Here is a 72,089-nt window from a genome sequence, read left to right as displayed (position 1 = left end):
TTGATACACGTTTTTCTTCCAAAACCCTAACGTGTGAAAATTGGTAAATTAGGTTGATTTAGATGGACAATTGGACGTAGCTAGAGCATCAGGAGAGGAATTGGAGGCATGGGTCGACATCTACCAGTGTCATCAGTGATTAGGTAAACTTTAATAGAAATTTTTATATGAACCCTAATTCCATAAATTGGGGATTTTTGGGGGAAATTGATGGTACTTCTAATTAGAAGCATGGGTCACGTATTAGGGGTGTTATCAGTGTGTTAGGTGAGTGAATTTTGGATTTTTGGGTAAAACCTAATTTCACAGATGTTGTGGGATTTTTGGGATATTTCTTATATGTATAAATAGATGTTGTGGGATGTTTGTAAGGCATGTTTGGGTTAGCCAACATCCAGGACTCTCATGTCCTGTTAAATTGTTAATTTTCATGTTTCAGTTAAATATGCTTGTGTTTGCTTTGTTCTGTTAATTGCTTGTCTTATGCTTATGTTCATGTTATAATTGTTATTTGTCTCCTGTTAATGTGTTAGATGTTTATGTGTATTCACATGTTAATTTCAGTTCATTTGTTAATTTCTGCTCAGTTTCATTTTGTTTATGTTCATGTTAGACTTTTTATTCACTGTTAAATGTTCACTGTCAGTTAAATGTTCCTGTTGTGTTTAATGTATTGTTACATTTGAAGGAATGCTAGGCTAGGTATCTGTGAAGCAATGTGCTGATTGTGCAATGGCAAGAAATCAGTGCTCATAGCAAGCTGATGTTCTTGCCATTCTCCTTGTATGCTTAGGTTGTAGTGTTGATTGTGCATTGGGGGAAATTAGTGCTCACTAGTGACAATGAGCAAGCTAATTTTCCTCCCATTCTTTTAGTTTGCCTGTATCCTGCCTTAGCTTTGCTTCATTTCAGTTTCTTATTCATCCCTGCCCTTGGCTTAGGCCTTGGTTCATCTTGCACTGTTTTATGCTTGTAGTTGCTTTGTTCTTTGTTTCTGTCACTGTTTTACTTCCATGTTTATTTGCTGATTTACTTCTAGTGCTGCAACTCTGTTGCATTTCTTTTCCCACTGCCTCTGCACTTGTGCTGCTGCCTTCCCTGCTGCTGCTGTGCAGCACTTGTGCTGCTGCCTTCCCTGCTGTTGCTGCTGCCAAGCTACTACCTGGTGCTGCCACTCCACTTCTCCTGCCAAGCCAAGTCCAGTTCTTGCTACTCCTGCAGCCAAGCAAAGGCCTAGTTCAACAACTGAGTCCAAAGACCAAAGGCCCAGTCCTCAGTAACCAAAGCCCAATTTCATTGAGGCCAAAGCCTAGTGTATTGATAGGTTAGAGCTAAAGCCCAATTCAATTAATTGTGGGCTTAACCCAAAAACCTGAACTCATTGTAAGGCCAAAGCCCAATTTGCACTTCAAAGACCAAACTGAGCCCAAGCTCAGTTCCTTTTATTGAGAACAAACCCATTAGCACTCAAAGCCCAATTGAAGCCAAAAAGGCTTCATAGCCCAATAGCAACTTAGAACCCAATTAGCTAGAACACTCCAAAACACACCCGATCTCTGTGGATCTACCCGTACTTGCACGAGCTACAACCGACGACCGTGCACTTGCGGTATTACTGTAGGCCCCCGTTTATTTGCGCATAATTTTATACACCTTTTAGAGGCCTACCAAGTTTTTGGCGCCGTTGCCGGGGATTGGTGTTGTGTTTTATCTGTGTTTTTCTTTAGCTATTTTGCATTTCACTGCATAGCATTTGCATCTGCATCTGCTTCATTTCATTTGCTGTTGGACCTGCTAATCTGAACCTGTTTTTCCTCTGCTGGGACGCCACCAAGGAAAAGAACCAAAACCCAACTGGGTTTTTGCAACAATATCAGAGCAGCTGGGCTGTGCTACAAAGGTAAGCCTAAACCCATTCCATTGAGAGAACCCAACCTGTGGGCTTCCAAATTTATTTAATTGTGGGCTTGTAATAATTAACCCAATTTTTTGGGCTTTTTATTTTTCTATTTTGGGTCTGTAATAATTTATTTGTGGGCTTGTATTTATTTTTTGTGGGCTTGTTTAAATTCTTTCATTGGACTTGTATTTTGAACTCTGGGTTTAAACCCAGCTGAGCTTGTAAGCATCAATTGGACTTGTATTCCACTCGAAAGTGGACCTCGAAACCAAAGTTTTAAAACAAACGTCGGGCCTTAACCAACTGGGTCAAATTAAAACTTTCAAAATTAAAACTTAGTGTTTCGTAGGCCGCAGCCTTCCTTCATTTCATTAGAGGACAAACAGTGGGCTTGCTCCCAATTTTAAAAACCAAATTTTATTTTCTTTGTTAAAAAAAAAAAAAAAAAAAAAAAAAAAAATATTTCTTTTGCTCCCAATTTTTAAAAACCAAATTTTCTTGTAGATAATGTGTTAGTTAAATTTCCTTTTATTTTGTGCTCATCCATTGTGACTCCGAATATGTTGGAGTTTTGCCTTGAATAACGGAGTTTTAATTCTGCTTTCGCCGAAATCGGGTATTCTCTCTCCTTTTACTCTACTCAGCATGTCCCTTTCCATATGTTGCATTTTAATTCTTTCCATATTTTGAAACATTGAGGACAATGTTTAGTTTAGGTTTGGGGGTATAGAGTAGATGCCACGATAATATGCTATAATTGAAAACGAACTCCTTCTTCTTTTTGAAAAAATTGAAAAATTCAAAAAAAAAAAAAAAAAAAAAATTGAAAAATTGAAAAATTCAAAAAAATTAAAAAAATGAAAAAATCATAAAAAATGGAGCTCAGTTACCTTGAAATGTTGACTCTTGTGCAAATATGTATTTTTATTAGGAGTCTTAGTCTAGATATTTAGGCACCCTGATTCTAGCACAATTCACATAGTGATAAGAAATTTGCACGCGCACGATCTACCAATACATGTATGGCCTCGATCTTCAAGGTGTTTGATAGGAAGTTACGATTGCCAATCACTTTAGAATACTGAACGAAACTTGACTAGCTTGTTCTTTGGTTGGTTGGGATAGAAGGTGGAGGTTACATTAAGAAAGACAACCATCGAATTTAACTGGGTGCATCAAAAAGGGCTACCTCTTGCAAAGTGTCATGTTTTTTATTTCCTTTTGTATATTTATCAAAAGTGTTTCCTTATCAAGTGTTTGTAAAAAAAAAAAAAAAAAAAAAAAAAAAAAAAAAAAAAAAAAAAAGATGTATATCTTCAGAAAAAGAAAAAAAAAAAAAATCAGAAAAATACAAAAAAAAAAAATCAAGTATTGTTCAATTCCATCATCTCTTGTTCCAAAAATAAAAAGAGAATCGTCAATGTTAAATAAGAGTCATGTAAATAGTTATCTTTTGTGTTTTTGTGTTGTAAGCAAGGAGGGTGTATGCCATTGATGTACAACGCGAGAAATTGTGAAACACCTCCAACTCATTCACAATTCTCGTAAAGTCCGGACAGCTAGCTAGATTTCGACCTCAGTTCTTAGCCTGAGAAACTATCTCTTGGGTGATTAGTAGTCATGACTTCAGATCTTTCTTTACACATGTGTAGATACACTTTACACTCTTATCACATGTCTTTTTGTTATCAGTGCTAGGATTGTGCCTTCGATAGCTAGATTGACATCTCCATTTTGCTGTGAGCTTAAACTGTTTTGCACATGTCACGTTTGATGGAATCTGAGCTTATTTTTGTCCTTAGGTTTTGTAGGCACACCTCTGGTAAACCTTCACGAGACTTCAACTCGTCCACTAGGGACACTTAGTGGTTTAAAAGGCTTAGTGCATACGCTAAATGCATTCGAGAGACCAGCGACAGTGGTATAGTTAGGATTTCCTTAGTTTTGTTTTACTTGAGGACAAGTAAAATTCAGGTTTGGGGGTATTTGATGAGTGCCAAATATTGTATATATTTATCCCTTTTTGTTGGCATTTTAACTCATCTTTTATGCATTAATTCTACATTTTATCCCATATTCTGTATTTTCATTGTTTTCAAGAATAAATATTTTTATTAATTAATTTTCATTTTTAGGTAATAAATAAAGTTCGGGAGTCGCGGAGCGAAAAGAGCAAAAGTAGTGAAAAGCCGGGAGAAATTACGCAAGGAAGCCGCGAAGAATGGTGCGCACAACCTCATTTTCTACACACAAAAGCGCCTCCGTCCTCAGCCATCAGATCATTTCTCAGAAGCATCCGACGGTCGCTCCTTGCTGATCATCAAAATCTGATGTCTCTGCCAAGCACCACAGCGCTGAAATTCCAAGCCTTCAGATTAGATGGTAGTTGAATCCAACGGTCGCTCCCTTGCTGTTCATCAACGTCTGATATCCCCGCCTAACACTACAGTACCTAACTCCATCAAGTACCGTTCATTTTGTTGTATCATATAATCCAACGGTCGCTCATCGCTTGCCTCCGCATCACCGTCCGATCTACCAATCATCATTGCATCCCACGGACGAGATTCGCCAAACATCAAACTCGATGATCCCACTACACACCTTAGTGACCGAACACTATACCCCAAACCAAACATCACCTAATCTCATTCTATCGACCCATCTCCACCATCACCACCCACCCTGTGCAGAACCACCACCATCTCCCTGTTCCCGCTCAACCACCACCACAACCACCTCTACCAACTCTCAAATCACTCAACCACTATAACCCATCTCCACTACCATCATTACCACCTATCTAGCCACCTAATTTCCCATTTTGATACACGTTTTTCTTCCAAAACCCTAACGTGTGAAAATTGGTAAATTAGGTTGATTTAGATGGACAATTGGACGTAGCTAGAGCATCAGGAGAGGAATTGGAGGCATGGGTCGACATCTACCAGTGTCATCAGTGATTAGGTAAACTTTAATAGAAATTTTTATATGAACCCTAATTCCATAAATTGGGGATTTTTGGGGGAAATTGATGGTACTTCTAATTAGAAGCATGGGTCACGTATTAGGGGTGTTATCAGTGTGTTAGGTGAGTGAATTTTGGATTTTTGGGTAAAACCTAATTTCACAGATGTTGTGGGATTTTTGGGATATTTCTATATGTATAAATAGATGTTGTGGGATGTTTGTAAGGCATGTTTGGGTTAGCCAACATCCAGGACTCTCATGTCCTGTTAAATTGTTAATTTTCATGTTTCAGTTAAATATGCTTGTGTTTGCTTTGTTCTGTTAATTGCTTGTCTTATGCTTATGTTCATGTTATAATTGTTATTTGTCTCCTGTTAATGTGTTAGATGTTATGTGTATTCACATGTTAATTTCAGTTCATTTGTTAATTTGCTCAGTTTCATTTTGTTTATGTTCATGTTAGACTTTTATTCACTGTTAAATGTTCACTGTCAGTTAAATGTTCCTGTTGTGTTTAATGTATTGTTACATTTGAAGGAATGCTAGGCTAGGTATCTGTGAAGCAATGTGCTGATTGTGCAATGGCAAGAAATCAGTGCTCATAGCAAGCTGATGTTCTTGCCATTCTCCTTGTATGCTTAGGTTGTAGTGTTGATTGTGCATTGGGGGAAATTAGTGCTCACTAGTGACAATGAGCAAGCTAATTTTCCTCCCATTCTTTTAGTTTGCCTGTATCCTGCCTTAGCTTTGCTTCATTTCAGTTTCTTATTCATCCCTGCCCTTGGCTTAGGCCTTGGTTCATCTTGCACTGTTTTATGCTTGTAGTTGCTTTGTTCTTTGTTTCTGTCACTGTTTTACTTCCATGTTTATTTGCTGATTTACTTCTAGTGCTGCAACTCTGTTGCATTTCTTTTCCCACTGCCTCTGCACTTGTGCTGCTGCCTTCCCTGCTGCTGCTGTGCAGCACTTGTGCTGCTGCCTTCCCTGCTGTTGCTGCTGCCAAGCTACTACCTGGTGCTGCCACTCCACTTCTCCTGCCAAGCCAAGTCCAGTTCTTGCTACTCCTGCAGCCAAGCAAAGGCCTAGTTCAACAACTGAGTCCAAAGCCCAAAGGCCCAGTCCTCAGTAACCAAAGCCCAATTTCATTGAGGCCAAAGCCTAGTGTATTGATAGGTTAGAGCTAAAGCCCAATTCAATTAATTGTGGGCTTAACCCAAAAACCTGAACTCATTGTAAGGCCAAAGCCCAATTTGCACTTCAAAGACCAAACTGAGCCCAAGCTCAGTTCCTTTTATTGAGAACAAACCCATTAGCACTCAAAGCCCAATTGAAGCCAAAAAGGCTTCATAGCCCAATAGCAACTTAGAACCCAATTAGCTAGAACACTCCAAAACACACCCGATCTCTGTGGATCGACCCGTACTTGCACGAGCTACAACCGACGACCGTGCACTTGCGGTATTACTGTAGGCCCCCGTTTATTTGCGCATAATTTTATACACCTTTTAGAGGCCTACCAAGCTTGTGACCGATCACGCTAGTTGAACTCGTTAGTGGGCCGAGTACCCAAATTCTAGGTCGAGATTTTGGACTCAGTTCCACCAAAAGTTTTCAACCAAGCGGAGCCAAAGCAAATACAAAACAAACAGTGGGCTTGCGCCCATTCAAAAACCAAATTTTATCTTTCAAAAAAAAAAAAAAAAAAAAAAAATTCTTTTTCTCCCATTCAAAAAAAAAAAAACCAAAATTTTCTTTTGCTCCCAATTTTAAACCAAATTTCTTTTATATCCCACCAAAACCAAATTTTTCCCAAAAATCCAAACCCTTTAAAAACCAAATTTTTGAAAACCCATTAAAACCAAATAGTGGGCTTTGTGTCATTTCAAAATGGGCCAACCTCATGCTCTCCATGAATACATGTATCCGTCAATAAAAATTCCATTATCATGTATTGTATTACCTCAAACCAATAACCCTTTTAAAATAAATGCAAGCATGATACAAATACTTCCTATATTTCGAGGGTTCGATTCTGAGAACCCCTATACTCATGTAAGAGAGTTTGAACAAATTTGTCGGACTATGCAACCTGATCATATGTCCGAAGACTCTCTGAAATTGCGTTTGTTTACATTTTCTTTAAAGGAAAGGGCCAAAACATGGTTTTACGGTTTGAGACCACAATCAATCACCACTTGGGAACAACTCACTAATCAATTTTTCCAAAAATTCTTTCCACATCATAGGACCATCGCTATTCGTCAAAGTATCAATTGTTTTGTCCAATTGGATGAGGAAACTGTTTTTCACTATTTTGAACGTTTTAATGATTTGTTGAGTGAATGTCCGCACCATGGAATTGAGAAGTGGAGACTTGTCGTCATCCTCTATGAGGGACTAGACTTTAAATCTCGAACCATGGTTGAGTCTATGTGTAATGGTGAGTTTATTGATAAATCTGTGGATGATGCATGGAATTTTTTAGCCGAGATTGCAGAGAAAACCCATCAATGGGAATCCGTTAGGGAAACAGGAACAACACCACATGATATGAGTCACCCCCATGAATTAGAGTTTTATTCTTGTAATAGCTCCGACCTTAGGATTGAAAATTATCCTAGATTGCAAAATCCCTATCATGATGATGATGATGATTATGATGTTATGTTAGAAGAAAATGTCTATACTGAAAATGTTATGGAACCTTTGGGTTCAAATACATTAGGCTTCTCTACCCCGACCTTAATGCATGATATTTCTTCTAGTATTCCATGTGATGTTTCCCCTGATGTGCCGATACACGAGAATAAATCTGTTGATGATGTTGATAATTCTGATTGTGATCTTGCCAATTTGATTGATGATTGTGAGCATGATGTGACATGTGTAGATGAGTTAGAAGATTTTGATTTGATTGATAATGATATGCCTATTCTTCTACCTAAGTCACAATCTGGTGGCCTTCCACCCAACCTAGATTTGGTTTGTACCAATATTGTAAAACCAATTTTTCTGAAAATTCCTAATCTAGGATTGGAACTGTGTGCTTCCCAAGTCCTCTTGGACTATTTTGCTTCAAAATATAACACTTTTAAAGAGCCACAGTTGGAATGCATTTCTTTGCCCATCCCGAAAACAGTCCATTATGAGTTAGACCTTTTAAATCCTGAACCCCTAAAATTGTTAGATTTTGTGCTTAAAAGTAAACCTGTTGAACAATTTAGGTTTAGGGGTGATTCATTCGGTTATTCACTCTCACTCCCATTTAAGTCCAATTTTAGTGTTTTGAAACTTTCTATGTCTCTACACTTTTTCTTTTGGGTTGATCCTCAACTCTTTAGACTTTTGGTATATGGTGAATTTTTTTGTATATAATCCAGTAGATAAAATTTCTTAAAAACCCTTTTGTTCCTTTTGTATATATTTTGCTAATCCAATATGATCTCGGCTGAAATATGTTGGATTTTTGCCTTGAATAACGGAGTTTTAATTCTGCTTTCGCCGTACAATCGGGTATTCTCTCTCCTTTTACTCTACTCAGCATGTCCCTTTCCATATGTTGCATTTTAATTCTTTCATATTTTGAAACATTGAGGACAATGTTTAGTTTAGGTTTGGGGGTATAGAGTAGATACCACGATAATATGCCATAATTGAAAACGAACTCCTTCTTCTTTTTGAAAAAATTGAAAAATTCCAAAAAAATTAAAAAATCAAAATTCAAAAAAAAATTAAAAAATTGAAAAAAAAATCATAAAAATGGAGCTCATTTACCTTGAAATGTTGACTCTTGTGCAAATATGTATTTTTATTAGGAGTCTTAGTCTAGATATTTAGGCACCCTGATTCTAGCACAATTCACATAGTGATAAGAAATTTGCACGCGCACGATCTACCAATACATGTATGGCCTCGATCTTCAAGGTGTGGATAGGAAGTTAAGATTGCCAATCACTTTAGAATACTGAACGAAACTTGACTAGCTTGTTCTTTGGTTGGTTGGGATAGAAGGTGGAGGTTACATTAAGAAAGACAACCATCGAATTTAACTGGGTGCATCAAAAAGGGCTACCTCTTGCAAAGTGTCATGTAATCTTTTGTTTCCTTTTGTATATTTATCAAAGTGTTTCCTAGTTTAAAAAAAAAAAAAAAAAAAAAAAAAAATAAAAAAAATAAAGAGAGAAAAAAATATCTGAAAAATACAAAAAAAAAAAAAAAAAAATCAAGTATTTATCAATTCCATCATCTCTTGTTCCAAAAATAAAAAGAGAGTAGTCAATGTAAATAAGAGTCATGTAAATAGTCATCTTTTGTTGTTTCATTGTAATAAGCAAGGAGGGTGTATGCCATTGATGTACAACGCGAGTAATTGTGAAATACCTCCAACTCATTCACAATTCTCGTAAAGTCCGGACAGCTAGCTAGATTTCGACCTCAGTTCTTAGCCTGAGAAACTATCTCTTGGTGATTAGTAGTCATAACTTCAGATCTTTCTTTACACATGTGTAGATACACTTTACACTCTTATCACATGTCTTTTTTTGTTATCAGTGCTAGGATTGTGCCTTTGATAGCTAGATTGACATCTCCATTTTGCTGTGAGCTTAAACTGTTTTGCACATGTCACATTTGATGGAATATGAGCTTATATTTTGTCCTTAGGTTTTGTAGGCACACCTCTGGTAAACCTTCACGAGACTTCAACTCGTCCACTAGGGACACTTAGTGGTTTAAAAGGCTTAGTGCATACGCTAAATGCATTGCAGAGAGACCAGCGACAGTGGTATAGTTAGGATTTCCTTAGTTTTGTTTTACTTGAGGACAAGTAAAATTCAGGTTTGGGGGTATTTGATGAGTGCCAAATATTGTATATATTTATCCCTTTTTGTTGGCATTTATTCATCTTTTGTGCATTAATTCTACATTTTATCCCATATTCTGTATTTCATTGTTTTCAAGAATAAATATTTTTCTTACTTAATTTTGCATTTTAGGTAATAAATAAAGTCTGGATGACTTGCGGAGCGGAAAAGAGCTGAAGAGTGGTGAAAGCCGGAAGAAATTACGCAAGGAAGCCGCAAAGAATGGTGCGCACAAGTCCAAAAAGCTAGGAATGGGCTCAAGAAGGAAGAATTGTTCTTAAAGAAGATATGGGCTTGGCATACCCAAGGTCCAAAACCCTTACCCAAACCCATTTTCTATATCCATACCCGCATCCATTCTCAGCCGTTAGATTGGATCCATCTCAACATCCAATGGTCGCTTCTTTATCGTGCATCAAAATCTGAAGTCCCTACCAAACACCATAGTGCCTAAATTCCAAGCCTTCAGATTAGATCACATTTAGATCCTACGGTCGCTTATTTTCCTGCTCATCAAATCCCGATACTTCCGCTTAACACTACAACACCTAACCCCATCTAGAGCCGTTAACTTCGTTGTATCAAAAAATCTGACGGTCGCTACCAGCCTCTTCAGGAGGAACCATCCGATCCACCTACCAGCTTCACATCCCACGGCCCATCTCACGAAACATCACCTCTTGATGGACCCGCCTCACACCAGAACATCCCATACCCTAAAACTATCGAACCAACCTCATTCTTCCTCTTCCCTTCTCTTTCTTTTCCTTCTCCTTCACCCGACATTTGCAGAGCCACCTCTCTGCCACCACCTTCCCCGACCATTTCCATCCACCACCTCACCTCTGCAACTCCTGCCCCTGCCATGCCGCCAACATCATCAGTACCTCCCCAGTCCGTTCCTTTATCTCTCTAGCCATCTATTTTAGTGACTTCTCACCATTCTAAACCCTAGGTTGGAAATCACTAAAATAGATGAGGCTCTAGACATCAATCGAACACAGGAGAGGGAGCAGGAAGATCAGAGGAGGAATGGGTCGAAGATAAGAGAGTCAATTCCTCGATTTTGGGTAATGAAAGTTAAACCCTAATTTTTGGGATTTGGGGGAAACCCTAATTTTAATGTTTGGGTATAAATTGAGGGTTGGGTATCACTGTTAAAACTTGTTCTTGGACTAGCCAAGTAACCAATTAGGGTTAAATTTCAGTTTTGATATTTGAATTTTAATTCAATTTAATTTCAGCTTCAATTTAGGTTTGGTTTAATTTTCATGTGTGATGTTTAAATTCCTGTTTTTATGGTTTAATTTCATGTTAGGGTTAGTTTAATTTCATGTCAGGGTCAATTTAATTTCACTGTTTAACTTTAGTTTCAATTTTATGTTCATGCCTAGTGCTCTGCTGATTTCACTGTTATGTTTAATTCACTGTTAGTTTGATGGAATGCTAGGCTAGATACCTTTGAAGCACTGAATTGATTGAGTAGTGGAAGAAATCAGTGCTCATAGCAAGCTGATTATCTTGCCATTCCATTTTTGTATGCTTAGGTTGCACTGATTTGATTGAGCATTGGGAGAAACTAGTGCTCACTAGTGACAATGAGCAAGCTAGTTCTCTTCCCACTCTAGAAGAATGCCTTAGCTTTGCTCTGTTAGCTTCTCCACATCCCTGCCCTTGGCCTTAGGCCTTGGTTTGTTTTGTCATCTTTCTTTGCTGTCTAGTATTTGCTTTGTTTAGTTCTTGCATTGTTCTCTGCTTGTTTTCTTTATTGTCTTCACTGTTTTGTTCACTGCCATCTTTTCTTTCTCACTTGCCTTGCACTGCTGCATTGCTTTTCTTCCTTGCTTGTGCTGCTGTCTTCTTGGCCTTGTGCTGCTGTGCACTGCTTGTGCAGCTGCTGCTGCAACCCATCTGCCCTGCAACTCTCCTGTTGCCTTTTCCTTCCACTGCTGCTGCTGCTGCATTGAGCCCAAAAGCCTCAGAAGCCCATAAGTCCAAAGCCTGGGTTTTTAACCATTGGCCCTTTACAAACCAAATCCCAGGTCTAATCAAAAGACCACAGTCCACTGTTAGCTCAATCCCATTGAGCCCAAAAGCCCAAAACAAGGTTTAAGACCTAAAGCCCATAGTCCACATTTCTGAGCCCAAGCTCAGTTCAATCCATTTCAAAATCATTCAAAGGCCCAAAACAGTTCTCATCATTACAAACAAACTCAAAGGCCCAAAGCACAATCATAACCCATTGGTTACCAAAATCCATTGGTACCCAAAGCCCAACAATAGCAAATTTAGAACCCAAAATAGCTAGAAAACTACAAATCACACCCAGTCTCTGTGGATCGACCCGTACTTGCACGAGCTACAACTGACGACCGTGCACTTGCGGTATTACTGTAGGCCTGCGTTTCTTCGCTTCATTTTATACATATCTCCGGGCCCACCAAGTTTTTGGCCGGGGATAATTTTTAGGACCTTTTAGAAGCCTACCATTGGTCACGATATTCTATTTACAAACTGTAACTGGTTACAGTTGGAATGAAGGTTACAAACAAATCAACGGTAACTAAATTACAATTCATGTCTAGGAGACTAACACCACCGTAACTGGTTTTACGATATATTTCCCCGAATTTAACCAGTTACGGTTGGTAGTTCATTATTTATGAACCGTAACTCACACTTACGGTTCGTTACGTGAATAACATAAATTGTAAGATTCTCTGAAAATCTAAAAGTTTTGATATTTTTATGTATCTTTAGATAATTTTGAGCAACAAAAAACTAATTGGATCTAAGTTAGAGACATACGTGGTTATATAAAGATTCACTCATCTCAAATTTGTCACTTGAATTACTCATTTTGGTTGAGTGAATCAAAACATAGGGTTTCAAAGATATCACAAAAGTTTTTCTTTTTCTCTCCTCTACACTTTTTTTCCCTCTAAAACTAATTTGATTTTTTTTTAAAGTAAATATAATAAAAACTATATTATCAACACTAAACTATGTAAGGGTTAATTAGTCATTATATATTTTTTTTTGATAAAGGGTTTTTGAAATTACCATCTAATGACCCTTTTTGCCATATTATATCGGCTAGGGCTACACAACGGGTAGGGTGGGTAGGATATGGCCTATACCCGCCACCCTACCCGTTTACTGGCGGGTAAGAAAATTTTTACCCGCCACCCTACCCGCCATTAAACGGGTAAGATCCTACCCAACCCATTCTCTGGCGGGTCGGGTAGGGTAGGGTGGCGGGTATAACCGTCTATATCACCTGCAATATAAAATTTCAAGCCTGCTCCTTCCATCTCAACAGAGCCTCAACCACAAGTATAAACATGTAAAGAAGACCAACGATGAATTTAGAAACAAAAGCATAACCATAAAAAATGTACAAACAAAAGTATTCTCAAGAAAAGAGTTGTATTCTTCATATAACAGTATCATCACCAAAAGCTCTTCATATTGACCTTCTTCTTCAATCATCATCTACGATGATGGAATAAGTACTAAGATCACCAAATAAATCTGCATACAAGTTATCTCTGGTTAGATTCAGTCATAATAGTGAACGATTTGATTCAAAGTTCAGTCATAATACCAACATCAAGTAAGAGATATCACAACATCCTACTATGGAATACAATATCACAACAAGTTGAGACTTTTGGTTCAGTCACAATATCAAGTAATATCACAATATCAAGTGTTGTTTTAAAGATATTTATAAGTATACACATGCATAAGTTTTCCAAATTTTAGTGAAATATCACATTGCTGCTCTCGACAATTTCTGATATCATAAAATCTAAAATTTAGGTTGGATACACCCTAGAGGTTCCATGGTAGGCTAGTTTACCCCGTATTGAAGCTCGATTTTACATAGACCAATATGGAGGGGAGAATGACGTCTGGATTGCCAAAACACTATACAGGTTTTTATATAAATATATTTACTACTAACATTTTTGTTTGTTTGTTTGCTTAGTGAACTAAGTACTCATTCAACATATATAATCACTAATCAGGTTGCCATATGTGAGTAACAATACTAATCTGGAGCTGGCAAAATTAGACTTCAACACATGCCAAGAACAGCATCAGCTCGAGTGGCTCAACGTACAAAAGTAAGCAACTAAAGTTGTGACAAATTATCAACTGAGCACGGTAGCGTGTTTCCGTTTAACATGCAAGTTCCTTGACTAGAAATGGAAAGTTCTAAACAACATTCAAACTTCCACCAGTACTTCCCATAAAGAAGCACAAATGGATACAGACAGATAAAGAAAATGCCAACTAAGTCGTTTCGCAAACATAGTGAAGACAGATTAAGAAAACCAAACAAAAGAGTAAGGAAACCCAAATGTAGGAAAGTTGTATACCTGATTCTAAGACGTCATCCTCCTTCTCTTCAGCTACAAATGTAGATGGATCCATATCAATCGGTGTCCTTCACCAGTTTTGTAGGAGAATCAATGCTTCCACAGTTCGGGGTTTTAAAGAACTTCGGAAATGACCAAGTATTCGCTTTCCAGTACTGAAAGCAGATTCACTTGCAACTAAAGAGACGGGAATAGAAAGTATATCTCTTGCTATAAGTGATAGAATATCAAATCTTGCAGCATTGATTTTCCACCAAGTGAGTATATCAAACTTCGAACCATTTTTGTTGTCTTTTGTTGGTGAGTAAATCTGTTCCGATAAGTATCTGTCCACCTATGATTTGTCAACATCCTCCATTATAGATAACTGTGTTTTACGTTCTTCTCTATGGGCCTTATGTCTTCTCTTTCTATGTGACGTAGAACTACAACTCTCTTGACTAGGACTACCACCAGTATCACCTACAGACTCCGACGAGGCTAACACACTTCCTACACCTATATATTCTGCCTTATAAGCTGTGAATAATTCATTAAAATCCTTTTTCACTTCATCTAACCAATTGTTTACCAATCTTTGTTTCGTCTAAGGAATATCATGCACAATCAGGTCTTCTAGTATTACTTGCAGTCCACGTTCTTTTTCTCTTGGGTCAAGAAGCACAGCAATAAACAATAAAGGATTCATGTTCTTATGCTCACCCCAATACTTGTTGTATTTAAGTAACATCTTCTCACCCATATGGCTTAAGTGAGGATCATGATGAGCATTTTGCCATTCTTTTAACTCTCCACGTACATCACAAATTTCCCCCAAAAATGTATGCGAAGTGACATACGTAGAACCAGAAAACTCAACAGTGGCTTCAAAAAATACATGTAGAAACAGTTTTAATTGTTATTGAAACTTCATATACAGATCATATTAACTCGTAAGCAAAGACCAAAACATCTAGATAACCAAATATTATTGCAAGACCAAGAAAAGCAGTTCATCTGAGTGAAAGAATTACCAAGAACATCAACATAAATGAGTACATATAACAGCCTTCTTTACACTATAGAACAAAAGCATCGCCCAACAAAACTCATGAAGAAGAAACCTATGCGTGTTACTTAGCTGTAGAATACATGAGCACGAAACAAAAACGAATTTGACATTACTCTGCCTGTAATGACATCTAGTTATTATAAACCCCTTCCATTTGTAACTAACCAAAATAGAGAAAATAGTCCAACCAATACTGTGAACTATAACCTTGTTTCTGTTTTTTAAATGTTTCAGAAGCCAAACTAATTTTATCATGCCAAACTCCATGCATCCATTTTTTGTAAAGGTTTGTGTCATTTGATATCCAAGAACTAAAACATAAACCTAACAAACATAACAGCGTCCAATGTTTGTTCTTACAGTCTATATCAGCAGGGTAAAATTGTAAATAAATTTTTGCTCAGATATTCTTATGGATCATTGAGACCTGACATCTGGCAAATACTTACTCCTCATTGCAACAAATCCGTAGAATTAATGGCAAATAGACATCACAGATATGAAACGAAATAATTGAATTCCAGCAAAGAAATTTTAAGGCATTCTTAGAATGAATAAAATTGGGGTGTCGGGTCGAATTGTGCGAATCAAAAAATCCAAAAAAAGACGTAATTTGGTTTCGAGAGGAGCTCAAAATCTAAACCATATGATTGATTCATGGTCAAATGGGAGCATTATGAATGGGCAGCATTCAGATGATATTGCAAGAGATCTTTTGAGAGGTGCTTTAGATCTTCAAGACTCTCTTATCATGCTTTGCAAGATGCAAGAAGCTTCGAAATATAAACTACTGATAAACTAACCAAAGAACGAAATATAAACTACTGATAAAATATTTAAAATACCTGTAGAAACTGAACTAGGACTCGAGCATTAGCCCAGTCATACTTTTCAGGAGCATGCACGCGAGGCTTTTTCTTCTTGGCTTTTCTTCGACCAGATAAGGGAACTTCATCAGCATCAGAATCAGAAGAACTGGATTCACCAAGAAAATCAGTACTGTCAATATCATCAACATTAACACCTATTATTGATTCATCGGGAATATCGAAGATAAACCTCTCACGAAATGATTTATCAGATCGTCCTAGCCTTATAAAGACTTTTTCGTATTTTTCTGCTGCATCCAACATCAAGTAAATGGAGTTCCATCTTGTTTTCACGTCTAACACTAATCCCTTTTTTTATTCCATTCTTTCAAGAAATAAGGCATCTAAGAATTTCTTCATTCTAGCAGGAGAGGTGGTGACGTATTTAACCACCGACCTGATTCTGCTCACTGAAGTATGATATTTCTTCAACCCATCCTTAACAACTAAATCTAATACGTGGGCAGCACACCTTACATTTAAATGTTTACCTCCTACAATTGACGATCCCCAACTTACAACTTTCTCTTGGACATATTCAATTGTTTTTTTGTTTGCAGATGCATTATCGAGCGTGATGGTGAACACTCTCTCAAGACCCAACTCTATCAAACATTTCTCCAATGCTCTTCCAATATGCTCACCTCCATGACTAGTAATTTGACAGAAACATATTATTCTTTTGTGTAACTTCCAGTGGTCATCGATGGAGTGGGCAGTAACCACCATGTAGTTGTAGTTCTGAATGGATGTCCATGTATCGGTTGTGAGACAAACTCTAACCTTGTTCGACTTGAAATAGTTCACCAAATTGGCTTTTTCACTCAAAAACAGTCCACATATATCACGATAGACGGTCATCCGCGATGGAAGTTTGAACCTTGGCTCAAGATATCTACAAAATGCTATAAATCCTTCTCCTTCAACCATTCGGAAAGACTGTTCATCTGTGATGATGAACTTTATCAAGGCTCTTCTACATCCATCTTGACAGAACGTAACCCCAACTGTTTGCTGCTGATCTCCCAGATTGCTAGGCTGACCGAGAGAGTCCAACTGCGCAGCTTCTAGTGACTCCATATACTTCCGACACTTGGTCAAATGCCAGTTCAAATTTAATGTGCCATACTTCTTACCACCAGCCCTATATTTACCACCTTCACAGTAGTTACATTTCCCCCATTTAATACCATCTTCATCAACACTCTTTTGGAAATGCTCCCACACCGAAGATGTTCTGTTCCGCTTCATACTTTCCCTGACCTCAGGTTGAGAAGATGGTGGAGGTGGAGGTGGCGGAGATATAACAACACTGACCCTTTGTTGCACAGATTGATATGAATCTTGATAGGGAATAGGAGGTCTCTGGTAGAAAGGAAAATAAGTACCTAAAATAGCCTGCAAGTGCACAGGGAAGTTGAAGCAAGAAAAAGTAAATAAGGGTTTTGTCCACAGTGACTTGGAGGATTTGCTAAAGTTCTCTAAGTTTCAAAAGTTAACTGAATTCAAAGGAGATAGCGACAAAAGTTGATAAAAAGGATTGAGTTACTAGGGTTATTAAGTCCACCTCTAACTTACACCATGTATTCACTAGATTATGCTATTCTTGCCTTATAAGATGCAAGGATTAAGATTCCATTCTTGGTTCTCTACATCTAAGGAGTTTCTCCTATAGAAAGATCAAATCAACTAAAGTATGACTCCAAAGCATAATTGTCTTGGTTAAGACACAACTAGTCTAAGGATTAAGAGTGGTCTGGTTGAACATGAGTTGTAGTTTTATCAACATGCTATAAGTCTAACTACAATGTATTCATAACATACCATGTATTCATAACATACAATGTGAGAGTAGAATGATGATTTACTAACTTTGATTCTTTCATAAACTTGTTTATCAATCAAGAACAACATAATCATAGTGTAATACATAACAGTAAGTTAGGGCTTCCTCAAATCCCTAGCAGATGAAACTAGAACATATACATGACCATTATCATCATCTTCACAGGTGTAGACATACTCAAAAATATCATCATAACAGCATACACAGTCAAGGTGAAAATATATCAAGTATCAAATTAATATTGCAATTTTTAAGAAGTAAAATTTATAACTCAAAGCATGCTGTTCACCGGCTAGCCCAGGATGATTCTATTACACACCCACACATCTATTTATGCAAACAATAATTTTTAACCTAAAATCCCCAAAACAGTGAACTAGGGTTCTGACAAAAAGTGAGATTAAATCACCTAATACATTGAAAACTACTCGAAAACTTTCACCCATGCCCTAATTAGACGTACACTAACTTTCCCCAAAAATCCCCAATTTATGAAATTAGGGTTTTACAAAAAATCCTTACCTAATCTCTGAAAACGACTGATAGCTCTCACCCATGTTTCCTTCTCGTCTGCTGATGCTACCCATGCCTTCGATTTATCCTCTAACCTCACCTATTTCATCAACTCCTAACCTAGGGTTCCTGTGAGATGAAACGATTAGGAGGTGATGTTATAAGTGGCTAGAAAGGTAGGTCTTGGTTGTTAGAAGTGATGATGGCTCGAGTGGTGGTGGTTGAGTGATTTGGGGGAGATGATGGTTGGAGAGAAGAAGAAAGGGGGAAGAAGGAAGAACCCGATAGAAAAGAGTTTAGGGTTTGTTTGGTTAGGGAAAAGGTAGGTGTTGTAGTGTGAAGCGGAGGCAGCTATCTTGATGTCCAGTGAGATGAAGCCGTAAGATGAAGAGATGATGGACCGAATCCAACGGCTAGGAAAGAAACGGACTTGGGTTTTTGGGTTAGCATTTTGGGTTGAGATGGGCTTGGGATATGCTAAGCCTATTTCTTTCTCTTAAGGGCAATTCTTTCTTCTAAGCCCATTTTCATTTTTTTGGTCTTGCGCACAACATTCTTCGCAGCTTCCTTGCGTGATTCCTCTCGGCTTTTTCCGTGTCTTTGCGCTATTCGCTCCGCAACTCATCTAGCCTTTATTTGGTACCTAAAAATGCAAAATTAAGTGAAATAAAATATTTATCCTTGAGGAGAGTAAAATACAAAATTTGGAATAAAAATAGAATTAAAGGCATACAAAATGGGATAAGTGCCAATAAAATGATAATAAATAATGCAATATTTGGCACCTATCAAATACCCCTAAACCTGAATTTTACTTGTCCTCAAGTAAAACAAAAACTAAGGAAATCCTACCTATACCATTGTCGTTGGTTTCTCGATTGCATTTAGCGAATGCAATAAGCCTTTTGAACCACTAAGTGTCCCTAGTGGACGAGGGAAGTCTCGTGAGGGTTTGCTTAGAACATACCCACAAAGTTCTAGGCCAAAATATGAGCTCAGATTCCATCAAATGTGACATGTGCAAGACAGTTTAAGCTCACAGCAAAATGGAGATGTCAATCTAGCTATCTAAGGCATAATCCTAGCACTGATAACAAATAAAGACATGTGATAAGAGTGTAAAGTGTATCTACACATGTGTAAAGAAAGATCGGATGTTATGACTACTAATCACCAAGAGATACTTTCTCAGGCTAAGAACCGAGGTTGAAATCTAGCTAGCTGTCCGGACTTTACGAGAATGTGAATGAGTTGGAGTATTTCAATTACTCGCGTTGTACATCAATGGCATGCACCCTTCCTTGCTTATAAAACAAAAACAAAAGATGACTCTATTTACATTGACTACTTCTTTTATTTTTGGAACAAGAGAGGATGGAATTGATAAATACTTGATTTTTTTTTATTTTTTTTTTTTTAACAGGTAACACTTTTGATACATATACAAAGGAAACAAAAAATTACATGACTTTGCAAGAGGTAGCCCTTTTTGATGCACCCAGTTAAATTCGATGGTTGTTTCTTAATGTAACCTCCACCTTCTATCCCAACCAACCAAAGAACAAGCTAGTCAAGTTTCGTTCAGTATTCTAAAGTGATTGGCAACTAAAACTTCCGATAGAACACCTCAAGGATGAGGCTATACATGTATTGGTAGATCGTGCGCGTGCAATTTCTTATCACTATGTGAATTGTGCTAGAATCAGGGTGCCTAAATATCTAGACTAAGACTCCTAATTACATATTTGCACAAGAGTCAACATTTCAAGGTAAATGAGCTCCATTTATTTTTTTTTTTCATTTTTTAATTTTTATTTTGATTTTTCATTTTTTCAAAAAGAGGGAGGAGTTTTGTTTTCAATTATAGCATGTTATAAGGGTATATACTGATTATCACCCCTAAACCTAAATTAAACAGTGTCCTCAATGTTTAAAAGTGCAAAAGAAAGAACTGTACAGAAAAGGAAAAAATAAAATGGAACGTTCAACCTGGTTTATGTACAAGGGTGGACCAATCAGGCCGCATAGACGGGATCCTCCAGATCGGTTGCCTCAATGTCAGGCGGAAGTGGTTCAAGGAACGGTTTCAATCGCTGCCCATTCACTTTGAAAATGTTCTTGTTGGAGACATCTTCAAGTTCCACAGCTCCATGAGGGAATACCGTGCGTACTAGGAACGGGCCGGTCCATCGGGACCGCAATTTTCCTGGAAAAAGATGCAGCCGAGAGTCGTATAACAAAACTTTCTGACCCGGTGTGAATGACTTGCGCAGAATACGCTTATCATGAAACAACTTCATCTTTTGCTTATACAGCTTGGCACTGTCATAAGCCTCATTCCTAATTCTTCTAACTCATTGAGTTGAAGTTTCCGTTGTGCACCCGCCTTGTCGAGAGAAAAGTTAAGTTTCTTGATAGCCCAGTAAGCTCGATGTTCTAATTCCACAGGAAGATGACATGGCTTTCCATACACTAGACGATAAGGGGACATGCCAATTGGTGTCTTATAAGCTGTTCTATAGGCCCACAAAGCATCATTCAATCTCAATGACCAATCTTTCCTTGACGGGTTGACCGTCTTCTCCAGAATGTGCTTAATTTCCCTATTAGAAACTTCTACTTGTCCGCTTGTCTGAGGGTGGTACGGAGTTGCAACCTTGTGGGTTATGCCATACTTGCGTACTAAAGACTCAAAGTACTTGTTACAGAAATGTGAACCACCGTCACTGATTATAGCTCTAGGGGTACCAAAACGTGAAAATATGTTCTCCTTCAGAAATGAGAGTACCACCTTGTGGTCATTCGTCTTGGTTGCAACAGCTTCAACCCACTTCGAAACGTAATCAACAACAACTAGGATGTATAATTTCCTTCAGAAATAGGAAATGGACCCATAAAGTCAATCCCCCACACATCAAATAGCTCAACGATCAAAATCGGATTCAACGGCATCATGTTTCTCCTCGAGATACTTCCTAGTTTCTGACAGCGCTCACAAGCAATACAATACTCATGGCAGTCTCTAAACAGCGATGGCCAGTAAAACCCACACTGCAGGATCTTTGCAGCGGTCTTCTTGGCACTGAAATGCCCTCCACATGCTTGGTCATGACAGAAAGATATCACATCTTTCTGTTCCATGTCGGGTACACATCTCCTAATGATTTGGTCTCGGCAGTACTTAAACAAATATGGGTCGTCCCAAAGGAAATGTTTAACTTCAGCCAAGAACTTGGAGCGGTCTTGTCTCGACCAATGTGAGGGCATTCTACCTGTAGCAAGGTAGTTAACAATGTCGGCAAACCAAGGAAGGTTTGACACAGACATCAATTGTTCATCAGGGAATGATTCTCTAATCAGCTCAGATTCATCAATAGACTCACTAGTTAATCGGGACAAGTGATCAGCAACCACATTCTCACAACCTTTCTTATCACGGATTTCGATGTCGAATTCCTGTAATAAGAGTATCCATCGAATAAGGCGAGCTTTAGCATCCTTCTTAGAAAGAAGATACTTCAAAGCCGCATGGTCAGTGTATATGATGATCTTAGATCCTATCAAATAAGATCTAAACTTGTCTAATGCAAATACCACGGCAAGTAACTCCTTCTCGGTAGTCGAATAGTTGAGTTGAGCATCATTAAGAGTTTTACTAGCATAGTATATCACATATGGTAGTCTATCAACACGCTGTCCTAAAACAGCGCCAACGGCATAATCAGAGGCATCACACATGAGTTCGAACGGTAGTTCCCAGTTGGGTGGTTGGACAATAGGAGCTGAGGTGAGGAGAGTCTTGAGTTCTTCCCATGCCTTCACACAAGCAGCATCGAAGTTAAAGACAACATCTTTGACAAGTAGATTACACAAAGGTCTTGAGATTTGGCTAAAGTTTTTGATGAATCGCCGGTAGAACCCAGCGTGACCTAAAAATGATCGAATCCCCTTCACAGAGTGGGGTTGTGGTAAATGTTGAATGAGGTCGACTTTAGCTTTATCTACTTCAATTCCTTTTTCCGAAACGATGTGTCCTAGAACTATGCCGGAGTTTACCATGAAGTGGCATTTTTCCCAGTTTAAAATCAGATTCTTTTGCTTACATCTAGACAACACAAGGACCAGATGGTCCAAACATTCATCAAAAGAGGAACCAAACACAGAGAAATCATCCATAAAGATCTCGAGAAAACTATCTATCATGTCTGAAAAAATGCTCATCATGCAACGCTGAAAAGTAGCAGGTGCATTACACAGCCCGAAGGGCATACGTCTAAAAGCAAATGTCCCAAATGGACACGTAAATGTAGTTTTTTCCTGATCTTCCGGTGCAATGTGAATTTGGTTATAACCGGAAAAGCCATCTAGAAAACAGTAGTGACTGTGTCCAGACACACGTTCTAGCATTTGGTCTATGAAGGGAAGGGGGAAGTGATCTTTCTTGTTACTGTGTTCAACTTCCTGTAGTCGATACATACTCGCCATCCTGTGGTTGTACGTGAAGGGACTAACTCATTCTTTTCGTTCCGAACTACAGTAATGCCTGACTTCTTAGGCACAACTTGAATGGGACTAACCCATTTACTATCTGAAATCGGATATATGATACCCGCATCAAGTAGCTTCAAGATCTCACTCTTAACAACGTCTCTCATGTTAGGATTAAGTCTCCTTTGCATTTCCCTAGATGGTTTGGCATTCTCTTCAAGATTAATGTGGTGCATGCAAATGGTGGGACTTATCCCTTTGAGATCTGAGATGGTCCATCCTAAGGCTTCTTTCTGCTCCTCAAGTACTCCTAAAAGCTTGTTTTCCTGTTCTATGTTTAATCGTGAAGAAATGATAACAGGTAAAGTATCAGAAGGACCTAGAAATGCATACTTCAAAGTATCAGGTAATGGTTTCAATTCCTGTTTGGCCTTAGGAGACTCATCCGAAGATATAACAGACTTCTCAGAAAGTGGGAGTTGTTCCACTGTAGTCTGCCATTTAGTGATGTCCATTTGAGGTACAGATTCGAGCAAAGATTGGACTTCACCAATGTATTCATCATCATACAACTCCAAGTTAACATCTTCCAAACATGCTTGCAAGGGATCTTTTGACATAATGCCAGTCAATGAATCTTGTATCAAACTCTCAATCATATTGACCTCATGTACATCCTCATCATCAAGATTCACATGCTGTTGACTAACATTAAACGCATTCATTCTACAGTCATGTTTCCAAAAGATAGTTTCAACACTCCATTACGACATTGATGATCGCATTGGACGTCGCCAAGAAAGGACGTCCTAAAATGACAGGAATGTGACTTGGGTTTTGTACAGGTTGAGTGTCTAAGACAATAAAGTCTACAGGAAATAGAACTTTCAACCTTAATCAAAATCTCTACACTCCACGAGGACTTTGACGGATCGGTCCGCCAATTGGAGAGTTATGGGTGTGGCTTCAACTCTCCAAGACCTAACTGCACATAAACAGAATATGGCAGGAGGTTCACACTTGCACCTAGATCTAATAAAGCTTATTGACCGTGTGTTTCCGATAGTGCAAGAATTGTTGGACAACCTGGGTCCTAAACTTGGTGGAGTTTTGTTCAGAATGATGGAACTCACCTGTTCAGCTAAGAAAGCACGTTTTGCACATTAAGCTTGCGCTTTTGAGTGCACAAGTCTTTGAGGAATTTGGCATATGCAGGGATTTGCTTGATTGCCTCAAGAAAAGGAATGTTGATGTTGACTCTTTTGAACAGTTCTAACATTCATTGTATGGGTGCTTTCTGTTGAACTAACCTCTGAGGATATGGAGCAACATGAGCATTAGGAGTTAGAGGGATATTCACAACAGTGGGATTGTCGGCTTCACTAATGTGCTCAGGCTCCTTTTCTAAGTTGGAGGTTCTTTGGTGGTGTAGGCAATGATATGTTTGGCTCATATTCATTTGATTGTGGTATACCTACATTGTTCTCAACAATCTTACCACTTCGGAGAGTGGTGATGGAATGGACTTGATCGGGTGAGGTTTCATTGCAAGATGAAGTGCCTGCTTGAAATATTCTCTTTGGATTTTGTTGGGGTTGGCTAGGAAGTTTACCCTTTTCTCTTGTATTCAGTGCATCACAAATTTGACCCATCTGTAGTTCTAGAGCGGAGACTCTTTGATCAGTTGCTTTCTCATTTTTCATCAGATGTTGGGTCAACTGATTGATACTCTCTTCAATGCTAGACAATTTCTTTTCAGCAGTGTATTGAGGGTACGACTGCTGTTGAGGATTTTTTTGATAGCCTTGATTGTTTTGATAACTTTGAGTGGGTTGAGATGGTCCTCCTTGAATAGGTCCTTTAGACCATGGAAAATTAGGGTGGTTCCTCCATCCTGGGTTGTAGGTCTGTGAATAAGGGTTATGCTCTTGTTTTTGAAACATAACATGTGCCTGTTCCAGCCTAGATTCTTGGAATGCATGCATTTCCGGACAATCACTGACCTGATGGTCAGAACCGTTACATATAGCACAGATAGCCATTTCGACATGTTCACAGAAAGCAGTGGTAGAAGGTTTTACGTTTTTCTGAAGTTCTAACGCTTCTATTCTTCTTGCTAGTGCTGCCATTTTTGCATTTCCCTCAAAATCAGACTCAATTATTTGGACCTTATCTACAGGTGTAGTCTTTCTAGGTTCACGAATGGACTCCCATTGTTGAGTTTTTTCAGCAACTTCAATTAGGAAAGCCCACGAGTCATCAACACTTTTATCTGTGAAGAGTCCATTACACATAGTCTCTACAATTGTTCGGGTGGAGACATCTAAACCTTCATACAAAATTTGCACAAGTCTCCATTTTTCAAAACCATGATGGGGACACTTAAGCAACAATTCATTGAATCTCTCAAGATATCTAGCTAAGGTTTCACCTTCTAATTGTACAAAGCTGTTCAGACTTTGACGAATTGTCGCAGTCTTGTGGTTAGGGAAGAACTTTTTGAAAAACTCTTTTGTGAGGTTATCCCATGTCCTAATTGACTGTGGATGTAAGGCATACATCCATGACTTGGCCTTTTCCTTCAAAGAGAAAGGAAATAGTCTCAATTTTAGGGTTTCGTCAGACATCTGAGTGAAACGTATAGTTCCACAAATCTCCTCGAATTCTCTCACGTGATGGTAAGGGTTTTCGTTTTCAATTCCTCTAAACACGGGAAGAATTTGTATTATGCTCGATTTTAGCTCATAATGACCAGTAGCTTCTGGTAAAACAATGCACGAGGGTTGGCTTGTCCTTGTGGGGTACATGTAATCCTTGAGACTACGGGGTTCTTCCATTATCTCAGGTTGGTCCGGTGTGTTTTCCTCAGAAGATGTGGGTATGTCAATTGGGTCTATTGGATTGACTCTAATTAGTCGGTTTGATTGGTCTCTAAAGGTCACAATCATATCCTAATAAGATCATTGATCAATGAAATAACATCTACCAAGCCCACAGTCAATGAAAAAACACGACCTAAAATTTGGTTTTGTTGGGTTTTGGTTTCACAATGGGTTTTGGTTTATAAAATGTAGAGCCCAATTTTTTTATTTTTATTTTTTTTTGAAAGGGTTAGAAACTTTGGTTTAAAATGGGTTTAGAAAATTTTTGGATTAATTGGGACAAAGCCCAACCAACTAAAAGGGTTTTGGTTCTTGGGTTCTTTGAAGAATTTTGGTGAGAAAAATCTTAACTCACGGCCCAACAGTATTGTTTTTAGGAGCCCAATGGATGGGATAAAAACCTATAGTCCAAATTAAATTGCAAGCCCACAATAGAAAAGAAAAAATAACAAACAAATAATTACAAGCCCATAAAAGAAAGAGAAAAAGAAAAAAAAATAAAAATTATTACAAGCCCAAAATAAAAAAAATAAAGAAAAAGAAAAAGAAAAATCCCTAGCAGATGAAACTTGTTTATCAATCAAGAACAACATAATCATAGTGTAATACATAACAGTAAGTTAGGGCTTCCTCAAATCCCTAGCAGATGAAACTAGAACATATACATGACCATTATCATCATCTTCACAGGTGTAGACATACTCAAAAATATCATCATAACAGCATACACAGTCAAGGTGAAAATATATCAAGTATCAAATTAATATTGCAATTTTTAAGAAGTAAAATTTATAACTCAAAGCATGTTGTTCACTGGATAGCCCGGGATGATTCTATTACACACCCACACATCTATTTATACAAACAATAATTTTTAACCTAAAATCCCCAAAACAGTGAACTAGGGTTCTGACAAAAAGTGAGATTAAATCACCTAATACATTGAAAACTACTCGAAAACTTTCACCCATGCCCCTAATTAGACGTACACTAACTTTCCCCAAAAATCCCCAATTTATGAAATTAGGGTTTTACAAAAAATCCTTACCTAATCTCTGAAAACGACTAATAGCTCTCACCCATGCTTCCTTCTCGTCTTCTGATGCTACCCATTCCTTCGATTTATCCTCTAACCTCACCTATTTCATCAACTCCTAACCTAGGGTTCCTGTGAGATGAAACGATTAGGAGGTGATGTTATAAGTGGCTAGAAAGGTAGGTCTTGGTTGTTAGAAGTGATGATGGCTCGAGTGGTGGTGGTTGAGTGATTTGGGGGAGATGATGGTTGGAGAGAAGAAGAAAGGGGGAAGAAGGAAGAACCCGATAGAAAAGAGTTTAAGGTTTGTTTGGTTAGGGAAAAGGTAGGTGTTGTAGTGTGAAGCGGAGGCAGCTATCTTGATGTCCAGTGAGATGAAGCCGTAAGATGAAGAGATGATGGACCGAATCCAACGGCTAGGAAAGAAACAGACTTGGGTTTTTGGGTTAGCATTTTGGGTTGAGATGGGCTTGGGATATGCTAAGCCTATTTCTTTCTCTTAAGGGCAATTCTTTCTTCTAAGCCCATTTTCATCTTTTTGGTCTTGCGCACAACATTCTTCGCAGCTTCCTTGCGTGATTCCTCTCGGCTTTTTCCGTGTCTTTGCGCTATTCGCTCCGCAACTCATCTAGCCTTTATTTGGTACCTAAAAATGCAAAATTAAGTGAAATAAAATATTTATCCTTGAGGAGAGTAAAATACAAAATTTGGAATAAAAATAGAATTAAAGGCATACAAAATGGGATAAGTGCCAATAAAATGATAATAAATAATGCAATATTTGGCACCTTTCAGTCTCGTTGACATCAATTCTGTAATCTCAACCATGCTTCCTCACTAGTCACTTCTGCAACCAGTAAAGAATACTGTAGCTAGAGAAAAGGTATAAGCTCTGCTCCCTGAAACAATCTGTAATAGAACAAACCTAATTTTTGTTCTCTAAATTCATTTATTGAGCTATGTTAAGAATTGTTTTATAAGACAAAAGGTTCCATAAGCTACACTTAAGTCAGTTGATTTACTTGAACAACAGTTGACCATATATCATACATGTTAAACAACGGACAACTAGAAGAAAAGACACGAAAATTCATCTAAAATTATCAAAGATACAGATCAAGAAATGTGTCTATAAGGGAGGGAACCAAACCTGATAACGATACTTAATAGTTCAAAGCCTAAGCAGATTGCAAGTGAGGGAAAATGGTCACCAGCATCGTTTCTCTTAAGAAATATCTGTATGCATAATCAAATAGATGAAGCAAAGAGTTAATACACAATAAATCAGGGAAGCCACAAAACAATCTAATTCAAAACACTTACATTATGGAAAACCAAGTATAATCAAATAGATGAAGCAAAGAGGGTTTTATATAACAAAGCAAACAAACCCAAGCAAAAGAATACAGAGAAATCCTAATTCCCACGTTCTATTTCAGTAGTATAGGGTTTTTCATAAAAATTTCAAAATCAGTTACTGATATAAAATAGAAAATCTAGGTTTGTACTAATCAACGAAAGTAGTAATAGAGAATATCAGTGTGTACTAATCCAATCAAGAGTTGTAGTAATGATATCAGCAACTTAAAAGTGGACGGATAATAAACCCCAATAGTTTCAGGACCTTATTCTCTTGCAACCCAAAGGTACAATGAGCAAAAGACAATGAAAGCACAGTGAGTCCCATTATAACCTAGAAACTCTACAAGGTTAACCATGGTAAAACTAGTATGATAAGAATCACCAATTGAGTGAAAGAAGACAAACCCACTCTAAGTACTACTAGACCAGTTGCCACAACAAGCACAGAAACTTGAAAGGGTTTTATTCTTCTAAAAAAAGACGAAATCACCACATTTTATACACAACACCGAACTGACATAATATGTGGAATAGAAACGAACACTACAAGATCCTAGTTACTGAATCATAGCATACAATGAATCTATTAACAGATAGAAGAAAGATGATTTACATTCCAAAAGAAAACGAAGCAACCAGCATGTGAAAACTAATATCATAAGAACCTTATGACATATTACCTTCACATCATACCATGAATGACCTTTAACAGTTTGACTCATCAACCACTATTTCAAAGGATCCATAAGTAATTACTAGAAAGAGTAAGATACAATATGATCAGTAGACATCCTATATCACCAGTAGTAGTCTAATTAGTTAAAAAGTAACCCCTCAATCCCAGAATCGTAAGCTTACTCATAATTGGGGATTACGTGATAGCCGTTTTTGATAACATTAGAAGATCACTAACTAAATTAAAATCAACTTTTAGTAAATCCCAAAATCAATTTAGAAAAACCTAGAAATTACTTCAAATAACTTCGCAATTAACTTCGAATCAGAATGAAAACAACCTTTGATGAATTTGGAATTGTACTTCAACTCGAGGTCGTATCCTGCCACATGCATGAAACAGTAAAAACCCTAATATTTTTTCAATCAATTTAACGGAAAAAAATAAAATGAAACAGAATCAACTTTGCAGTTGGATCTTACCTTGAACCAACCGATTAAAGGGTTTTAAACGAGACCCTGAAAGATGAACATGAGATCGAGTAAGGTAGAGGAGAAATGGTTGAAGGAGAATACTGCAACCAAATTTTTTGATAACGAAAAGTTTATTTCACAAAAGAAACGCAGTAAGACATTTTGTTTGTTGAAGAAAATCCATTTACTTTGTAATTTACCCCTATTATGTTTTAAAATAACAAAAAAATAGGCAGGAGGAGAAAACAATACAATGGTTACTTTGTCTTTTCAGTATTAGACGGGTAGGCGGGTAGGGTAGGATAATTTCGAGCTTTATCCGTCACCCTACCCATCTAACGGCGGTTAAGAAAATCTTTACCCGTTACCCTACCCGCCAAATAGTGGGTAGGATAGTATACGTTTAAAACACGGGCGGGTAGGGTAGGGTTGGCGGATATGGGTAGGGTATGTGCACTCCTAATATCGGCGAATCACATTAATTCCAATTGAGCTATATTTAAAAAAAAAATAGTATATCCTTCAAGAAAAAGGAAACAAGAAAAGTTATATCTCTTTGCTCTAAAAAAGGAAAAAAAAATTGAGCTATTAGTGAGATTAAAATTTATTAGCAAAAACTGACATACCGAGACCGGCTACAATATATATACTGAAATAAGTTATAATTGTCGCCAGCTTTGAAACGGTGGTTTTCTTAGTGTTTTAGATTTATGAATCAGGGGTTGGGAGATAGAAAAGCAAGCCTTAATCCAATGATGGCCCGTATGGGGTTCCTTGGACCACCGCACAAGAATTTCAATGAAAGATATTGGAAACGAGTTTTTTAACAACTTATCGTGCCATTCACCATTATAAAATGTAAGGAAAGATGAATGTGGCGACATTCGAGCAATAGATGACAACCATTCCCTTCCGCAATATACATGAGATGAGAATAAACAAACTGTATGGAGGAGATAATATGCGTCGTCATACAGTATATCCCAATCCTAGAGATTCCTCCCGAATTACTACTGGTATGTACTCCCTCCGTCCCACTCCTAAGTGACCTATTTGATTTTAGATTTTGTCCCAATGATAAGTGACCTATATCACTAAACAATGAGATATTCCGGAATTATCCTTTTAGTTAATTATAAATAATATATGAAATATGTATAATTTGATAGGCATGTTTATATTCGTTACATAGGTGTTTTAAAATGCTTTTCAATTGTATGAAATTTGCGAACATCCGTGGAGTATTTTGAGAGATAAACCATTTTTAAATTTCACTAGTTATTATTCATAAGGGTATAATTGTAAAAAATGATTAAAAATACTATTTTCCTTTGATTGCCTTAAAAATTGTGCAAATTTCAAATAGGTCACTTAAGAGTGGGACGGAGGGAATACTATTATTAATCAACCCTAATTACATGGTTAACTGTAAAAGCCGCTACAAATCTAAATGATAAAAGTGAGTTTTCCAGTTATTCAAAACTTTAATTTACAATTACACCTTTTGAATCGGTGGCATTCTCGTGAGACTTGAGCTTTACCATTTTTATCTTTGATCCAGACCAGAATAATGGCAAGAAAGCTGAGTTAAGAATAGAGACAGTTGTACAAAACTCATTTTAACACACATCAAGTTCCCATCACCTTCCACGGCAAGCAAAAACCTACCGATTGAAAATTTCCAGACTTTTTACTGTAAAACTATAAAGTGTTTTTTCAGTGTACGAAATATGGGTTTCTGACTTTAACTACAGATAAAACAACAAAACAATGAAAATACCATTTTCCAACGCACCTAGCCTGAAGCCATGTATCTCTGAATATTCCATTAACTATGAATCACAACGATGAAAAGAAATTTTAACGAGACAAAATATAAATGAAGATGGATTAGCATAAACAACTGTTTGTGATTAAGATTGATACTACCCACTGCTTGATAAATCAATCTTATCACCGCACAAAAGTCCGATAACATAAACTCATCAAAAAAATTAAATCCGTACGTCCATAAAACAAAGAGATTAAAATGGCAAGTCTGTGTAGGTAAAGGTCATAGTAAAAGAAAATAAATAGCACACATAAAATTACAAGCTAGCATTACTTGACTCACAGTGAAATGTTTTCTTTGTTTGTGAAAATATGTATTAAACAAGGGGTTCGTACGCCTATGAAACACAGAGATGAGCTATAGATATATAAGCCGCCTATACTAACGTGCTGTAAAATCAGCTTTCTTGTCCTCATTTTTGATGAAAGCTAGCTTAAAATAGCAAGGAAAATCAATCTCAGAGAGTTGAGAGACAAAGGTCTCAATTGAAAAGTTTAAAGGACAAGGGGTAAACTAATTATTACTATTGTCCAACAACTGGGGCTTCTGGTTTTAGTTTCTAGGGGCATTTTGAGATCTGGGATTGGTATTTTGATGATCATCAGTGGGTTTAATGAGAATCAACAACTGATGTAATCCTTCAAATTCAGTATTGAAAGAGTAGATTAATTACTAGTAGTATCTGTAATTGGTTTTCCTTTGTTGGTAGATTTCAAGGTTAAATCATTGTAATTGCAGAAACTAGCAACAAAAAAAATAGTGAGAAGAAAAAAAAGTTTCTCTGTAATTTCATGTGTATTTTAGTGATAGCGGCAAAAAACAGTGAGAAGAAAACTACCACCTGTTTTCTTTCAATAAGTGAACCTTAGAATGGTAAAGCTCAGTCACACTAAAAAGTAAAAGTAGCACAATGTCATCATGAAGTTTGAATCCCAAAAAATTGGTATTACTTGACTCGGCCAACTCACTCTTGCGATTCAACATAAATCCAAACCTACTTGGGCACACTCTCATAGCCTAGCTAAGTCCAAACCATTGTTAGCACAGGGAGGTGGCTCTCAACAAATCCTCTTGCGACCCTGTCTTTTATTTTCAGGCGGTCCATCCGTAGGATCTTATAGTAACACAATCCAACGACCGTCATTTAACCCTAAACTAGAAGAAGAAATAGTAATAACCAAATCTATCTATATACGTACCAACTCTCACTAGTAGCTTAATAGAAAATCCTCACAGACTCTCATCGTCTTAAAATCATCCTTTACTCTCCAGGATGAAAATCTCTGATGTGAGCTACTTTTGATTCTGTTTGTATCTACTTCCTCTTCTACTTTCATCTCCAAACCAAGCCCTTACCGATGTTTTGTTTGTTCTTTTCTTCTTTTTTTTCAGCTCCGCTGAGATGGAGAGAAGTTTCCTCAAGCTATCTGATGATGAAATTGCTGAAACTGAGAGAAGGTATTCCTCAATCTTTGTTTTCTTTTATCTCCAGAGAATTATTAAAACCTGATCTTGTTTTTTTTTTTTTTTTTTTTTTTTTTTTTGTTGTGCAAAAACTTAGTTTTGCAAAGGCACAAAGCCAGTTTGAGAGCAACTAAAAATCTAACCTTTTCATGTCTATAACTTATTGTTTTCATTAAAATGTTTATTCTGCCCAATAGCTTCAATGACCCATACAAGTTCACCTCATCAGACCCTTTTACTCTCGTGTAGTTTCTTGGATGAGTATAGATAGATCTCAGTTAATGTCTCCAGATCTGGAGAGTCCGGAGAAGTGTAGAATCTTATTTCTTGGTCGATCGAATCTGTGGTAGTGCCTATTGTATCTATTCTTGACCGAGAATGACAATTAATGAAATTTTTAGTGGGAATGTGCTCAAATGTCTTTAATTGCTTCACTGTATAGTCTTTGTGTATTTTTTTCATGATTTTTCACTACAATCAGTTATTCTTTGTATCTATTATAGGATGTTTGATGCAATTAGGGACAAACTTTCAGAGTGTACCAAATTTGAGCTATTGGCATATGGGGCTGCCGTTTGTTGTGGATCTTTTGCTGTGTACAACTTGATTATGCTGTCTAAGGGCTCTAACAGGCTACTAGAATCTGGAATGCAACTTGCTCTGCTGGAGTGGGAGTAGGAATCTGCATAGTCCTACAAATCAGGGGGAGAGGATGTTAAGGAAGCATCTGCCGTTACTCATCGACACCTGCTACAAGCATTACATTTGGTGAAAGCCCAGAGCACTGATAGGGAGGATATGGCAGGGTCCCAACAGCACTCTGCACGACCTTACCGGAGAAACCCTTATTTCACTCAGACAGAGCGGGATTTGGTTCAAAGCGGTGTTGATCAAACTGTTAAAGCTGCCACCACATCACTGAGTCGGCTAAAAGGATAGCTATCAATTCTAAGTCTGCTATCCTTAGGGCTTTAATGCCTTGAAATGGGTGTTCAAGTAGTTAGTTGTTTACTTGCTTCGAGTGACATGAAGGAAAGACATTATAATGTTGTTTTTGCTCTTCTCTGTTTGTTTGCCTGATTAGTGGAGTTCAGGCTGAGTAACTAATTAGAGAAATGGAAGGTGGGTTCTAGATTGGTTTTTATGAAAATTTCTTTTTTAGTTCTTTTTTCTTCTTTTTCTTCTAAGGTTTCTGGTTTTAGTTTCTAGGGGTTTTTAAGAGTTATCTTCAGATTGCTTAATTTGATCATCAGTGGGTTAATGATATAGATCAACATCTGATGTAATCCTTCCATTCTATAGTATTTCAAAGAGTCTCATAGCTTGTACCGTTGCTCATTTCTGTTATGTTTTCCTTTTCATTTCTCTTTTGCGTTTGTTGATTCAAGTAATATTACTTCAAAAATGATTGTACAAGGTCTCTGTGCAGCCTGTAAATATATAAACATAGTTCAAAGAATATCAAACTAATTAATGGTATTCAGAGTGAAACTAAGTTCAAAATATTACTTACGATAGGTTTTTTTCGAGAAGAAAAGGTTGTACTAAGGAAAAGAAATATGTACTTGAGTCAAAGACTCCCAGAAAGTTAAAACTCTAGATATTTACAGATTAACTACAGCTTCCCAGTGATTTGTGATTTGATTCATAGAATATCCTTTGAAGATCTCAGTCGTTGAGCTCCACAAGCATATATCCATCAGCTATTACTTACGATAGTTGATAGGACCGATTAAAAGGCTTGCCAGCAAGATGTGAATATGGAAAGTTAAATACAATCCTGTCGAACTTACTTCGTAAGAAATTTGAATTTTGAGCCATTTTTGTGGCATCTATGAGATGCCAACCCCGACTTTTCAGTTCTCTTATATTGGCGTTGGAGTAGTAAGCTAAGACACAAACTGAGATACATATCCATCTAAAGTTAGTTCAACAGACAACAGTCACGTACTTTTGAAAGGAGAAACTAAACTATGAAAATAAAAACACCAGCTTTAGCTGATTATATTTTTGCTTACGTTCTGAGTCTCGAGAAGTCACCCTCATGTGCTGGGCAGAACCAAAGGTCTTAGCCAAACAATATGAGAAAGAAAAAACACCCTTGAATGGCCTTAAAATCTTAATTTCTTTCACAGAGAAGAACTATATTGGCCTTGAATGGTTGCTGCTTAACTTCTTTCCTGTCTTCATTTATGTTGCCTTGGAAATTTGCGTGTTTGCCAGGCTTAGCTTGGCCTTTAGTTACACTAGTTTACTGCTCTCTCCTCCTTGCATTTCCTTTTTCCTTTTTGCTAAAATCTCAAAAATAATGATAAAAAAAAAGAACGAAAGTAGTAAAATGAATTTTGAAATACATATGGAACTTGGTGTGATTTTACACCATAGCGGGGTTAAGGAGACCCCAATTAACAAAAAGAAACTAAAAAGCTACTACGGCTAACAAAGAAACACCACAAACTAAGCTCTAAAATATACAGTCCCAGCCTTATAGGCGGCCAGAATCTTTTTGAAATCCGGAGAGAAGTCTTCAATCACCAAATCAACAAACTTATCCTTGGGATGAATCTTAGTCAAGTGGTCAGCTGCTTGGTTCGTCTCTCTAAAGCGGTGACTAATCTTCACAGAAGCAAATTCTGACAGTAATGCAGTAACACTTTTCCAAAGCGGCTTGGCATCGGCACTGTAAAGAAGCAAACAGCAGACTGTCAGAGAGTGTGTACAAACATGGATAGACTGAGCTTGGATCCTAATAGCAAGCAACAAGCCTAATTCCACCCCTCCCTGCAACTCATGAGTAGTGACAGAGATAGGATGACAACCCCCGTAAGCAACAACAAAATGATCTCCTAAGGAGTCTCTAATAATAGCTCCAAAACCAGCCGACTCTTCTCTTCTAGAACCAACCATCGCATCATAACCTTTAGGAGCAAGCCAAGAAAAAGGAATTGGCACCTTAAGTTCAAAGAAGCAAAGTCAAGCCGCCATCTCTCAATAAACTCTATGTTTGTAGCATTATCCTCAGTTTTGAGCTTCTGACCACTCATTTTCAACCAAACATCCCGAGTCATGGAATAGGTGACTGCCTCCTGAGGAGAATACTTGGAGGAAAATATTCTGGAGTTTCTTTCTCTCCAAATATGATAAATGAAGCTAGAGATTTGAGAATCACTCTTCAAATTAAGGAGACAAGAGTATCATGACCTTTAAAATGCTACTCCATGCACCGTATAATCTCTTCTCCCCAACTGGCACACACTTCTCTGCAGAATCCCATCTTGATCAAAAGACCCTTCCAGATTTGAGAAGCAAAGTCACACCCATAGAACAAATCACTCTCATTATCCATCACAGAATATACAAGTTGCACTAGCCGTAAGATCCCCCAATGCATGTAAAGCCAACCAAGTGATAAAGGAGTGTGTTGGAATATGGAATTTAAACCAACTCCAGGTCAGAGTCTCTCTAAAAGGAGACAAAGCATTGTAAGAAGCTAGCCTTCATATTAAGATCTCCAGAAGTACTAACAGACCAAACAACTTTGTCTTTCACTCAACAAGCCTGCCTCCAGGGTATCCTCTGAGTCATCGGCATCAAAATCAACCAAAGAAACTTGAGAAAATACAGCAGCCACCCCGTCATCGGCACAAGAAGGAAAGAAAACTTGAATATTGTCTTCATCCAACCACTCAACAAGCCTGTGTCCAGGGTATCCTCTCCATCTCCTAAAATAATAAAGACCAAATCCTTGGTAACACTTCGTTGATCTAGATTCTCCAGCACCAAGAAGCTTCATGAGGGAGGAACTGTTACATTCCAGAATCCTTGCTCTTAAGCTGTGATCTTCCTATAAACTAAACGAATGTAGAGATGGTTCAAACTATAATCAAATTTCAACTTGCCTTTTATTGTTTCACAAAAGAAACACACAAAAAAACAAAAAATGATAGGGGCATTTCGAGAGTCGAACTCGGGAACTCTCGTCCAAAATATTTAATATAATTACGGAAACATCCCTTGTTACTGAGAATTCTTAAAAACTCGCCCAAATTTCTTGGAAACGCCCCATTCTGCGAGAAAGAAGAGGAGGAGGAGAATGATGGCGTCACTCACAAATTCTGGAATTTGGGATGAAATCGCGAAATCAGAGAGGTAACTCTAGAAACCCTTTGTTCTTAATCATTTGATTTTAGCAGTTTCAACCGTCAGATAATTTCTGGGGGTCAAAATTCATGAATTTTGATTTTTTTGTTTTTTGGTATTGTACTGTGTTTTAATTTGTTACAGGAATTTGGGGTTACTTTAGCTAGGTTTGGCGATCCCCGGCCTTAAATGTCTCTCTTTGTGGCGGTGTTACTTCTAGTCAACAGATGTGCTACTAATATGTACACTTTCTGTAGCTTATCTGCTGAATTAGAAGATAAGTGAATTGGATATAGATTTAGTGAATGCACCGTCTAAAGATAATTTTCTGTGATCGTCCCTTGGACCAATTTAAGGAACTAATGTGTGTAGGTGAGGTGTCAGATGACGAACCTGTGTGCGTAGTTTGAGTTTGAAAACATAGTATTGTTTGTGGAACTGCTCTTGCTTTTCTTTCTCTATTTGATTTGTTCGTTTATAGAGATTGTTTTCTTTTCTTACTTGTATTTTCCTTCATTTAACTTAAATTGACGTGCTGTTATGCAGTTATCTTGTTGGTTGTATGTTCGAGGAGGCAATCACTTTGTCTTCTTCTCTTGTTAGACGACCACGCAAAGCTGATTGCTCCCGAACAGCACAAGATACTGAGTTGGTTGACATGTTGGAATCAGCTGGAATGGTATATGTTCAATCTTTAAAAGAGTTGGGAATATGTATCTTGTCCACAGTTATCCCCTTTAGCAATTCAGGAACATGTATAAATAAGTAGTAGAAACACTATAATGCTATTTGATTTTTGCTTGCTGTTATTGGCATATGCACAACAGACAGTAGTAGTTATTAAAATAGTTTTAATATTTTCTTGCTTGTGAATTCTGCAGAACATCGGAAATTTTGAATGAGCTTAAACTTTTGTTCGGTTCAGTAACATCTATACTGGTTCAAGTTCTTCTTACCGGGTATCGCTTGCTCCCTTTTTGATGCAACTACTTTTCACATCTGTATTTTGGCTATCTACTTTTGTTATTATTATCCGCCCATATAGGTAGTTGAGTGATCTAAATTATTTTAGAGCTTGTATTTATTATGTTCCGGCAGGTCATGCTTTCTGATATCAGATGAATCAAGTTCTGATCTTCCTGAATTGCTCAAAGACTTTCTTGGATGATGAGGTCAACGCTATGTCCTTGATGGGCGTTATGTTCTGGAGATTGATAAGTACTTGGAGGTTGCAGACGTCTATGCTGTAACACTTCTCGGGAAGGTTTTAAATGATACTGATCATACAATTGCTTGGTGGAGCAAGCTGAGTTTCCCAAAGGAAATCGTTAAAGTAAGATTATACGTATTGCATTTCTTTTTGGGTTTTTTATTGTGTTATTTAGATGGTGTACATCTTTAACAACAGATTCGCCTAGATTAGATTGCAGATGGAAGTATTTTTAATGTTCAATTTATCCATGGAAGATATTGTACTTGGCATAATTTGTTTAGCTTTGACCTGATACCTGACCTGACCTGACGGTCCTGACCTGGACCTGCTGTGTCTGGGGTTGAAGGTTGATTTGGATCATGGATCGTGCTGTATAGTACTAGTCAGAACCTGACTATCAAAAAAAAAAAAAATTCACATACTTTTCTCGACTCTCGATACAAATCCTATATATGACCAAATTCATTAAACCATTATAACTTTTTGGAGTTCTGATAATGGAATGGAAAATATGAACACTCATTAGCTGGGATTTCTGAATGATGTAGGATGTCTTGAGGAAATTACGTTCTTTATATTCTCTAAAAGCTACCAAGTCATCCCAAGATGTGGAAACACCCATGTAGGAGACCCTCACTGATTCTGGCGAAGATACCATATCTGGAGTTGAACAAGCGTCATCAATAACATCGAAGGTTTCCGACTCACTTAATGGCAGGGACAGTGTTAATAAAGAATCCATTTTAAAACAAAGAAACGAGTAGAACCTTGTTTCTGGTGGTTCCGTACTGTCACTCTGAAATTTGGCGATGCGCGGTTCGGTTGGTCGTTTCCCGTGGAAGAAACAAGCTACTTTAAAAGGGTAAGATTCTCTTTGTCTAGCCTCTCCATCTGCATTTCCATCATGGAATTGTATTAATATTGCTGCTAACTGAAGGGATGTGTGTATTCCTCATAGGAACTATTCGTGTTGGTGTCTTACTTTTTCAGGATTGTTAATAAACAGGTTTCTTCTGTGAAGAAAGCTCTGATGGATATGTGGCAGCTAGCATTTTCAGTCCAAGTGAATCCTCTTGCAACTGTGAGGTCTCTTCCCTTCTCCATGTCACGTTGAAACAGGTGATTTTGCTCCATGCTATTTGGCTGTCTGATTGATCGAGTTGACGTATCTTCAAATCCGAGGACAGAAGTCTGAATACTCAAATAAAACCCGTGAATTGTTTTGATACAACTTACAAAAACGGGCAAAGGCAGTCATGAATAATGCTGGGAAAATTCTCCTTTAGTTGGTTAATTCAATAAAGGGTCTAGTTATCGTCTTACTAAAGGGTCTAGTTATTGTCTTACTGATTTATGTCTATAAGTTTAAACAATATTACACCCAAAATTTCAATATTTTTCTACATTGTGTCCAGTCCAGGCCACATTTACTTCCTCCTGTAACTCATTCTAATCATAACTGTGAAATCGGTTCAATTCCTGTTAGGGTTAGAACTAGCAATTCAACAATCGATTTCTTTCAACATCAATACAAGATTTCTGGGGGTAAAAGATGGAATCAGGTGGTTAAAGGAATTTTACAGCCTACTATTTACCAACCTGTACAGTGCACGTACTTTCGGAAAGAGGTGGGCACAACTCATTGCTTTACTTGCCACTTCTGTTGTGTCAGGTTGATGCTTCTAATATTTTGGTAGAGTGTGGCCAACTTGGGAATTTTGTTCATTTTTTGTACTACATGGGGTATGTTTAGCAGTGGAGATTGAACTCCAGAGGTGTTTCAAAAGTAGATTTCAGTTACCTCCATTAGTTTCAGGACCTTTGACTATTGTGTTTGTGCTGGTTACCGTTCTTGATTATTCTTTCCTCAGTATTTAAGGTTTGGAGCTGGCAAGTATCTATTTGCCAACTTCAATTTTTGCTCTACCATGCATTTCATTTTATTAATGTTATCAATACCTTCCTACAGGCTTGAGCAGTTTCGTTTATCACTTGCAACTTTTTTTATTTCTTGGCATCTTAATTAAGGAGTTAGCAATTAGAACTCAGGACAAGTAAGTCAAGCCAATGCCTTTAAAGGAGATGAAGAGGGTTAGGAGGAAGTTGGGGATAAGCACGCTGGTAGTATGTGAGTAATCTGTTGTCAGAATTTGCATCGGATGAGTTATTATTTTGCCAAGACATTGTCAGATGATTATTAAATTCCATGAGTTATTTGCTTATGTAGAGGAATTATGGTTGGTGCATTTCTGTGTTCATACTTACTCCAGGATGGCAAAGGAAGAAAGATTGGCAAGCCAGTGATCTATGACTCTGCAGCTAAGGAAAATCACCGGCTAAAATGTTCAAGGGCACGAGCTCACTCGATTAGTGCTCAAGTTCCCTCAGAATATGTAACTTATTAAATTGAGTTGAATTGGATTAATATTTTTCTATTGCGTCTGTAATATACACGATGCTAGGAATAGCAACAAGAACTACATCGTATCAGATTTAAATTGAAATTTGTTCCAACTTAAATAAAATTAAACAATTGATGGTAAAATGAGAACATGAAAGATTTTTACTTCAGTGTCTTCTTGGATACTTTAAGCCACGATCTGATGATTGGTAGTATGACCATCCAACGCACCAAGTATGTAATTTGTATGCTCTTGTACCACCTTCCATGCCCCAGTTACATGTCTTTCCTCCGTCAGTGTTGCACCCACAGCAAACCGAATCATGTAAACCCCTCCAACAACTGCATGAGTCATATATATCCTGCCAGACGCATTGACTGATTCAAGCAGTTTCCCGTTGATCTCATTTGACGCAGCTTCAATGTAATCGTTTTCGACTAGTGTTTGCTTGAAAATTGCAGTTGGTTTAAGGCGAAAACAAACCATGGCAAAAGTTCGAGGAACCACAATTTCAAACCTGTTATCCATACCGATGAGCCCTTGAAAATGCTTAGCCATTTTAACATGACTCCTAAGGAAAGTTCTCAAGTTGGCCATTCCGTAGCTACGAAGTACTAACCAAAGTTTCATCGATCGAAATCTTCTGCTTAGAGCTATTTGCCAATCCTGGTAATCGATAACTTGTTTTGATTCTGTTGCTTTGTTCTTTAGATACTCTGGATTCGTTGATAATGCCTTCACAAGGGCACTAGAGTCTTTAACCCATAAACAACAACAATCCAAAGTAGTGAAGAACCACTTGTGTGCATTTAGACTAAATGAGTCCGCCTCCTCCACACCTGCAATGAAGTGCCTGAACTCTGGGCATATACAAGCACTTCCAGCATATGCTGCATCCACGTGAACCCAAACACCGTACATTTTTGCAACCTCGCAAAGTGGACCAATTGGATCTACTGCTGTTGATGAAGTTGTACCGACAGTAGCACATAGAAATAATGGAACTAATCCGGTTTCAATATCAGCAAGAATCGTAGATTGAAGAGAATTGGGAGAGAGCCCGAAGTTTGTAGCCTTTGAGGTAGAGATTGCACGGAAGTTCTTTGGGTTTATACCGGCAATCTGAGCTGCTTTTTGCAGTGCACAATGAGTTTGATCAGAAGCATAAACAACCAGCTTATTAATATTTTCTCTACCAGTTTTATTCAACATTTTATCTCTTGCTGCACTTAGTGTGCATAAAATGGCTTCACAAGTGGTTCCTTGTAAAACCCCACCTCCTCCTGAACTTCCATCTGACGAGAAGAGAAATGATTTTGGAAGTGTAAGCATTTGGCCTAGCCAATTCATAACAATACTCTCTAGCTCAGTTGCGGCCGGTGAAGACATCCAATTGAACCCCACAACATTAAATCCGGTACTGAGCATTTCACCAAGGAACCCAGCAACGGAACCACTAGAAGGAAAGTAAGCAAAGTAGTTTGGACTCTGCCAATGAGTAAGACCAGGGATAATATCATTTGTGACATCTTGAAGAATGGTTTCAATAGATTCAGGATCGTTCGGAGCTGATTCGGGCAATCGTTTGCGTAAGTAACCTAGTTCAACTTGGCTTCTAACCGGATAATTCTCAACATTTTTGTAGTAATCAGCAAGAAAATCTATGATCATGTGACCTTGCCTTCTGAACTCATCAGGATCAAGTGGATTCTGCAAACATATCGACATGCTTTCGGGGTTATCAGTTGGAAGACTACCCATTGTTACTACTTTTGCTAGAGAAAATTGGTGTTGAGAATAATGAAGAAGGAAAGGAATGAAAGATTTATATAGAGATAATGAAGCATATGGAAAAAGCTCAAACCACGCGCTAAAGAGGTCAGGAGAAAAAGAGGTGTCAACTTTATTTTATCAACACAAGCCATAGTGCTAGACTAAAAGGTGCATTATTGGAGAAGAAATTCCTTAACAATGAGGCAGGAAATAATTAGGTACATTCCATGAGACTTGAAACTACTGTTTGTATAAGATAGAGGCTGCTGTGCATGTAGCTAGCTTGGTTAATTAGAAATACTGCACATGGGAGTTCGAGTCCTGCCGTGGTCAAGTGGTGTATATCTCAATGGCATCACTGTGCACCTGAAATTCTACATTAGATGACGATGAAATTGACCTGCTAGATGCATGCAGTATGTGACATCAAGAAAACCCGAAGGCATCATGCAGAATCTGCAGTTTGTACAGAAATATATACACATATAACGAGCTTCGCGTGATTGATTGGAAAATGAAAAACGAGCTTCGCGTGGGAAGGATTTAAGTTTCACTTTCACATGAACCAAAGTTTTACACTAACATGGAAATAAATTTAATTTAATTAATTAATTAATAACAAAAAGTAGACTGATTTGATGCCTTAGAAAAGTTAAAACTCTACAACAGCTGCTCTCTCCCTCTCTGTATCTCTCAAGAACAACCACAGAGGCACACACTACTTCTTAGTTTTTGATCAAATTACATTCTTGAGATGCGATCACTTGATTCTGACGCTGCTGCTGTTGGTATACAACCGACGGTTTTGATGATCTCCAGTGATTATATGGAGGAGTACGAGGTAATCATTCCGTTCCTAGCTAGCGTTGGGTGTTCGAATTGACTGTGTTTCGCGAAACAAGAATTCAGGGGATAAGTAATGCCTCACTGCTTTTCATGAGTCATAAATAGATGGGTTCTGATCTCTACACGGTACTGCCAGGCCATTCCTTCACATTGAATGCAAACTTCACTGACGTTACCCGAGCCATACAATGATCTAGTCATTTCACCGAGTTGATTAGCGTCCACGATAAGGTTCTTGACATTTGCTCTAACTTTGCAGAAACTGGTAAACCAATTGCTAAAACATGTCACTTTGAATTTTACCACCACTCCCAATTTTCAAAATTCCTTTAGCTCTTTAATTAATTATGTTGTGTCCAAATTTTTGGTGGTATTTTCGGTTCAACAACAATTATATGGGAAATTCTGTTGTATTCTTGTTCTGCATGCATTAGAACGTATACCCGCCTTTAGCAGCAAAGCTCTTTTCAATAGAAGCTCAAATTGAATCAACTTGAAAAATAGGTTTACGAGTCTCCATTTTGCTTCTTGGGCATGTCGCATGAGCATTTAACCGAAGGAAATTTACAATGTACAAATAAGACATAAAGCAAAAAGACCCTAAGATGTGAGTCATCTTCGTTCCAACCTTAGCTTCTCGGGTTCGCTTGACCGCGCGCGCCGGAGTTCTTCAACTATGCCTCTTCTCTTCTCAATAATCTCAGTAATAGGAGGATATATGATAGAAGAAAAAGGCCATATGAAAGCCTTTGGAGTATCTCGGAGGGATAAATCTATCATACGATGACCACAGTTGTACCAAACCAGAAGAGCTGTCGTCGTTATCACTTATATTTCCATCAATTCTCTCTTGAAACAAGTTAAAGTTCCCTTCTGAATCCAATGTTGCTCTGTATATATTGACAACATTATCTCCTTGTTGACGTTGTCTTTGGTGTGCGTAAAGTGTAGATTCATAGGTACCAGAAAAATATAAGTCACCGCTGGTGTCTAAATTTAGCGACATTGGACAGTTTGGACTGGTTACTCCATCCCCATATGGAATCATAAAGGTGAATTGTTGGCCAGGCCTGAATATAGTGAATCCACCTACTCCAGGATTAATCGATAGGGGAACTTAGGGGAGACCCAAAAAAAATAATATTCTCGTTCTCAGGCCCACAATTAATTTTGTATACCGTGACACCCATAGTTATATGAAATTATTATATGAATCAATACATAACTGGTTATGCATATTATCTTTTCAGGTATAACTCGTTATGCATACTATTTTTTTCAGGGGTATAATTGGCAGCGCAACTTGGACATAACATATCTAAAAATCCGCGCCTTAGAATTTTACAAATTTTATATCGTTGGAAATCTTTTTAAAAGAGATACGCAACGAGTACAAACAAGAATATCAAAAAAAAAAAATTAACGAAAAAATCGGAGGTGATCCTCATTTTAGGGAAATTTTTTGAAAACTTGATACTTAACCATTATGCAGTCACCAAAAACGATGCATAACACATTCTGCAGACGCATAACGAATTATGCAACCATTTTCTCGACTGCATAACACATTATGCATCTGCATAACAATGTTATGCATGTATAACAAGTTATGTAGCCATTGTTTTGGTTGATTTTAGCCGTACATATAAAAAATTGATGCATAATGCAGTATGCATTCATATTTACGGATGCATATCAGGTTATGCGTAAAATATTGTGCAACAATTTTCTCGATGCATAATGCATTCTGCAGTCCTATTTTCGGATGCATAACAGGTTATGCATCCATTTTAACGACTGCATAACATGTTATGTAGATATTATTGTAGGTGCGTGACAAGTTATGCAACCTTATTTTTTGTTGGTTTCAATACTAAGAAAAAAGTAGCTGCATAACGTGTTATGCAACCTTTTTCTGGACTGCATAACAAGTTATGCACAAAAAAAACCCGCAAAACGTGTTATGCAACCAATTTCGAGAATGCATAACAGGTTATGCAACAAATTTTATAGATGCATAACCTGTTATGCATCACTATTCACACCTCCATTTTCTTTTAAATACACGTTACACGCACACCAAATCCGTCTGCACTTCCATCTTGCTGTCTTGCACCAGGCATGTGCTTGCTTCCGTCTCAACTCTACTTCTGCAACACAACCATACTCAGTGCATCGGCTGCCACTGCCATATACCACCAGAGCTGCAACTATCTTTCTTCTTTGAGTTCACGGCCATTCCATTAAACCTCAGATCATAACTTGAGATTTATTCGCGGCACCACCATTTCAACTTATGACCAGTACCACCAATTCTTCTTCCAGACAACAACTTATAACCAGTACCACCACTTTAGCTACGTTTAAATATGCAACACGTAGTAAGAAATTTTGTCGTGAACTAGCTAAAAGAGCCAGTGGCCCATCGAAGTACTTGATAAAGTTTGTCAATTAAATTGATGGGTCAGTTCTTTAGAAAAGCATCAGGCTAACCACACATACAAAAAAAGAAGAAGAAGAAGAAGATAGAAGGTCAGGAACGGTGACTAGAATCTACATCGCCAAGGTTTTCTGACGTTTAAGCTCCTTGTGGTCGCCATTGGTTAATCTTTTACAATTGAGACTTATCTGTCGATCTCTCCACATAGTAATTTTGGGAAATTTTGTTGTACCACAGTACTCATGTTTTCCCCATCTTGCAGCGGTATCTTCCTTGGCACCCCAACCCGTGTTTGCAGCTCTTTGTTCATTGTGTGAAAACTTGCACGAAGTTCAACGATTACCAAGAAATATAAGCACCATTCCTTGCAGCTATTGTTCTCTGTTTCTCACAATCCAGTACCATCAATTCCATTGCTTCAACTACTAACAACAGCAGAAATCCATTTCAGTCTCGAGCTCAACTCATCAGCAGCAACATCTTGAACACAACAACCAAAAGTATTCTCCTCTTATCATGACTGAGCATCAGTGGCTTCATTCCTTAACCGGCAACAACATTGACTTCCTTGGCTGAACTTTAACTAATTCAGTCACTTCCTCGAACACCTGATGGGCAAAGTTGGTGGTATGTTGAGATCTGTATTCTGAGTCGTTCTCCATCTTCATCTTCCATTCATTGAAACCCTATCTGTGAAATCCAATTTGCTAAAAAAACCAAAATTAAACCTCTCACAACCATTTCTACTTCAATTAACAACAAACTCATCGACAATTGATCGATTCAAATCGATTTCACATAAAATATCAATCATTTACGAAACCCTGAATTAGCTTACCTTTTTCTTCTTCTTCCATAATTCAATCGACTTCAGTGCCATCACCTTCTCCCTCGACTCATCAAGCTACTAAACTTCTTAGAGATTATTCACACAAAATCAAGCTCAATTCCTTTGAATTGAGGTCCACAGAGAGACGAGAAGAACAATAGAAAACGAGAGAAAGATAAAGAAGAGAAGAGAAAAATAGACCGGAACATAATTTTATAAATTCTGGGTTTGTGAGAAATTTTCTCACAGAAAATGGGTGCGCGCCTGAGTTTTTCTGGGCGTGAGTTTCACAGTGGAAAAAAATCTGGAAAATGAGTTTGTCTGTAGTTTTCACTGCTTATACTCGCCAGAACCCGGGTTGAACAAAGAAACACCAGACACCATATCAACATCATCTTTTAACACTTGGCCGCCGAGAATAGTGTCAGTCGGATAATCAAAACTTTCCCATATAATTTGAGATTCCGCATTATATAAAACGAAGTAACCATTGTCATGCATCTTTGCGTATGACACCGGTTGAATATGCCGATGCACGTCTATTAGTGGTTTATCTTTATTGTCTGCCCGCAATAAGAAATTCCCTTCTTCGGTGATGATAAGCGAATACAAGTTGGATAACGGAGGATCATCACGATTAGCAGTCCAAACTAGTGTTTTATGTGGTGAGTTAACGAACCATATACCGACGACATACTGATCAATACAGGTGGTTATTGAAGAACTTGTACATGGTAACGGGTAGAAACCAAAAGCAATGTTACCTGAATCAGAAAGCCAATACCTAGTACCGTTGGGAGAAAGAGATGAACCTCTTTTTATTCTGTTGCTGATGAAATGATCGTTCGACGATTCGACTCCTATGAATGAAACTAGTAGTAATAATAAAGATAACGAGAACATAAACTGTTGAACTTGAAGGTTCATCGTTTTGATGAAAAAGAATATAAAGAGAAGTGAGGGTTTTGGAGAGTACTTGAGATCAGAAGTTTGTGTTGTTTTTCTGAAACCAAGTGTTAGCAAAGATTATAGACGATCAGTTTTCTTATATAGGCTCAAATCTAACCAACTAAGTCTACGAATCGGTTCTGAATTGGAGCGGAAAATATACTGGCGGTTGAGAAAAGATTACTTTTGGAAAACTAAGGGTGTTCCGATTCCAAACCAAACTCTGAAAAATTAACTTGCTCACTAGGAAAAGGGGTGGGTAATTTCGTAGAGCACGAACAGTCATTATTGCCTTTTCGGGCTTGTTGAATAGATTGATTTTTAATGTTGACAAGTGATTGCTTTTGCTTTTGGATTGCAAGGCATTGCTAGCCTAGAAGGATTTTGCTGTAGAGATGGACCACTCGTGACGACGGTACCTATCTGTTGCCCAAATTGCTTCGAAACTCTGGAATGGTCAAGTAAGGGGATTCAATTGGAAACCAGCAAATGAAGCTATTTGATGGTTCACGTGAATGGGCACACGGAGTGGTGCACTATGGGAATGGTAAGCAAATGGAAAAGTGCACGATGGAAATGGTAAGCAGCGGCTCTGTATTAACGGATATCTTTACTTCTGACTTCATTTCTGGTATCCAAACCCGAAATTAAGTTTGTGATTTGGAAAGTGTTTTTTTAACTTGGGTACCACCTACTTGATATTAAATTAAACTTAGACTAAAATACTACTATTAGAATGTCTTTCGTTTTGTGCTAGCATTCTTCTAAGACAGATGACGTTCAGGTCTAATGACAAATCTTGAAAGGTTGCCTACTAGTGAACCTGTCTTCTACTGCTCGACCATTTTATTACTCTTCCTTGAACTTGAGGTGTGTCAATTTCACGGTATCCTATAATTCTCTCACTTTCAGTTGCACCGGCTAAAGCGCCTAATATACTGAAGGAAAAACATGGGTTGCCGTGTCAAGTGGCCGGCTCAAGACATCCGATTAGATGTTCATTTATTTAATTTTAACATTAAGCAGTTAAAAAAAGTGATTTGCAACTAACTATGATGTTAACTCTGAGATTTGAAATTTTATACAAGCACAACTTGAAGAACATAAAAGTTTACATTTTGTGTCTTATGCTAATTGAATGTAATGATGCATCGGATACAAGTTTAAGTAATTGTTTTCAAGTACATGTATGTAAGTTACAAATTATCCTACTCTCTATCTATATGTATATACGTACTGTTACGAGATATTATAATATCTTTACATATCCTCTTCTTAACTGCATATATATTTAGTGTTGTTATAGTATTGTACGTATCCCTTGTACGTATCTTTTATATATTTTATTTCCTTTCTTTTCGTTATAATCTCTGTATATGTACTACGGCTTTGCCAATCTAATAAACATGACGCAATAGAGATTTCTCTCTCGATCTGTTTAGTTTTCCTCTGATGCTCATGTTTTATCATGGCATCAGAGCTAGGTAAGATCTGAAAGGCCACCTTCTGCTACAAACAAACAATCTCCTTAAGCCATCCAGGAATCTTTTACTCTTCTGTCTCAGCACCTTTTTATCTTCAGTTTTAAACCCTAATCCAGTTACTCCTTTCTCATCCTCCTGACAATCATGTCACGCGAATATTTTCATCCTATTACTGCAAAACTAGATGGTACTAATTACACTCACTGGTCTTTTCTTATGAAAAGCTTTCTCAAAGGCAAAAGCATGTGGAAATACATAGATGGGACAGAAACAAAACCCAAAGAATCTACTTCTATCATCAAAGATAAGGGAACCGGAACATCAGCAAGTAGTCTTGAAACCTAGGAGACAAACAATCACAAGATCCTGACTTGGATTGGCAATACAATGATTACTTCAATCAGTATGCAGCTTACAAGCTTTGAAGTTGCTAAAGATGCTTGGGACTTTCTCGCAAAAAGGTACACACAAATTAACTTTGCTCAAAGATACAAACTTGAACAAGATATTCGTTCTATGAAGCAACCATTAAATCAATCGATTTCTGACTTTCACTCTCAGATGTTTGTGATTTGGAATCAACTTGCACTTATGGAGCCAAAATGGACAACTGATTTGGCAATATGGGAAAAATATAGAGAAGACACAAGACTGGTTCAACTCTTGATGGCTCTACGAGAAGAGTTTGAATCAGTCAGAGGTGATATTCTTCATCGTTCACCTCTTCCAGCCGTAGAATCTGCTTTATCTGAGCTGATCACTGAAGAAACACGCAAACAGATAAAGTCAGAGATCTCAGGAGTATTTGCTATGCCTGCACCTCGTCAAAACTTCAACAATCAAAAGAATAGTTTAGCAACACAGCGTGATTCTTCACAACCTGTTTTTCATAATTGCAAGAAAACTGATCACATAGCAAGGAACTGCACTCTGCCACCTGCTGCAATACCGCAAGATACTCCTACCACACAGTGCAACTACTGCAAAGAACTTGGGCATTCTACCAGAAACTGTACATCTCCAACCTCCAGGAATATGCGGAGATTAAACGTTAGTGGTACAACCTGGTTTAATGGCTCAAGTAGATTCTCTGTTGCACCAGTTTCATATGCTGAAGCATTACCATCTGCACCATCTCAATCAACAGTTCCGTCTGATACATCATCACCTAGCCTTGTTGACATACATGAGATGATTAAACAAGCTCTTTCAGTCAGTAACAATATTGCAGCTACATCTTCCTTCTCTACTTCCTCAGGTATTTTCTCAATTGGATGGTATCTAGATTCTGGATCATCCAATCATATGACTTATGATTCAAAAGTTTTTGACAGTCTTTGTCCAGTTGTTGCTCCTAAGATTCACACTGTTGATGGAACTGTTGTAACCGCCAGTCACATTTGGGTGGTTAGAGATTCAAATAAAATTTTTGTACCAGATGTTCTTCTTGTTCCTAAGATTACAATGAATATCATCTCAATTGGTCAACTATGTGATCAAGGTTTTAATATTGTTTTCTCTCCTATTGGTTGTTATTTAGGATCTCATAACATGGAAGCTAGTTGGGATAGGCCGTATAGTGGGTCGATTGTATCTTCTACAGACTCCGATTATTCCATCAAAACTCAGAAATCATGTTGCTGGTACAACTTCTACATCTCATTCCACATCTCCTTTTATGTCTTGGCATTCTAGACTAGGTCATGTTTCATTTTCTCGTTTTTCATATATGGTCAATAAAGGTCTACTAGGAGATACACAAGTAGACAAAGAAGCTAGTTGCATTTCTTGTAAACTGGCAAAACAACCAACACTTTCTTTTAATGCAAACACCTCAAAAACTACTGAACCTTTTGCTCTTATTCACTTTGATGTTTGGGGTAAATCTCCAGTGATGTCACATTATACTATGTGAGTTTCATTGATGATTATTCTCGGTTTACTTGGGTTTATCTATTTAGTTCAATAACAGAATTTCTTAACTTATATGTAACCTTTTCAACTATGGTCAAAACTCAGTTTGGTAAATCTATCAAAATCTTTCGTGTTGATCAAGGAGGTGAATATATATCCACTCCTTTCAAAGATTTTCTCAAAACTCAAGGCACATTATTACAACTATCTTGTACTGAAACTCCATAACAAAACGGTGTTGCAGAACGAAAACATCGTAATATTATCGAAACAACTAGAACCCAACTAGTTTCTGCATCAGTTCCATCAAATTTCTGGGGAGAGTCAGTTCTTACAGCAGTTTATACCATCAATCGTGTTCCAACATCTATCATTGGAGGTATTTCTCCTTATGAATGCCTTCATGGTAAGAAACCTGATTACTCTGAGCTTAAATTTTTTGGTTCAACGTGTTTTGTTCTCCTTCCTGAGCATGAACGAAATAAGCTTACTCAAAAGAATGTTCTTTGTGTGTTTCTGGGCTATAACAAAAGGGATATCGCTGCTATGATGTTGTTAGTAGAAAACTTCGAGTCTCTAGACATGTAACCTTTTGGGAAAAGGTTCCATTTTGGTCTCTTCCAAATAGTAAATCCTCTTCTTTTGAGAACTTCATTTGCACTGATACTTTTTCTAGTGAAGTTAGCACCAATACATCTCTATGCCTGTGTCTAGTAATGAAACTGTTCCACGTACAGATGATACTCATCAGATTCCAGCTGTGTCCGACCACTCTATGCCTCCACCTAACAATTCTACCTTGGAAAGAGATTCTAATTCTCAAGTTGACACATTGCCACCTCGTAATCGAAGACATCCAGCTAAGTTCTCTGACTATCATTACTCATTATCCACCATTATGTCTGTTTATGAACCAAGAAACTACAGAGAAGCTGCAGCTATACCGGACTGGCAGGATTCGATGACAGATGAGTTGACTGCACATAAAGAAGCTGGTACGTAGGAAATGGTAGATCTTCCCCCTAGAAAATCTGTTGTTGGAAGCAGATGGGTCTATAAAGTCAAAACCAAGTCATATGGGAGTCTTGAACGGTGCAAATCTCGTGTTGTTGCTCAGGGATATACTCAAGAATATGGCATAGACTATGAGGAAACATTTGCTCATGTTGCTCGCATGGTAACTGTTCGTACACTCATTGCAGTTGTTGCTGTTCGACAGTGGGATCTTCATCAAATGGATGTGAAAAATGCATTTCTTAATGGGGAATTGCAGGAAGAAGTCTACATGCATCCTCCTCCTGGATTAGATCATGCTCCAAATCAGGTGTGTAAACTACGTCGAGCTCTCTATGGGCTGAAACAAGCACCTCGTGCTTGGTTTGAAAAATTCAGTAGCGCAATTCTTCAATATGGCTTTACACAGAGTACTACGATTCAACAATGTTTACACGATCATCAAACAAAGATATTGTTATCCTTCTATTGTACGTAGATGATATGGTTATCACTGGCAGTGATATTAAAGGTATCAGAGATCTTAAAAACCATCTAAGTACATGTTTTCAAATGAAGGATCTTGGTCCACTCAGTTATTTTCTTGGTATTGAGGTGAGCAAGTCAGCTGATGGTTACTTCGTTTCTCAAGCTAAATATGCATCTGAAATCATTGCACGCTCTGGAATTACTGATGCTAAAATTACAGACACTCCACTAGAAGTGAATGTCAGACATGGTCTTTCAGATGGAAAGCTTTTATCCAATCCAACATTATATCGACAATTGGTAGCAGTCTGAATTACTTAACCATTACTCGACCTGATATAAGTCATGCAGTTCATATTGTAAGTCAATTCATGTCAGCTCCTCGTTCTACTTATTATGTTGTTGTTCTTAGAATACTTCGTTATCTCAAGGGAACCTTATATCAGGGGTTGCAGTTCTCATTTAAATCTAAACTTATTCTTCGAGCATACTCAGATTCAGATTGGGCAGGGGATGTTACAGATAGGCGATCCATTACATGGTACTGCTTGTTCTTGGGAGATTCTCTTATATCTTGGAGAAGTAAGAAGAAGACTGTTGTATCTCGTTCAAGTGCTGAAGCAGAATATTGAGCTCTAGCTCATACTACTTCTGAGATCACATGGCTTCGATGGTTACTCAGTGACATGGGAGTTGTCATTTCTACGCCTACACCTCTATTTTGTGACAAAAAAGCTGCAATTCAAATTACTCATAATGACGTTTTTCATGAAAGAACAAAGCATATAGAGATTGACTGTCATTTTACAAGACATCGCTTTAAGCGGGGAACAATTACTCTTCCTCACGCAAGATCAGAATTTCAATTGGCAGAGTTATTCACCAAGTCACGTCCTGCTCCTCGACGTATCTTTTATATATTTTATTTCCTTTCTTTTCGTTGTAATATCTGTATATGTACTACGGCTTTGCCAATCTAATAAAAATGACGCAATAGAGATTTCTCTCTCAATCTGTTTAGTTTTCCTCTGATGCTCATGTTTTATCACATACATGGTCTTCTTTTATCATTACAGTCCTCACCTGATCTTTTCCGTTACCTTTTCTGTGATTTTGGAAATGACAACTGGAACTAAGATTATTTATTTATACTAGATAGACGGTGTCATCAAGTCATGTGGGTTATCTACTTATCTTATACAAGTTCAGTAAATCCGTGCAATTGCGCGGGCTAGTTAATTATTATGGGTGTTCGTTTATTAATTATGGTTCCCTTTTATTGATCTCTCTAGCTTACACTTATAAGTAGCATCTTGATTCTTGGACATTCATATTGATAGAGGGAAAATTGTTATCCAACACTGCTTAACAGTACAAAGAAAATATTATGCCAATGACGCAGACATAACAAAGGCGGTAAATTAATGTGCAAAAATATCACTACCTACAAAAATAAAAACAAAGAGAAAGTAACAAATTTATAATTTACAAAATGTTACAAAAGCAAGAAAGTGACAGAAACCACTTAACTGAATTGTTGTAGCACTTTTTTTTCCCTCTGTAGGAAATCTGAAAACTCTAACTGGTTTTGGCCATAATAGATGTGAATGGATAATAACATGACAATGTTTTCATGTTTTCATATATTCATATATATGTATCCGAACACCATGTTAGTATATGTCCCTTTTATTAGTGTTCTATAAAGACGTCGTTCATGTCAGCTAAATGATACACGATAACCATGGGTTAATGGGTACTTACAATGAGTTGTATCAGTTTGCATCATATATGTGCAAATGTAATCATCTCCTTTCAGGCCGAGAAAATTCTTTTTCTTCTTTGTTATTACTTCTTACGACTCCTGCATATCAAAATGGAGAGAAACCCAAAAATCTTAATTTTTCCCATTTTAAATAATAATTCAAAAAAAAAAAATTGTTATTTCCGCATCATCGATTATAAAAATGAAACCCCCAATTCAGTTTCTTTTGGTACCATTTCTAAGAAGAAAGGGAAGTTTAACAAAACTATTGATGTGTCAGTAATTCATACCACCGATTCTAGTGTGATATGCTAAAATCTCTTCCGTTTAATTCAGAAGCAAGTAGGCATGATGCCCACTCTTCAGTTCCGTCACATTTCATCCTTCGATAAGTTTAATTTGTCAAGGCGTAGTCAGTTGCATTTATTGATTTTCCTAAATCATCTCTCCCACATACTCTCAATGCTGGAAATCAATGAAGATATTTTCCCTCTCTCATTTAGGCAGGGGTTTATGCTTCTGGTGATTCACATATGTTTTTTATTTTGGCTATTCGTTGGTATCTTTCTCTTGTTTGTAGATGTCAGTATACATTTTGTCATGAAGATTCATCGTCGGTCACCTATACTTTTTCTTTGGCTATCTATTGATTTGTTTCTTCTTCCAATTATAGTCATACGTCGGACACACATTTGTATTTATAATGTTTTGTACCAATCCATCAGCATGTACAATTGGACCTGCATGGATAATCTTCGTATGATTAACTTTTCTGAATTTATGAATTAATCGACATTGTAATTCTTCATTGAAAGTAGTCAGTGTTTACACATTATACTGCCTCTGCAAATAGAAATAAAGAAAAGAAATACTCCATCCGTCCATTAAGTGACCTATATCACTAAACAAGAGATATTTCTAAAATTATCCTTTTAATTGATTATAAGAAATATAAGAAATATGCATAATTTGATATGCATGTTTATATTCGTTACATAAGTGTTTTAAAATGCTTTTCAATGGTATGAAGTTTGCGAATATCCGTGGTGTAATTTGAGAGATAAATCATTTCAAAATTTCACTAGTTATTATCTATAAGGGTATAATTGTAAAAAATGCTTAAATATACTCTTTTTCCTTGCTTGCCTTAAAAATTCTGCAAACTTGAACTAGGTCACTTAATAGTGGGACGGAGGGAGTACCTTATTAGCAATTCAACATTGGATAATCAAAACAAAAAAAACATTAAGCAAAACCTGGAAATGAATGTTAGAAGTGATGATCAACTACTATCCCTAACAGTTTTTTCTTCATAGTTCATAATATTAAATATTTCACCGATAAAGAAAATAACAGGTTTCATGGCCATATTTATTTGCTTTTATGTACGACACCTGCAACGGAAAGGGAATAAAGGGAACTCGTTCTTCCAATGCATCGGAAAACGGCTTTGAAACACAACTATCAAGAGTTTGGAGAACTTACGGTTTCCGCAATTCATCAAACTGTTGCAGCTCTTATTTTTTCTTAAACAACCTTCAAGTCTCCCTTGAATTTTGAGTTTGAAAAGACTGAAACAACGAATCCAAATTGATCAAATTGGCTGGCTAAAGAATTTATAATAGGATCCCATATACCCTTTCATTTGAAGTTGCAACGTTTCGAACGATAAGAGTATTCACTTTTCTTGCCAATAGTGTACCGAACTGAACTGTTGTGCCTTTTTAAATACCAACTCTCTTCAAACGTACCCGACTGAACTGTTGTGCCTTTTCAAATACCAACTCTCGCCAAACATAATAAGGAGGGGTTGTTTGCAAAGAATCGTATCTGACGTGGCATCTTAATTTTTCAGTAGTGAGGAGGAGGAATATGGAGCCGCCACGTCAGCAGAAACATCCTCCTTTATATAAAGAAGAATTGATTGTTAAAGAGTCGTACTAAGATTTAAGTAACCGGGTAACCAGTATGATAGACCTATTCCATTGAAGTGTACAGGACAATATATGAATAATGTCTTCTAGCAAGGCTCGTGCCGCAGAGCTCTAGAGTCTAGTGTTAAGAGTGATTTCTCTGGATCATACATTAAGATCTCCACTAAATTTCAAACTTCTCAAACTAAAACAACAAGATTATTTAACACCAATCCATTTTACTTAAAAGGATACATTAAGATCTCTAGTACAACTACAGCAAATTAAAATCTAAAACCACACATAAATATACCACACATAATTAATAAAACGACATCTAATGCTGATCTTATTGAACGCACACACAGAAAGTAAAAAGAGAAATTACATTACACAGCAATAAGCATTGGTGTCTTCATCACTAAACATTGTAGAGAAGGCATCCTTGGGTGATGGAGTTCTTCGTTCATCCACCGGAATCCATCTTTTAGGAGGCCGAAGTTGAACGTCGCCATTCCCATCCACATAGTAATTCTTCATCAACTTGCCCCGTTTTTCATTAGCACCCTCCTCCGTTTTTCATTAGAATAAGAAGAAGAAGAAGAAGAAGAAGAAGAAGAAGAAGAAGAAGAAGAAGAAGAAGAAGAAGAAGAAGAAGAAGAAGAAGAAGAAGAAGAAGAAGAAGAAGAAGAAGAAGTGATTGTTTTCAGAAACAGGGAGGAGTAGAGAAAGAAAAAGAAGAAGAAGGGATATACAATTCCCACAGAGTCACATGATGTTCTTGGTTTTCTAGTTTAACAGAAATAAGAAGATCACAGAGTCTCATACAATCAATAATAGACTTAAATACATTTCATCTTTATAGAAATACAAACATATAGATAGATAGAAACTCAAAATAGATAGGTTGGAGCTTTTAATTTTTCTTTGTTTCTCTGGTTTGACGTAAAACTGAAAATAGATGGATGCTCCACATTTGTTTTCCCCATGATACAAACACAACTGATAATAAAACAACTTAAAGATTCCAATGTGTCACATCTATGTACATGTATCATATTTTTTTGGATGATTATGTATCAGAGTTGGATGATTATGTATCATATTTTGTTGTGAACTTGCAGAAACATATAGAGAGATATGTACCTACACGACGTACAAAATATTATAGAACACGCGATTTCCATCAACGCGCTAAACAAAACCCAACCAAATATTTAGAGAAGCCTGAGATCGGAATGAAACAACAAATTCATCGGTAAAACAAATGAATCTTAAACGTGCAGTAGACATCCAGAAATTCAGGGTCGAGTTTTTTTTTTATTATTATTTGAATCATGAGATTTTAAGGTAGAAGACCTAGAATAGACCACAGTGTTGTGTTTGGTGATATTTGTAGTGCTGGATACAATTCATAAGAAGCATATAAGAGATAAAGCAAATCAATACTCCGTAGTTACTTTAATACATCCAACAGCGATTAGCTAACTAATTAAACAATACATAATGCTGACCTTGATCAGCTTGATTTTCAACAAAAACAAAGTAAATAAAATAAATACATAAAAACTTGAGCTCAGATCACATTATCACATAACACAGCAATATGCATTTGCATTTTCATCGCTGAACATATGTTATCATTAGGTTTAGGTGTTGGAGGTCTTCGTTCATCCACCGGTATCCATTTCTCAGGAGGTTTCATTTGAACATCACCCTTTTCATCAATGTAATAGCTTTTCATTATCTTGCCTTTCTGCTTATCTTTCTTTTTATCTTTCGATCCCTTATCTTTCTTCTTATCTATCGATCCCTTATCTTTCTTCTTATTTTTCAATCCAAAACACATAGTAATGAACTTCATGCTTCCTAAGCTAAAGTGAGTAAAGAAATTAGTAGCAGAAGAAGGAACAGACTCATAAATAATAGATTTCACTCATACACATTTCATCTTTATAGAAGAACACAGACTCGTGTTTGGTGTTGGAGCTTTAAATTTTTCTTTGTTTCTCTAGTTTGACATGAAACTGAAAATAGATAGATGCTCCACATTTGTTTTCCCCATGATACAATGACACCTGATAATAAAACAGCCTAAAGATTCCAATGTGTCACATGTATTACGTATGCGTTGTATGTATTGGCTATGTCGTTCATTCTTGGTGTATCTGTATCATTTCAGTGTCATCGCACCAGATTCCGGTGTTTCGATGGACAACGTCTCGTAGTTTTTTCGAATGAGCGGTAATATTATAATCCTCTTTCGTTTGTTCCCATTCACTTTGTTGTGTTCCTTGATAAGAATCTCCATGCGCTTCACCTTTTGGTGCTCTATTCTGGCTGATGATGTGATAGGGGGACCTTCCCGGTGGTGAGGAGGTGCATATAATAGTTCTAACTTTACCAGAAAAAGAAAAGAAAAATAAATATGAATTATAGGCACATAGATCGATCGTTGGATGTGTCCACCAAAAATTTTAAATTTTATTACATGCATTTATACATTCGGATACCAAAATGACTGTCCAGCAAACAATAATGTGATCAAAGTTGGTATTCCTCTGGAAGAAAAATGATGAATCCTTTGTGCGGGCGTGAGTGTTGGACTTGATGTACCAGTGGGAAAGTGATGTGCAAGTGGGGATATGTTTTTGGACTAATTCCGGCACCAAATTTGGTCAAGGTCAAGCACATCTAAGGATGTTGGTTTTCTTGGGTCCAGATTATATTTTCCTGTTTACAACCATAAAATGAACATTCTAAAAGTATAAACGGAACCGTGTTAAAACACTTTCTCACGACAAAAAAAAACATGAGTGAAAGAAAATAATACGGAAATTAAACATAACAATCTCTAGGTAATTAAAATCTGTTTGCTTGAACTAAAATCATGCTCGAGATTGAGACTCAGTAGTATTTTCCCGAAAAAAAAGAGGGGAATCCATGGTAGAAAGAATTACTTCGCTGCTCCCTAAACCTGTTGATAGCTTCATGATTAGCACGTTCTAAAGGTTGTCCGCTGCTGCTCTCATCCTTGTTACTACTGTAACGATAACTACTGTACCCATTTTCTTGGTTTAGATATTCAATCTTTTCTTCTTGCTGTACTTCCTGCTTCACTTCTTGTTTTGGTTCCTTGGATTTTTTCTCTGGATACAAAGAGAATATTATTATTAGGCCGAGCTCAACTTACACCAACAAACAAGTACATTTTTGACGTAACAATTTCTCAAACTAATCAGCATGTACGATCAATAAACATAATATGGTAATTCTAAAAAAAAAAATTGATCAGTAAAAAGATTCAAGAAAGATTTTATTAGACTTACTTCTACCCGACATGATTGCTGCTGTTTATATTGATCTCTAGCACCTCCTTCGGTTTTTTTCTTCTTGTTTGCTTCTGTGTGATACTGATCGGAACAAGGATGTGTATATATAGGGGAGTGATTACTAACTTTAGATCGAGTATTTTTTGGAAACGATACAAAAAATTACTATAAGTACTTGCTCACTTTAGAGGATTTCCTAAAATAATTTGATATAATCTTTACTACTAATTCACATACACATTTCCTTAAATATATGGGTGCCTAGTTTTAGAAGTTAGAGCTTCTCCAATGGTCATTGTGTGTTCCCTATGTGGCAACACAAATAATACATCCCGATCTTTTTTCTTTAAAATTATGGAGAAAAAAAAGTCCATCTCCAACGGTATTGTATGTAACCTCTTTTGTTACTAAAAGATGATAGACTTAACACAAGATTTACGTGGTTCGGCTGCAGCCTACATCCACGGGAGAAGAAAGACTTAGGGTTTCTTATATCTTGTCAATGGAGTTTTACAGGGCTTATATAGATTACACATATCTTGTATAGATTACAACATATCTAGAGAGAATATATTGCCGTATATTTTCTTACTGTATAAACCAACCATATATATAGAAGAGAAACCACCAAATATTCTTCTCTGTTCCAACACTCCCCCTCAAGTTGGTGCGAAGATATTAATGGAGCCCAACTTGGATAATATTCCATTGAATTTCTTGACGGGTAAACCCTTAGTAAAAACATCTGCCAGTTGTTGATGGCTACGAACAAAGGGAGTGCAGATTACTTTGTCCAATACCTTCTCTCTAACAAAGTGACAGTCCACTTCTATGTGCTTTGTGCGCTCATGAAAGATGGGATTTGAAGCAATTTGTATCGCAGCTTGATTATCACAGAACATCTTAGCTGGCTGAGATGGAAGACACCCCAATTCTTTCAATAATGCTCGAAGCCAAACAATCTCACATGTAGTTGAAGCCATGGCTCTATACTCTGCTTCAGCACTCGATCGAGAAACAACATTTTGTTTCTTACTTTTCCATGTAACTAAGTTACCACCAAAGAAGATGCAATACCCTGTTGTTGATTTACGATCAACTGGACATCCATCATAATCAGCATCCGAGTATGCTGTTATACAGTAACTAGAAATTGAATAAGCTTCATTTTTTGTCATCACAACTCCTCTGCCTGGTGACCCTTTTAAGTATTGTAAAATCCTAGTTACTGCATTCAAGTGTTTAACACGGGGTGCATGCATATAGCGACTAACTAGGCTTACTGCATATGCTGTGTCAGGTCTGGTAACAGTAAGGTAAATTAGCTTGCCAACTAACCTTTGATATGACCCAATATCCTTTAGCACATCACCATCATTATCAAGTTTGTTGCCACTTTCTGTAGGAGTATCACAAGGTTTTACTCCCAATTTTCCTGTAGCCTTCAACAGGTCCAACACGTATTTTCTTTGATTCAGAAAAATACCCTTCTTTGAGTAAGCAATTTCTAAGCCTAAGAAATACTTCAGTATCCCTAAATCCTTGATTTCGAATCTAGAATGAAGCATTGCTTTAAGATTTTTAATCTCTTGTTGATTATCTCCTGTAATCACAAGGTCATCAACATACACCAAAACTAAAGTTGTACCAAGATTACCTCTTTTAATAAACAAGGAAGAATCGGCAGAGCTCCTTCTGAACTTATTCTGGATGAGTACTGAGCTTAACTTTGCATACCACGCACGTCGTGACTGCTTTAAACCATATATTACCTTCGTTAGCTTGCAAACCATATTGCTCTCACATTCTCGAGGATGTCCAGGTGGTATACTCATATATACCTCTTCTTATAGATCACCATGTAAGAATGCATTCTTCACATCCATTTGAAACAACTTCCAATCTTTATTAACTGCAAGAGACATAAGAACACGAAAAGTATTCATCTTTGCAACTGGTGCAAATTTTTCTGTGTAGTCTTCCCCATATCTTTGAGTGAATCCTCTAGCCACTAATCTCGCCTTATAGTGCTCCACTGTTCCATCACTTTTGTATTTAATTTTGTACACCCACCAACAGCCAACAGTCTTCTTCCCAGGAGGCAACTTGACAATATTGTAAGTATTATTTGCATCTAAGGCCCGTAACTCATTATCCATTGGTGCCTTCCATTTCGGATCAGACTTTGCTTCATTGTAACTTTTAGGTTCTTGATGACTGGATATAGCGCTTAGAAATGCAGAATGTGAAGAACCTATATGATCATAGGTTAAATGTGTCTGTATAAGATACGCAGCGGAATGATAGGTAAAGAAATCTTTGTATTTCTGTGGAGCTTTCTTCTCTCGACTTGAAGTTCTGACAGTTGGTACCACAGGTTGTTGATTTTGTGGAACCATATTGTCGTTAGTAACATCATTTTCTGTAACTGAAAATTGTTGCGGCACATTTTGGAGCACTATATTATCATCAGTAACATCATTGTCTGGAGCTATGTCATGAACTGCTACATTATGCGGTTCCAACAATACATTAGGCGGATCCACCAATTCTACCATAACACCATTGTCTCTGTGGGAATCAGTTGCAGTAGGTAACTCACTGCTAATAACTGGAAGTGGTGCCAAATCATTCCAACACTCCCCCTGAGACCGACTCACACTGAAAATAAGCCACTGTTTCATCGAAAACAACATCACGCGAAATCTGAAGTTTTCTAGTAGGTGGGTTATAACAAATGTACCCCTTTTTTGTAGAAGAGTATCCAAAAAACACACATTTGGTTGCCCGTGAGTCCAGTTTACCATGATGTTTGGCATGTAAATGCACATAACATACACAGCCAAATATTCTTAGATGAGAAATGCTAGGTGGATGATTCTTTAATACCTCCAATGGAGATCTAAAATCAAGCACACGACTAGGAAGACGATTGATCAAATAAGTGGCTGTCAAAGAACCATGTGACCAGTATTTTTTTGGAACATTCATTTGAATCATAAGAGAACGAGTTGTTTCCAAAATGTGCAGTAACTTCCGTTCAGCAACACCATTTTGATGTGAAGTACCAACACAGCTAGTTTGATGAATAATGCCATGACTGCGAAGATAACTTGGGAGAAGTCCTTTGACAAACTCAGTGCCATTATCTGATCTGAAAATTTTTACTTGTGCATCAAATTGGTTACGTATCATAAGATAAAATTCCTCAAACACATATGAAACTTCATTTTTGGATTTGAGTAAGTATATCCATGTAGCACGTGACCAATCATCTATAAATATAACAAAATATTTATACCCATCATAAGAATCAATTGGATCAGGACCCCATAAATCGGAATGAATTAATTCAAAGGCCATAGTAGATCGAGTCACAGAATTAGGAAATGAGAAACGATATTGTTTAGAAAATTGACAAATATCACAGACTTGAGACTGGACAGGAATTGTGGGAAAAATCCTAGAAAAAATACGACCAGAAGGATGTCCAAGCCGTTTATGATAAAGAGAATGCTGATTAGAGCTTTCAGTGAGACCCGCCATGTCACTGGAGCGTAACAGGTACAATCCATGAGAAAATATGCCTTTACCAATCGTCTTCTTCGTTTTTCGATCCTGAAAGATGACCGAAGTAGGGGTAAATGTAACATCACAATTCAGAGAATTAGTGATTTGACCTACAGATAATAGCTGAGTAGGAAACGATGGAACAACAAGTGCATTAGAGGACGGGCAATTTGGAAAAAAAATTGATTTTCCCACTGCCCAACACAGGGACAGTAGTGCCATTAGCAACAGAAACATCTCTATGAGAACTTGGAATAAATTGATGAACCGATGAAGGATCATTCGCCATGTGATCTGTAGCTCCTGAGTCAATAATCCAAGTGTGACATATTGAAACAGTCGAGGTAAGAAAAGCTAGTAAGTTACCTGAAGCATGTGTTGACTTGTGCTCCGTTTTGTTACCCAACTGTTGAAAAAAATTCTTCAATTGATCCATGCTGAATGAAGTATTATCAGCTACTGCGGCTCGAGCAATCTTATTTTTTTCAAAATTAGCTTTAAGATGAGGATAAATATCCCAACAGCGGTCTTTGTTGTGACCAGTTTTATTACAATGATCACAATGAAAAACATCTCTCTTACCCTTAGCACGGAAATTTTTATCCTTTTCTACTGGCAAAGCTCTTCGTTTATCATCTTTCTGGCTCAGAAGAGCGCTGGATTCAGCTGCATCCAGGTTTGTTGTGCCTTTAGAAACAGGATTCATGACTTTCTTTCGTGTTTCTTCGCGCTGCACAGTTGCACAAACACTTGACAAACTTGGTAGTTTAGCACTCATGAGAATAGTGCTTCTAAGAGATTCGTACTCTGGTTTGAGGCTGCTGAGCGCATCAAATATTTTATCTTCCTCAACCCTTTTCAAGAGAGTTTTGGCGTCAGTTGTATGAGGACGATATGTATCAAGTTCATCCCACTTCTTCTTTAAATACCCATAGTGCTCAGTAAAAGTTTTCTTACCTTTTTCAGCCTCAGCAATCTCACATTTCAGTTCAAACACTCGAGCAGCATTATTTTTTAAGCCATACAGAATGGCAACAGAAATCCACAAATCTTTTGCCGAATCTGAGAACGAAAAAATTTCTGAAATATGTGGTTCCATCGACTGGAGAAGCCATGTGCGAACCAGTTGATCATCAGCAATCCAATCATCATATTTTGAATCTTTAGCATCTGGACGTGTACTGTTTTCACTAATATATCCAGATTTCCTCTTACCCCTAAGAGCAAGAGCAGCAGCCCTTGACCAACTGACATAATTGACATCATTCAACAGAACAGAGGTTAACCGTAAACTAGTATTATGATCTGATTGTGCCATCATAGACACAAAGGAAAAAAAAAAGAAAAACAAATTGTTTAACTGTAGAATAATGGCCAGGATCGTTAATGATCCCCTGATACCATGTTGTTACTAAAAGATGATAGACTTAACACAAGATTTACGTGGTTCGGCTGCAGCCTACATCCACGGGAGAAGAAAGACTTAGGGTTTCTTATATCTTGTCAATGGAGTTTTACAGGGCTTATATAGATTACACATATCTTGTATAGATTACAACATATCTAGAGAGAATATATTGTCGTATATTTTCTTACTGTATAAACCAACCATATATATAGAAGAGAAACCACCAAATATTCTTCTCTGTTCCAACAACCTCTTCATTTCATTAGTATAATTTTTATTTTCCCATAATTAAGATTTTGTTAAACCAAAAATGAGTCCAAATCTGTTTACACTCCTCTAACGAGTGTACATTTCACATTAACTTCTAATTGATTGATTATTTAACTGATGGCCCCATTACCCTCCATGTTTAGAATCACGACCCTCGTTACATAACTCCCTAAATTAAATCAAGGGTAGAGATTGAAATGTGAAATATACACTCGTTAAGGAATTCGCACTCCCTAAAAATGGTTAGTTAATATATTAAAGTCAATTCAATTAATTAAAAGTTGACTAGAATGGTAGACAATGTCAAGGGGAATGTAACTTGACATTCTCCTTGACATTGTCTACCCAAAATCATCTATACATTGGTTTAAGACATCATGGTTGGAGAATGATTTTAGAGAAAATGAATGTGTATCCCAGATGGATTTTGACATTTATGTCCACACACATGCCATTGGAGAAACTCTTAGAACCCCTGACCCCATGACTGACTGAAGCGATGGTCATATTTTTGGGAAGTCTAGCTAATGAAATTACTATTGCTAGAAAACTTAAGTCAATGGACAAGTCAAACCTTCATTCAAACCCTCATCGCTTTACCCCCCACCGTGCCTTCCTGCTGAGAGAAGAACTGCACAAATCTAAGGCAAGTAATGTTGTTGTTCTTTATACATAATGGAGACTGAGACATTTGCACAAAGAAGAACCTGAGGAGAAAGCAACTGGTCAAGGAAGGAATTAAAGACACTTGGCAAAAGAGAAGAATTGATGAAAACTCATCCGTCAGGTAGTAATGACTTGCTAAAATTGGCAAGAGAAAGCTAGATAAAAAGTTGAGCGAAACTTTGTGGAGGAAATGTCCTTGATTCCAGTGCAATAAATCGTCTCAAAATTGCTAGTACTCTTTAATCTTTATGGCAACCTTATTTGTTCAGTTTCTACATTCAAATGATATTCAGCATTAATCATGGCATTCACTGCTAAGTTCATTTTAGCAGATGGAAATGATACTGTATGAAGTCTCCAACACCCAGATTAAAAAAAAACTGGGAAATCAGATCTTCAATCAACTTATCTGTCCATGTAAGACTTAAAACTGGCATTACACATTCTCAAGACGTAGTAAAAGACGTCAGTCCTGCTTGGTATGCCACAATTAGTGGTAAAAGACGTCGATCCTGCTTGGTATGCCACAATTCTTTGAAAGTGCTTGATGCAAAATTTTCAATAGTTTTAGCTATTGCAGTGAGCCCATAAATTTGAGGAAAATATGATGAAAAGATTTAAAAAAAAAAAGATTGCAATCGCGTAGAAGAGACAATTAAGAAACCACACTACACAATAAGTCGCCAATTGGCACACTATCTCAGATTTTTACATATATATATATATATATATATATATATATATGGCTTTCAAGAGCTACTACAGTACAAGAGATTGTTAGCACGTTGCTAATATTTTACAATATAGATGACTAGCTTGTATAAAACTTTCACAAAAAAAGGGCTTCGATATATGTACTACTTGGCCTTAGGATCTAAAGTGGACAGTACTAAATCATCTGGCAGACTAGTCAGTGACAGACTTCATCCAGCTAAAGAGACCTCCCTGTAAGCAAGAAGAGCATGAAACACCGTAAGAAAAGGTTAAGCAGTATGAGAGAAGCAAATTAGAAGCACAACCGGCACAGTACTGTTTTTCTACGTCATACACATTGCTTGACCATATATTCCAGTTCCTGAAGTGACTTGGGTCTAGAAGACCATAATCAACGATTCACGAGAACTGTACCCTGCCAGTACTGGACTTTCCTTTAAGCCATTTTTCAGCCTCTATCTCTATCTCCCTAACACTGTTACTTCTAGACCCACATTAGATGAGGGTCGATACTCTTTTATCTTGTGGAGATATGTGCAGGTGCCTAAATCCAGAACCATTAATAGCAAAATCCCGGACTTATCATTATATTAAACTTCAAAGGGAAAGCTGTGACATATTTCCAGTTAAGAAACATCTGGGATGCTTAGACTAAACCATATACTAAAGGAACCACCTAGCCCATAACTCATGAGAAATGAGAATAGTTTTAGAGTTTTTAACTCCACTGTGTTGATGGTTGGTGGTTATCTAATCAACATTTAGCAGTTCAATTTCCCGATCCAGTTGATTTTATGATAAACCAGCTCCTTGCTAAGCAGGGAAAGAGAGAAGCAGAAACTTAACGGTTAAATTGGTAACAACATAATGGTCTCTAACCTGAATGCAGCTTCAAGCTCTTTGTTTTCAGGATCCAACTTCAAACCATCTAAAAAGGCATCTGCTGCATCGTCAAGCCTCTGTGGCAATAATTATTGCAGCAACGATTATAGAAAAGCCAAAAAGGCCTTCCAATAGAATAAAAGTTAACTGACAAAGAAAAATAACGGAATACATACATTCAGTAGTTTGAGTGCTACTCCTTTCCTATAATGAGCCTTTGGCCAGTCTGGCTTTGCCAGCACACACTGAGTAGCATCTTTTAAGGCAGAATTTCCCTTATTCAAATAGACAAAGCACAAACTCCTGTTGGATAGTAGAGCAGCATCACTAGGATCAGTTTTGAGGGCCTGTAAAACAAGTAACTTAAGCAATCAACACATCATTGGGGAAAAGAGAAAAACAAAACAGCTTGAATGAATAAACCAAGAACACAGACATGTTTAAATCAATATCCCCAGTAGACAATTCAAGAAAATAATACGAAAATTTATATACGGGTGGTTCCTCATAGTAACTCTACTAGAGAGACAACATGTGCCTTTCTCTGCTATGAATGTTACTGTGCAAGAACTTTAAAACATTAAACTAACAGCCGAGATGTATAGTTAAGTTTCATATGAGTAAGTGTAGGTGGCCATGATTTGAAAGGAATGGAGAAGCCGCTGTTTCAAAATTGACCGTGGATTTTGAAATAAAAACACATGAAGAAACTGCATATATCTATAGTGAGGGAAAGAACAATGAAGGTGGGTACCCTATTTCATTCCCAGATCACGATTTGACAGATACGTACATTACTAGCATAAATTTATATTCCCTCCAATTGCCGAAAATTCAAATTGGTTAACATATTAATCAATGCGCGGGAACACATTTGCATTCATGTTTCAAACTTACTTCTTTAGCTATCAATTAAATTAAAACTCATTTACACGCTCAGCTAAAGAAAAGGTACCTCGGTATACCAATGTACAGCCAGCGAGTAGTCCTTCCTCCGGAATGCACTCGTGCCCCTTGATTTTGAGTCAAGAAAAAAAATCTCGTTGTCTTCACGAAACATCTGTCAATAGTGAAGATTTATTACAATATGTTTACTTTTCTATTAGATTTACATTCATTAGCTCTATTGCATATGAAAGTGAGAAATTGCTGAATGCCAACAAAAACCAAATGTATGAAATACGAATTAAGGAGCGATTAATAGTTGATTTACATTTTGGTCCCCAAATTTTACGTCACTATATAAAATCTTACCTTTTTGAAATTTTCAGAATTTACATGCTCCATCACTCCATCGACGCTCCAACATATGATGGAATAGGAGATGTCACGGGAAAAGAATCTCAACAACTTGACGATTACCATCACGAGCTGCTACTTTTACTGGCTTTAGTCCGTACTGTAAGACGAAATAGTTGATTTTCATAAGCCAGATAACCATAAGACATAAAATAACCTCATAATATACGATATACCACTTTTTATCATATAAGGAGAAGAGAATAAAATTTAAACAAAGCCAAAAAAAAAAAAAAAAACAGCTGCGTCTTTCTATCCCAAGGATGCAGTGGACAACACTATCCCTTTGATCGCCCCAATGTGGCCCATGGAGCTTTATAAAGTTAAGCAAAATGCTCCTTAAGTACCACAATAAGAACTTTCAAGTAAAATTATTGCCTGTTAAAGCAAGTCAGGTCCAGTAAATGAAAAGAGACCCAAAATACATATAGCTTACAGTATTTGTAACATTTGGATCTGCACCAGCTTCAACCAGTAGCTTGATGATTGGTATTGTCCCCACTCCAGCGGCAGATGCCAGAGCTTCCATTCCATCTGGTCCACCATTTGGATCAGCACCTGCCTATACAGATGAAAAACGATGTACACGAACAAGTTATACAGAGAATACATACACACCAAAAACAAGTACAATGATAAACAATCTATTCAGGCATTGTACGCCATCACCACTGGTACATACTTCCTTAAGAGCCAAGCAAAAGATATGGAACCAAGAGCAAGATGGAAAGTTCTCTCATACATTAGAAACTAGGAATACATATAGCTTGAATAGTTTTAACAGATCAGTACCAACTCACAAACTATGGGTTCGGATCACCCAAACTAGTCTAAATCTAAGCAAATGTAATAACAACAAGAATGTGAAGGAAATTTTCAACCTTGAGTAAACTCTCCACGCATTGCCAAGATTTGGAATAAATGGATCCCGAAGTGGAGTAGTCGCCTCGCCGAAGAGCCAATTGGGCTGCAAGGACAATAGAGAAGGTAGACTTCATGACCCCCTTGCTTTGAGGGGAAAAAAAGAAGAAGAGAAACTGTACAGGTGAAAAAAAGGATTCCCTATTATTCTGTGCAACAGATGAGAAGGTGTCTTATACACTAAAAGGTAATCAGGCCAGCAATCTAACAGATCAGCTGAAGGGCAGAAACTTAATGAAGTAACATTAGGAAGAAACAAAACCCGACAACCATAAGAAGGTACTTTTTTGGTTTTGTCAAGTCAACAGCTCTTACTTCAAAATTCATTTTCTTATTTAAATTCTAACAATCACAGATGGCTTTCGCTTAAGATAGTTCTGATTAAGAAAGTAAAATAAACATGTCATGATTAAGCAGCTAGCATCGTATCAGGATAAGATTCAGGTTACCACTTCAAAGACTATTTGAGTATTTACGGTGCAAAAATTAAGGCAAAGCTGTTCAGAAAGAAAAATAAAATGCTACTCACATTGGCATTGTGATCCAGAAGAAGTTTAACTGTATCGTGTCTGCCAACAGCGCAAGCATGTAGCAGGGGTGAGCCAAAACCATTTGAAACATCTACGTTGACACCTTTTGAAAGTAGCAAGGTTATGATATCATGATTTCCTGCAACACAAAAAAAAAAAAAATTGGGGCTTCATTTAGACTACTCTGAGATGTCCGTGTAACACATACAGAAAAACTACCAGATCAATTGTGTATTACAAGCTACCTTCCGCAGCAGCATGATGCAAAGGATTCATAGGAATATCTGTACCATTCGGTATTTCGGGATTGTCACCCATCACTTTCAGAAGATATGGAATCATAGCTGTACCATTTGGTATTTCAGGATTGGCACCCATTTTCAGAAGATATGCTACAGTGCTCAAACGTCCTTCTATAGCTGCACAGCACATTGGAGTTTCGCCTGTAAAATACACACCAGAAAATACAATTAGACATTCATTCGTATTTACTGATATCCAAAAATAACCACCTTCACCTCAATCAGTACTAAGGCTTCAGAAGTTATAATGCGGCTATACACTCACACTGCCTTCTCTTACTGTTGAAGCAAGTACATTAACCAACTAAGCAATGTGCTCATTAAAGACCTACCGTTCAATCTAAAAACACCCATCTCATTTCATTACAATTACTACTAACAGGACAATATAGAAGAAAAGAGCAACAACAGCAAGAGAACACTAGAAACCAAGTTAATGTGGTATTGATTTTTAGAAAATACATATCATGACTAATACAACAACAGAATCAAGAAATATAAAACGAAAATTGATTTTACTTAAAAGTATAGTTGGGCCACCATCACCATCCCACCCGATATAAACAACACAATCAAACACCACAAACACCATCACCTCACGAACAACAATAACACACACCTATTATTCTCTTGGAACTAAATCTGTAACTGATTGACTAATTACAAGGATAGCTAGGCTAGCATCCTAGCACCAACACCACACAAGCAACCACAACCACACACCAGCAGCCCACACACCACCACCCACCACAACCACAAATACACAAAAAAAAAAAACCACAACTGCAGCTCACCACCACAATCACAACCACCAAAAACAATACGAATAGTTGGGCCGCACCATCACCCAACACCAACAACAACCATACACACCTACGATTCTTCTAGAACTGAATCTAGTACTAATATAAACTGTTTGTAACTCCAACAAAGAATCAAATTACCAAGAACCATCAAATTTAATAAAAAAAATACCCCCATTACTTATACCTGAATTATCTTGGACATCAATATTAAGTTTCATATCTTCAATCAAGTACTTGAGAACATCTAATCTCCCTCCTGCAGCAGCAATATGAAGCGCACGTCTACCATCTTCATTTCGGATATTCCCAAGTATTGTTGGTAATCCAACTCCCATTTGATGGTCTAGTTCTGATGCATATTCTAAACCAAAAAAACCATCAATAAAAAATAAAATCAAATATCATCATCACCAAAACTACAAGAAAACACAGGAAATTGAGGAAATCCGAGAAAATGTTAGTCGGAGGTTTACTTACTTTTGAGTTGATCGAGTTTCCCTTCATCAGCAGCTTTGAGGACTGACGCTGTAAAGAAGAAGTGGAAACAGAGGAATTAGTCGAAAATCTTAAAGAGAAGAATCTGTGAAGCAGAACTAGGGTTTCGAGACGAACTTTTTCTTAAGGATTGTGGTTGGAGGTTTACTTACTTTTGAGTTGATCGAGTTTCCCTTCATAAGCAGCTTTGAGGACTGACTCTGTCAAGAAGAAGAGGAAACAGAGGAATTAGTATCTTAAAGAAGAAGAATCTGTGAAGAAGAACTAGGGTTCCGAAACGAACTTTTTGTCGGAGGAAGCTCCATTGTCAGAGAAGAAGGAATCAGAGAGAGAGAGAATGAGGAGAAATGGGAAAGGAGAGGAGTGGGTTTGATAAAAGGCGCGCCAATGATTTGACGGGAGACGAAGAGGTTGGGAACTATGGCTAGTCTAAATAGGTCGCACCCTACTCAAGCGCCTGCGCTCATTGCATTTTTCGGCAAGACCCAAAAAGAATTAGGGACAACACAAAAGACAAAAAAAGATCAACCAAACGTAAAATATAGCCATCCCTTATCTCCCATTTTTATAATGGTCAAACTACCCTTCACAATCGGTAGATAATTTTACAATCGGAAAGTTAATCCACAATCGGGAGTCAATTTAGTTTATACAACTACCGAATATAAAGTATCCCCAAAATAAAATCTTCTATCTTTTGAATTTTGATTTTCCTATGATCGGTAGTAAATAAGGTTATCTTGACTCCCGATTAAAATAGACTTTTGGCAAAAATTCTACCGTAATCTGCAGTGAATTTAGATTATTTAACTCTGAATTTAGTGTAGCCCCAAAATGAGATTTTGCAAAAATTCTCTATCTTTTGAATTTTGATTATCCTATAATCGGCAGTAAATAAAGTTATCTTGAATCCCGATTAAAGTAGACCTTTGGCAAAAATGCTACCATAATCGGTAGTGAATTTAGGTTATTTAACTCCCGAATATAGAGTAGCCCCAAAATGAGATTTTGCAAAAATTCTATATTTTTTGAATTTTGGTTGAGCCTATAATCGGTAGTAAATGAAGTTATCCTGACTTCTGATTATACAGTAGACCTCGTTACCGAAATCCTACCATAATCGGTAGTCAAGAT

At 37.3% G+C, this 72,089-nt stretch overlaps 3 protein-coding genes, 1 long non-coding RNA gene and 1 pseudogene across 4 annotated transcripts; 1 reads left to right on the top strand and 4 right to left on the bottom strand.

Moving 5' to 3' along the window:
- Positions 1-27,966: 27,966 nt before the first annotated feature.
- LOC113353925 lies at positions 27,967-29,494 on the bottom strand. The gene is made up of 3 exons (XR_003361610.1): positions 29,326-29,494; positions 29,184-29,225; positions 27,967-28,041 (listed from the first exon to the last, which is right to left on the bottom strand). It is a non-coding gene; the product is annotated as an uncharacterized LOC113353925 (long non-coding RNA).
- Positions 29,495-36,660: 7,166 nt separating this feature from the next.
- Positions 36,661-40,113, top strand: LOC113351929 (annotated as a pseudogene).
- A 257-nt stretch (positions 40,114-40,370) lies between these two features.
- LOC113349080 (tyrosine/DOPA decarboxylase 1-like) lies at positions 40,371-42,507 on the bottom strand. Its single transcript, XM_026592998.1, has one exon. It carries the CDS (start codon positions 42,125-42,127, stop codon positions 40,553-40,555), a length of 1,575 nt encoding a protein of 524 aa, XP_026448783.1. The 5' UTR covers positions 42,128-42,507; the 3' UTR covers positions 40,371-40,552.
- A 4,077-nt stretch (positions 42,508-46,584) lies between these two features.
- On the bottom strand, positions 46,585-47,181 carry LOC113351928 (S-locus-specific glycoprotein S13-like). Its single transcript, XM_026595834.1, has one exon. The coding sequence runs from the start codon at positions 47,179-47,181 to the stop codon at positions 46,585-46,587; it is 597 nt and encodes a 198-aa protein (XP_026451619.1).
- Positions 47,182-68,240: 21,059 nt separating this feature from the next.
- On the bottom strand, positions 68,241-71,163 carry LOC113351927 (serine/threonine-protein phosphatase 6 regulatory ankyrin repeat subunit C-like). The gene is made up of 9 exons (XM_026595833.1): positions 71,108-71,163; positions 70,938-70,985; positions 70,645-70,821; positions 69,598-69,795; positions 69,352-69,491; positions 68,794-68,868; positions 68,571-68,651; positions 68,338-68,463; positions 68,241-68,279 (listed from the first exon to the last, which is right to left on the bottom strand). Exons 3-9 carry the CDS (start codon positions 70,793-70,795, stop codon positions 68,241-68,243), a joined length of 810 nt encoding a protein of 269 aa, XP_026451618.1. The 5' UTR covers positions 70,796-70,821; positions 70,938-70,985; positions 71,108-71,163.
- Between the last annotated feature and the right edge of the window lie 926 nt (positions 71,164-72,089).

The sequence above is a fragment of the Papaver somniferum genome, chromosome 2 (genome assembly GCF_003573695.1).
Source record: "Papaver somniferum cultivar HN1 chromosome 2, ASM357369v1, whole genome shotgun sequence".
NCBI lineage: Eukaryota > Viridiplantae > Streptophyta > Magnoliopsida > Ranunculales > Papaveraceae > Papaver > Papaver somniferum.
This window is presented reverse-complemented; position numbering and strand designations above follow the sequence as displayed.

Bases quoted from the DNA above. Each gene is read 5' to 3' on its own strand.
- LOC113349080 (XM_026592998.1), bottom strand. From the start codon at position 42,127: ATGGGTAGTCTTCCAACTGATAACCCCGAAAGCATGTCGATATGTTTG.
- LOC113351928 (XM_026595834.1), bottom strand. From the start codon at position 47,181: ATGAACCTTCAAGTTCAACAGTTTATGTTCTCGTTATCTTTATTATTA.
- LOC113351927 (XM_026595833.1), bottom strand. From the start codon at position 70,795: ATGGGAGTTGGATTACCAACAATACTTGGGAATATCCGAAATGAAGAT. The intron at 69,796-70,644 runs GTATAAGTAATG...TGTATTTTACAG, and splicing joins TGATGTCCAAGATAATTCAG to GCGAAACTCCAATGTGCTGT. The intron at 68,652-68,793 runs GTTTACTCAAGG...ATGTATTCCTAG, and splicing joins ATCTTGGCAATGCGTGGAGA to TTTCTAATGTATGAGAGAAC.